The following is a 72089-nucleotide window of genomic DNA, read 5'->3' on the forward strand; positions in this document are numbered from 1 at the left end:
CGTTAAAAGACTAACAAACCAAGGTCTTTCCTATAAAACCTGAGAAGTTATACAATTCAAAGTATAATTTAATTATTGAAATATTGGTTATTAATAAAATGAGTTATACTTTAACCAAGTGTCTTATGAAAAAATTAATGTGTGAATATTTGTATAAATCTTTATTTTTTAGATATACAGTAAAGTAAGATTTAAATACCTATAATTTGATAATATAACCAATAGAAATGAAGTGGTATAATAGTAAAGGGCTTGTAATTTGTGAGTGAAGTGTAAAGTATTGGGTTTGAACCCTACAAAGACTAAAGTGATGTTTTTTTTCTATTTGGATGACTTGGCATTTTATTTCTAAGTTTGTTTTTTATGAGAAAGACTCACGAGAGATAAGGAGAGAAAAATAAACCCTATTTTGGTTTCTTTGGTTTTATCTTTTTTCTTGCTTCTAATTCAAAAAGAGAAAAGCTTGAGATGTTAGGGAGGATGTGCGACGTGAGCGAGAGAATGGAAGGAGGAGATGTTACTGGTTTGCGAGGGTGAGAGAGGACGAATCCTAGGGCATTTCAAAGCGAAACTTTAGGGGTTTAGGGTTTTGGGAAGAAGAGAGGCAACAACTTTAAGGGCGAGAGAGAGTTTTTTGGGTTTCTTGGATTTTTTGGAGAGGAAAGCCAAATCAGTGGCGTGGTGAGGAAGATGAAGGAGGAAGAGAGAACGCAGAAAATGGGAGTTTAGTGTTGAGTAGTAGGAAATTAGGGATTTTTAGGTTGAGGGGTAAATTTTGAAAAGGCTTTGATACCAATAAGGGGGAGCTAACTTGTTCTATTTTTTTAACGGCCAAAGGCGACGATGAACGATCAAAGACGGTGGCGACAACAAACAACGTAGTTCACGTGAGAGAAGTAGAGGCAGCAACTTGGAACAATAGGTTAAAAAATCTTATCATGGCGGCCAATGGTAGAGGTAGCGGCAACGACGAATGGTGGAGGCAATGGCGACACAGCGGCAAACTATTTGCACGAGATGAGAAACAACAATTCGCATGTGAGTTTGAGGTTGAGTTAACTGGTGTGAGTTGAGGATGATGGTGGTGAGAAGCTTGTGGAAGGGGAGAATGAAAGGGGAGAATGAAAGGTCTGAATTTTAAAATTCGAAGAAGTTATTACCTCGGTTAAGTAGATAATCGAGGCAATAAGACTCTACTGCCTTGTTTTTAAAGACAACCGAGGTGAAAACCTTTCAGAAAAAATTTAAAATAAAATTATAAATGGAAAAATGTAAAGATATTTCTAACTATAGACATTGGTTCACAGTTAAACCGATGCATAAAGGCTTTTTTCCTCGGTTGGTCAGAGAACTGAGGTAGTATAGTTTCGCAAAAATTACAAAATTGCCACCGCGTTTTGATACGCTTCAGTTTTTTTGAAACCAAAGCGTATTATGCGAGTTAAAAACCTCTTTTTTTACTAGTGCTTGTATCTTGTTGTCCTCTATAGCAACGTCTTTCCTAGAAATCGTGTGTGCTAAATATTCCACTTGTTGTTGACCAAATGAACACTTTGATAGTTTTGCATACAACTTATTTTCCTGCAGTAGTTGTAATACCATTTCAAGATGTTGTAAGTGGGTCACCCACGAAGGGCTATAAACCAATATATCACCAAAAAACAGTAAAGCACATTTTCTAAACAACTTGTTAAACATGTAATTCATCAAAGACTAAAATGTTGCAAGTGCATTGGTCATTCCAAATGGCATAACCAACCACTCATATAGACCTTGATGAGTTATAAATGTTGTTTTATGCATATATATCTTTTTTAACTTAATTTGATGATAGCCTAACCTAAGATCTAATTTGAAACAATATTTAGCACCATGAGGCTCATCCATCAGTTCATCAATTATGAGAATAGGAAAGCTATCTTTTACTGCTATAACATGCAAGGCCCTATAATCAATGCAAAACCTCCATGTTCCATATTTCTTTTTCACCAAAATGATTGAGGAAGAGAAAGGACTATTGCTTGGCACAATAATACCTTCTTCAACATATCTTATTGTTGTTTCTAACTAAAAGGATACTGATATGGCTTGACTTTAACCGGATCAGAACCACGTATAAGGGGTATGACATGATTATGAGATCTAAGAGGAGGTAAACTAGATGGCACAACAAACACTTGCTTATATGTGTGTCATAACAAGGCTATTTCTAGATCCATATCAACATGAAACTCTAGAAATTGATCTTAGGAAACTCTTGAAGTACCTGGAAAACACTAGAGGGGGGGGGGGGAAGAGAAGGGTGTTGAATAATGTTATAGGAAAACATTTTGCAAAGTAGATAGTTTAACAGACTTGTGAAGGATTAAAAGATTTATAAGTTGTTACACGCTTGACTTGAAAGTCCTAATGGAACTATAAATTCTCAGACAACTATTTTTCAATCGTTTGAACAAGTTTACTATAGTGTTTTAACAAAGCCAATTCTTAATAAAAATAACATTTGATGATTAGAGCTTTTATAATGTTTAATATAGTTCACAACTGTAAAGTTTGTAAAAGGGAGCATTTAACACTATTGTTTTTATACTAGTTCACTCCACCAAGTTACGTCCAGTTCTCCTCTAAGACCCCTTAGAGAGTTCCATTATAATCTTTAAGAAGATTACAACTAAGTATTCTCACTAGTTTTCGTATCACCTAGTCACTCCAGGTAACCCCCGATACTTTGACTAGAATCGAGTTTCACCGCTCTTATGGTTGTGCAATTTTATTCACCACTCCTGGCATCCCTAGGCACTCTCGGTATATTCCCAATACGCTGTCCAATTGAGTTTCACCCAGTCTTGGTTTCCACTAGACAAGCCCGTCTAGTTACCGTTTAACTTCATTGAGTTAAACATTAATGTTTGAATTCTCTTCAGAATTTACAATAAAACAGATTAATTACACGTCCTTAGACTGTTAGTCTCGTAGAGAGGATGTGTATATAATGCAATTTTCTCTCCTCTTATAATAGTAAGCTTATGATTCTATGAAGCTTGAGAGTATTTTCTTTTTCTTTTGAGCTTTTCTTTTCTTCACATATTTTTTCTTTCGTGTTCTTATGCTTATCCTCTTGCTCTTTTCTTTGACATTATTCAATATATATGCTTCAACAAAATGCCCGATAGATAATACTTTTCTTTGATCTTTGGATCTTTTTAGCCTTGTCGTAGGTAGCATTCGTTGGTTAAAGTCAACTTGTCACAACAAGCATGTTTTTTCGGTTCTTTATCAAAAGTGGGTTATACAAACTTTTTTGCACAATTTTTGATAGAGAGAATATTTTGTGAATGTATTATTTGTCTTTAACGTCTACTTCTCATTTGTATAAGATGGAGCAGGTGGATACCTGACATAGGTTATCTGCACAAAGTATAGTAGAATGCATGCAGGCATATATGTCCTTTTTCTTATCAGAACACATTTTCTACCGATCAGATAGAATTTGATTGTTTAAGCATTTAACTAAGGTACCAAGTAGTTGATGAAGACTTTATCTTTGGATGAAAGAGATCATTTAACATAGGGTATCGTTTAGCCTATCTAAGGCTTTTACTCGAAATGCTTCTTTATGTTGTCTTTGTTTCGTCTAAAAACGCGTTTAGCAAGGTGTCTTTCATCACAAGTTTTTGAATCATCATTTAAGACTTTTAGCATACCTTTTAAAAACATCTTTTTTGACACTTTTATCTATCAAGACATATTGAGAGTTCGTTTGATCATCGCTTAACAATGTATAACACTAGTGCATTCAGCAAGACTCTCATTGACATATATAATTGGGAAACTATTTAGTAGTGTGTTTGTTCAATTATTGGTGTGATTTACTTAAAGCTTTTCCCAAGGGATTTATATTTTCACAAGCTTTTTGATAAACTACTTTATCTTTTAGTTATATTGCTTTTCCAAATATAACACTTTGTCATATGCTCCTTTCATTTATTTCTATTGGTTAAACTTCAAAACATATGAGGTCGTTTAGACAAATCAATCTTATAGACGATCTTGTCTTAAAAACTATATTTAACTCAAAATGTAAATAATATTTTTTGTCTATGGAGTTAGTGGTATACATTCTTTTAAAATGATGAAATTGGGCTTGAGTAGGAAGCTTGAGATCATCTCCATGTAGAGTAACAATTTGACCATTTAACAAAAATTTCAAGGTTAGGGTGCTATAATCAGAAATATGGTATCCCAAGGTGGCTAGTAGTATTAATGAGTGTGATTGTATGGTTACCTCCAGATCTTTTATGAATCTTTCAACTGCTAAGGTACTACCATTTCCTACAAGGACATTGAAATTTTATATTGGTTTCGTAGGTAATTTCATAGAAATGGAAATTCTTTGTTAGAGAAAATTGTTTGAACTCCCACTATCCAAAAGAATTTAAATAGGCAGACCATCGATAATCCCCTGAAATCACATTGTTCAAAAACCAGTAGAACCCTTTAAGGTATTAAAAGACAAATGTCACACATGGATATAGGATTTTCAACTACAGATTCAACATAAGAGGTTGTCGGTTCATCAAAATCATCTTCCTCATCTAATTGCAACCATAAATATCGTTTATTGAGGTACCTATGAGAGGGGGTGGATTTCTCATCACAAGTGAAGCATAGGTCATTTTCCCTTCGTAATTGCATTTCAACAGGGGACATTTTTTTTAACCGTAACATTTTTTGAAATAGTTGTTGTGGTAGGTTTGGGAAGTAAGGGTGGTAAGGTACTAAGAGGAGGATTTGCTAATATTTGTAGGTTATGTTTGGGTTTTAGTATGTTATTTTTCACTTGTGTTTGGTTTGATGACATATTTTTCCTCGTGAAGTTTGGCTAAAGAAACACATCATATTAATATCCTATTGTAAGCCTTCCACAAAACATTTTAGTAAAGCATCACTAGTAGCCCCTTGCACCCAGTTAGCAAGAATAGTGAATTTCACATAATAATCATGAACGAAGCCATCCCGAGTCGATATAAATAAATCTAGTCGAGGGCATTCATATGGTGAAGGGCCAAATTCCATTTCCATAGCATGGGTAGAAGCAATCCATGTGGGAAAAACATTTGTTCTAGAATGCATTTGGAACTATAGAACAAGATTCTTATCCATGTGAACTAAAACAATGACTAATCGTTGTTCATCTAGTGTTTTATAGTACTCAAAGAACTGTTCAACTTTGAAAATCCATTATAAAACATCTGACCCATCAAAGCGAGAAAAATCCAATTTAAAATTTCGAACCTAGAATGACGAGGACTGAGTCGAGAAATGAGTTATGGATTCTGGAGTGGTAATGGATTTCAACATGTTTTTCATGGTAATTTCTAGAGTCTCGAATCGATTACAGTCATCCTTATGATGATCATTTAAAGTTGCAATTAAATCCTTTAAGTTATGATCTATTACTCAAAATGGACTCAACAAGTTGCTTGACGTCAACGAAACCGTCCTTCAAATGTGATAGCTCAAACGAAATCTCTTTCAAGCGAGTGTTCTCCGTCATTATGTAATGAAAGTACCAATTGTAAAGAACACAAAAACTGTAGAGATTAGAGCAAAATATGATTCTAAAAATTTAGCTGAATTTCCTCATGTATTGATGTTTATAAAAGAAATCTTACAAAAACCATATAGTAGAGATTTTTTTTTAAAAAAGTAGACCACTAGGAACATATGAATTTTGTGAAAGAGAAAAGAATATGCCAACCACGTTCCCCTTCTCTCACGAAACAGTTATGACATTTATACTAGCAAATACTGCACTCATAGTCCTTCAACCCTATGTTTACGTTTTTGGATTGTGTTCCTTCCATTGTTTTATTCCCTCTAGTCCCACACGCGGGTCGACTTTCTAGGCCTTTGCATTCATTTTCCTTACAATCTCCTTCAAGATGTCACTTATAATTTGGTATAACCACCATTTACTTGAAAAGAACACAATCATACCATCACAAAATAGTGAAATGGAATTTTGAAAGAGTAGGTCTATTTAGAGCAACCTCTCAAATATATACGAAGAGGTGGATGAATGAAGGTGTTGAAACTGAAGAAGGCATTGTATGCTTTGAAGCAAGCCCCTTGAGCCTAGAATGAAAGAATTGACACATATTTCAAAAAGAATGGTTTTGAGCAGTGTGCATATGAACATGCTCTATACCTAAAGAAGCTTAAAACAAATATGTTGTTTGTTGCTATATATGTAGATGATTTGATTTTGATGGGAAGTAAAGCCAAGCTAGATGAAAAATTTAAAGAAGTGATGAAAAAGGAGTTTGAAATGATTGATTTGGGAATCATAAGATAGTTTATGGGGTTGGAAGTTGACAAAAGCTCAACAAGGATCTTCGTGTCTCAAGAGATGTATGATGAGGATATACTAAAAAAAGGCAAAAATGATGAAGTGCAATCCGGTTTCCACTCCAATGGAACCTGACACAAAACTATCAAAAAATGATAAAGGGGACTAATTTAATGCAATTAGATATCAAAGCTTAATTGGGAGTCTTAGGTACTTGATAAACACAATACCAAATCTTATGCTAAGTGTGGGAGTCACAAGCCGTTTTATAGATAAGTCAAGGTATTCTCATTGAAAATTACTAAAGTGGATACTAAGGTATTTAAAGGGAACTCTATCTTTTGGATTGCACTAAGATGGACAACTACCGACTTAGAGGGTACTCGAACAGTGACTGGTGTGAAGATTTGGATGACCGAAAGAGCATGGCTAGTTATGTCTTTTTCATGGAAAATACAACATTTACTTGGTTCTCAAAGAAACAATGGCAACATCTTAGAGTATCCCACATGTAATTTGGCTTAGATGATACAAGAAGAGAATGTGTTCATCCGTGTAGATAATAGATCGATGGTCAGAGTTAACAAAAAATCCAGTCAATCATAAAAGGAGCAAACATATTGACGTTTATTTTCATTTTATCCAAAAAAAAAAAAAAAAGGTTATAAAAGAAGGGTGAAACTCGAACACGTAAGAAGAAAAAAAAAAACCTAATATAATTATAAAACCACTACCTACGACATCAGGAGTACATGAAACTTATCGAGATAAAAGAAAGAAGAATTTAACTTTATGAAATAGTTTTATTAAATAAACTTAAATTGTTTCGAGATTTTATTTTTAGTGTCGTGGATTAGCTGTACCGCATATAGTTTTTATTCTTTGCTTTGGTTTTTATTTTCAGTTTTAATTTAGCAGCCTGGCCAACTATTGCTGTTTGTTATTTTCTATTTTTATTCAGTGGTTACTGTTATAGCATAATCAATTTCCAGTATTATTTCGTTTTGTACCAGCACGGTCTGTATTATTTTGTTTTGTAACAGCACCGGTCAGTATTATTTCATTGGAGTTGTTATTCTTTTGTATAAGGCTATTTAATAGTCTTCTTATTCAATGAAGAGTGTTGACAGAAGATTAATTTTCTTTCGTGTGTTATATTTTAACAAGGTAATGGATGATTGACCCTTTTGTGTGTAAAGAAAGAAAGTAAACAATGGCTAAAAAAAGATTAAAAAATGATGGAGTTTATTTTTTTCTTACTCTTTTTGCCTTTTTTTCTTTCATTTATTATTTACTTCTCTATCCATTTATTTTTTGTCATATAATTTTTTAAATATGAATTTTTTATTTATTTTTAATCATGTTTTTTTTTTACTTTTTTATTCTTCACCTATTTTTTATTTTTTATTTTTTAGAATCTATTTTTATTTACTCAAACAAAGTTGACAAAATTGAGTCTTGACAACTGGTTAAGAAAAATAACTAGTGGGTCTTATAAAAGGAAGAACATGGAGATCTCCAAAACTAGTTGAAGATCATGCATAGCCTCACAACCTACTCAACTTACTCTAGAACTAGTTCAATAGCATGAAGAAGAGCCTTTCAGACCTTTTGAGTTGACTCTGTTGAAAAAGTTGGATGTTGTTTTATCAAAAAGTGAAAGAAGAACGAAGGAATAAAGGTTGAGGTTAAGAAAGAAAAAATATTTGAGAAAGAAAGTAAACATTCATTTTTAAAAGAAATATACGAGTTAGTTGATTAAATTGGACTTTTAAAAATAAAGGATAAAACTGAAAAATAAGAGATACATTAAATAAATTTTATTGATTTATGATTATAAATTACCTTAGAAAACTTTAAAAGGACAAATCACGTATGCGTGGATATTATCTATGTATGTTTTAGTCCAACATGGAGTCTAAGAGTTAGAAAAAAAAAAATAATGCACCATGAAAGAGAAAACTAATAAAAATAAAAATCCTTGGAACTAAAAAGGGAAAAGCTTTGAAAATGTATCGCATAAGCAGAGCATCTACACCACATTCGTGTTGTATTTGCTATAAGCATTGAAAAGTCGCTGAAACCCACTAAGCGTGGTCGTAGTGGTTTCTGTTTTGTTAATGAAATCATAATTATGGGAGAACTAATGATTAATCCGTGGTGCATGAATGTAATCATTCGTGAAAAGTGGTAGAAATGCAAAATTGATGGCTGGAGTGTCGTCTCTGATACTGATTGCATAATCTTTTGCTGACTAAGGACGTAGACAATTTAAATATCAATGTACTAGTCAAACTTTTGTTCAAGAATATATGTCACTTGGCCTAAAAATCATTATCTTAAGGAGCCATCCTACCATTTTTGACAATATAGTTTAATCTTTCTTTATCATATGGGAGAGATCCATAAATCTGGTAGTTGGCAATTTAATTAGAACAGTGCCCGTACAGGCGGCTAATTAAAACCATAAAATCTTCAAAGACTGTTATTAAGTTGTACCCTTCTACGCTTTATATATACATGCATATATATATATAAAATCTTTTATAGTTTGTTATTATCTTTAGTAACCGAAATATTTTCTGAAATTTATTTAGAATATATAATTTTTAACTATTTTACTTATAAACAAAATGATAATTCTCATGGTCAAAGGATAAAATTATTTTAGTTTCAGTGTTGTTAACTCAAAGTTCAAAATATTTTTTGTTTTCGGTTTAGACTCTTAGCTTTTTTATCAGAATAAATTGGTACTCACTATAGGACATCGTAAAATTTGATCCAACCCCACTCACAAAAATATAAACTCACTATCATGAGGAATGTAAGAAACAATTCCAACTATCATGAGGAAGAGGGTAACAACAACACTTTAACAACGCATCAAATCATGCCTCCACACTAGCTACAAGAAATATCCAACTCATGCAATACTACAAGAAAAATGTGACTTATTGATGGAAGACTCTCCAAGGAGAAGATGGATTGGATCAACACAAACTTAAGTTGGACCCCTCGAAGCTTTCTCCATGAGTAAACACAACGGAATGGAAAGTAGAAAACCTAATCACGAAGAGAAGGACAAAGCCGAGAGTGAATGCACGAAACTGAGAACAAACTCACGAAAACCTTATTAAGATTTAGGTTTTGTTCAGTGGAGGTTTTAGGTTTGGAGGTAGAAGACTAAATAAACTGTGGAAAATATGATTAATATGTGGAAATGGATGGAAATGAGGATTTAATTAGTCAAAAAGGGTAAAAATATGAAGAGATGAATAAACCTAGCAAAGGATGAAGATCGACGAACGAACCGATTGAAAACACCTAGATGATGAAGGAAACCCTAGGTTGGTGGAAATATAAGAAGTAGGTCGAAGCGAATATAGCTGGTGATGATATGAGAAGAGCTAGAGCGTTCGTGAAGGAAAATAAGAATGATATGTGGCTTGAGAATGATGAATTCTCGAGAAAGAATGCGAGAGGCAATGCAATGAGGACGTGACTGATGGCTTTATTGACGCTTACAAGCTGAAGCGAAATGGATGAAAGAAATGTGTCGTGGATGAGAGAGAATATTGTGCATCACATTGGAAAAATGGAAAATGAGAGATAGGATGTATGTTTGAAAGGTGACTAGAGGAGGATCCCTAAGATTCTCTAGCCTTGACTTTCCAGGAGGAATTGTTTCTAGAGTTTAGAAAATCAATTTCTCATTTATCTCAAAAGTGACAATACATGAGTGAAGCTAAGTATTTATAGTAACTCAGGCTTCATGCAAGCTAAATATACTATACAATAAACACAAAGAAATATAATTAAAGGACATTAGAGAAGGCTTGTCGGACAATATTTCATCACTTATCTACAAATTTACATACGGATTTGAATCTATAGGTAATGTAGGTACTACATATAGATTTTACTTAGGAATGTGTAAAATTGAGTTACACACTACTTGAAAAAATATTTCTTACCAATTTTTTGTATGTACATTTTGGCATGTTAGAGCGGAAAATTTGCAGAGGATAGTATCTATAGGAAATGGTACAAGATATATGTAAGTAAAAAAATTAGCTATTAATTTTATATACAGATTTAGAAATAATTAATTATTAAAAATAAAAACCAAGATTTATTCTCATGCTCATTGAATTAAAATTTGTTACTCGTGTTCCCCACTCCAAAAGAAGAAATCCTCACATATTTGCTCACTTACAAAGAAGAAACTCTCTTGAAACCAGTCACTCTTTGTTCTTCTCCTCATTCGTTCAACCACACAACGACAAAACTCTAGCCATCACCACTCACTCCTCCTTTGCTTTTGCCTCCTCTACATTAACTCGCTCATGGAACCATCTCCACTCAAGCTCGCTACAGGTTGCTTGACTTCTAAACCTCACACCCTTATCGTTGCATCACGAAGCTCTTCTCACCTCCAATGAGAGTTACCAAGATTAGGGTAAACAATCTATTTGAATCCTAAACTCGATTGGGGTTGTAAGTAGATAGAAAATCCATTTTTTCTTTACGTATATTTTGGATTTTGATTGAACTAAATAGATGTAAATTGGGTCTACTATGTGGTTTTGAGTAGGCGGGTTGTTCTTTTGTTTCTTATATTTACTTGGGCTATGATTACCAAAATGAAGTTGATTGTTTTTCGTATTTACTCATTAAATAGGATTACCTACCCTAGCAAGTATTGTTGAACGGGTGTGCTTTCACTCCAAATTTTGGTAATTCATTCATAGTAATTGGAGCAAGTGCATTTGTTGCCGTTGCTGGAATTGTACTTTATTGGTTCTATTATGTAATAAAAATATTTTAAGGTATATATTTCTTTAGAAGTGATTGGATTTTAATTACTCTCATTTTTGTGTCTTTATTTGTTCAATTGATGTGATTGGATTGTGGCATTATTTTGAGATAAGTTAAACCACGAGGTTTTGTATTATTGTTGGTGAAATTGTTTTACCAGAAAGTGTTTGGTTTAACAAAGATTGGTCTAAGGTAGGATTAATACATTGATCTAAGGAAGGACTAGTAGATTACTTTCTACATGTGTTATATGTAGTAGCTCCTTCTATTTTGGAGCAAAACCCAGATTTTTCTTATCTTAGATGTAGTACTCACATTGTAGTCCTATGTAAGAATCAAGGTACAGTACAATGAGGAGTTTTACGGTAAACAAGGTGTAGCACTGTCGGATGTTGTTTCAAATGGGCGAGTGGTGTAGTTTTAAGGTTTCAATATGACTACTGTGATGATAGCACTGGCCATCCGTGCCAACTTTAGAACTTTCCCACAATATGTTACTTAAACTAATAAACGTTATCTAAATTCAACACCTAGATGTAATTAAATTAATAACTATATCTAAATTCAAAAACATCTCAAGATTAATTAAATTCAACTTAAATTGAGGCTGCAAGGTGCAAAGGAGTATCCCCTCTCTCGTTGGTTGATCTCAGGGCACTATCCCTTCATGGCTCAAAATTGCTCCAACAGGAATGTTAACAAACTCTACTTTCCCATCATTCACTGCCACATTTATTCTCGTTTCTATGTGTAGGAATAACACACTTCCATCTTCCTTCCAACACACCTCCTCAGAATAGCCATATCTCATCCCCACTTCTAACTTATTTTATTCCTTCAATTATTGTTGATGATTCTTGACAAACCAATTTTGTTGATGATTCTTGACAAACTAATCTTGGTGGTGATTCTATACATACAAAGAGTATAGATCTTGGTGAGAATGGAATCAAAATCACATTATTGGTGTATTTACGTTACATATTGAAATCAGGAAAACAAAGTGTGGGAGTATGAATTTTTGAATGTAAATAATATACTAAAAATATTACCAAAAATAATGATATGAAGATTGCTCTGGTGTTTTTATTCCTTGAATTATCAACATTATAATAATTAGAATAACTTAATAAATCTTGTAGAAGACTCTTAATCAATTAGAAATTGAAAACCTTGCAAATAACTTCAGAGATTGTGAGCAAAATTTAGTATCAATCATAGAAACCTAATAATATCATACAGAATTTGGAAACATTAGATCTTTAGTTTGTGAATATTTTCATTTACATTCTATAAATTGGACTCACTGATTGTCAGACAAATACTGCTAGGTTGTAATGAAGAATGATGAAAAGGATGGATGATGGCAGACTTGAAATGGGAGCTTGCTAGTAAGATACTCTATATAGAAGGAACGCGAACCTTCTTTTATGACACCAAATACCCACTTCTATTCATATGTGCTTTATAGTGAATTTTTTGTTTGCTGTATAGAATGTTATACCTTTCAAACTATTTTTTAAAATTTTAATATACTATTATTAAATTATATATTGATTCAGTTATCTATTATATACCATTACCACTTACCACATTATATATAAATTTATAGTTTGCCTTTATGATAATCCTATTGAGTTAGTTATGGCATTACATAGTTTGCCTTCATAAAATTCCTATTATGTAACACCCTGAAAATTAGAAGAAAAAGTAAGTTTTGGGTCATCAGGAGACTAAGAAACTCAAAATGTAACAAGTTGTAACAAAAGTACAAAGTATAGTACAAAATACAATGTTGTCGACTTTGACAAAGTTTAGTATTTCAATTATAATTTTTTTTTATAAATTAGATCTTGAGTTAATTCTTTCTCCATTAGAGAGTAGACTCGAATAGCTTCGATTTGAGTACTCATACGTGTAATTCCGACATTGGGAAGGGGTTCAACCAGACTGACAAAGTTGTCAAAATCAGACTCACTCGTTGAACGCATTTTGAACGCGTTTTGAAAGTGTTTTGGATGCGTTTTGAACGCGTTTTGACTCAATAAACGCGTTTTACTATTGAAACACGTTTTCTGGTTATATAAGAGTGTTATGGGGCTAAGAGAAATTCCTAAGTTGAACCAGAGGCTAGAGTACGAAGGTTTTGGAGCAGAGGGACTTTAGAGCTGTGATTTGAGTCGGGGGAACGTTCGCAAAGTGTTTTCGAAAGGCTAGCTAAGGAGAAAACTGTAAGGGGACTAACCTTGAGTCTTTTTGTTTCTGTATGATCTTAAATTTGGTATATGTTTAGGATTTTGATTCTCTTTATGATTTTAGAATGAAATTCTGCTTCTGTTGTATCTTTTGAATTGATGTACGGTTTGGAATCGTGATATGCTTATGTTTTGATAATTTTGAAGAGATCTTGTTCGTATTAAGTATTTTGAATCGGTGGAAAATTTTTAAGGTATACGTATAGATCGAAGATTTTGAATCTGTTTATGGATTTAAAAGGAGACTAGGTTTTTGATAGGAAATTTTGGATTGTACTATTTATCCGCTGCCTTTTACTTATATGCTTAGTTTAGATGTTTATAAGATTTGGATAAATATGGGTTGTTGATAGGAGATGAGTTTTTGGACGTCTAGAAAGTCTGTATGATGAAAGGAATAGTCGGTATAGCCCGGGAAGTGAATTTTCGTGATTTTGGAATGGTAAATTCGCTTGAGCGAATGAGCCAACTCGTTGGAGCGAGTTATGCGTGACAAATTTAGTGTTTTTGATGTTTTTGACGTTTTAGGAGTTCTAGATGTCCGTTTTGGACGTTCTTTAGTTGAACCCGCATACAAAGGAGTCTCCGCATCAGTGGACATCGTTTCATACACATGCGCTTGGGCAAAAGCTTCTGCGCCAACATCGCGGATCATGTCCTCTAAGTTGTCTTCTTCTGCTTCATCTTCCATATCCATTGTGGAATCATAAACATTTCCAATTGGAGAGACAGTTGGAAAGTCTGTTAATTCGTCGTGCCATATCCATGTTGTATAACTTCGTATGAAACCATCACAGATAAGATGTTCCCTAATATCAGTTGCGTTCAACTTCCTCCCATTCAAACAGTTCACACAGGGACATCTGAACTTGACTTCATCATCACCACTTGTACTCGCATTACGTTGCGCAAACTCTATAAAGTCTTCTACCCCTCTCTCGTACTCAGTGCTGATGCGTGGTAAATTAATCCACCCTCTATCCGTACGCATGTTTACTGAAATTGTTTACGCAATTTCAATAATCTTGAATGATCACTTTGATCGTGTTTGTATTCAAGGTGTGACCCTATCCCATTCAAGAAGATTCACTTTTTTTAGTTTATTAAACATATCAATTTAAAACAACATATCTTAATTTTCACGAAATTTTGCCAGCATTTCGCATTGGTCTTCAGGTTACACGAAATGAAAGTGATTATGAATCACAATCAAATATGCACCCGAAGATCAATACAAAACACAACGACAAATTTTCGTGAAATTTAAGACGTGTATATTAAATTTGATATGTCATAATAAACTATGAAAAAGTTATTACTCTTCTTAAACTGTCCAATCGGACAATTCAAGATTCAATACTTGTAAATTATTATTACCATCTCCTCTATTTTCAAATCTAAAAAGTACGTTTGTTAAAAAAATATGGAGATAGTAAATAATTTTTGTATTGAATCTTAAACGGGAAACTAAGGCTAATTCACAATAACAAACAAAATATTCAATCATATCATGAGATTTTAAGAATATATATCCCTATTAAATCAAATTTAACAATAATAAATCATTCTACAATAACAATAATAATCTACACTAACATAACATATACAAATATTTCAGTAATAATTCACTGAGGCTTCATTTTTCTTTCGCAATTTTCTATTCTTTCTTTAGTTTTGATCACTTTAAAACAAGCAATGAATTAAAATCTTCATCTTGTAATCTTTTTGATTGTTAGGGGTTCCAAATTGATTCCACCGTTACTTTTGCATCTGCTACTCACTTTTCCACCCTTAACATATTCAAACATTTGCACTCAAATCTTGGAACCAAAGATCCTCTATGTTTCCCAACCAAATAGAAATATTCTCTACTCACATTTTACACTGTCAAAGTCTCCTCACCTTAAATAAAAAAAATACATCATTAAACTTCTTTAACATCTTTTAATATTATATAAAGTATATTGATTTACACAACATCAATTTTATTTTAATCAATAAAAATATTTGATTTCTCTTATTTAATGATGAGACTCTCTATTTCACTTATGGTAGTTCTCACAGTGTTGATCGTCAAAATGCCAATCCTTGTAAATTGTAGAGTCCTTCCATCACAGCAAAACCTCACTCATCATCATAAACCTATCAAGGATCAACCACAGTTTACACTTTCACTCACCAAAGACAAACCCAACACTCACGAAAATATAAGAACCCGTTTTTTGATTGAGACTCAAGTCAACACCATGTCTTCAGGGCCAAGCACAAGAGGTTCGGGTCATTAATCATGATCGTCACCGTCAATTAATTTTTCTACCCGGTTATGTAATAGATATCAGTGCACACAAACAATGAACATGGAGAAACTTTTAGAATCAATTACCTGGGAGCGTGGCAGCGAGTTGGCGAGAATGAAAGCCGCGACTGGAACGGAAGCACCGGCGATGGAAGCAAACGCAGAAGCCACACACAAAAAAGTGAGACGCGTGGCGGAAATGGAAGCACAGCACACGCGAGAAGCCACCGAAAACGGAGGAGGCCGGAGGAGCAAACGCGACGACGAGGCGACGGCGTTGAACGAGGAGACCGGAGGAGCAAACGCGAGGGTGAGAGGGTTACCTTACTTCTTCGTTTTGCTTCTGTAACGGCGCGCTGAGGGAAGAAGATGAAGGCAGTTCGTTTTCGCGAAAAATTTAAACACCTTACTGCCTCGGTTCCCCACTTAACCGAGGCATAAAGGCCTTACCACCTCGGGTTTCCTCATAACCGGTGCATAAACAACAGCTGCAGGTACTGAAGCGTCAGAGTTGCAGACGCGTTGGCAGGTCTGAGGCAAGATATATGCCTCGGTTATTCCAAAAACCGAGTTCGAAAGTGCGTTTCGGCTTCGGTTCTTTACAACCGGTGCATAAACAGTAGATTAAAAAACCGAAACGTCAAAAGTTGCAGGTTCTGGAGAACCATATATGCCTCGGGTATATGGAAAACCGAGTTGGAAGAGCTTTTAGGCCTCGGTTTGCTTGGGAACCGAGTTAATAACGCTTGGCAGGTGATAGCAGTGATTGCAGGGGTAGGTGGCAGGTCTTAGCGCAGAGGTATATGCTTCGGTTCTGCTCAGAACCGAGTTAGTATCGAGCTTTAGACATCGGGTATTGGGCAACCGAGGCATATAAGTTACCTTTATTTACATTTCTGCCACCGCGTTTTTATACGCTTCGGTTGTGCTTAAACCGATGCGTATGTGGCGTTTTCAAATCCCCGTTTTTTACTAGTGTGATTTCAAAGTCATGATCTTAATATTCTCTATATCACATTTTTAGAAAAAAGAGAGATAATAATATATCAGGAGCTTTATAGTGTGCATAGTTTACATATTTGGTGGGTTATAAGGCAGAGGATCTACCAATATCTTTTCAGCTCTACATAGGTATTTTTCCCCCTAATATTTTTTTTTTCTAGATTTTGTTACGTTACTTGTGTGTACATAAGTGTATCTCTTTGATTTCCTTCATCACATGCATACGGATGCATGTATGCAACAAATTACCACAATATCATTAAAGCATGGTACAAAGTTTCTTTTCTCCAGTACTATTGTGTTTTTCCTATTATTCTTTTTTATATAAGCTTATAACTAGTTTAAAGTCAAAGCTCAAAAGCTTTTAAAAAAAATAATTTCTTGGAAATTCTAACCTTTTAAAGATGTTGACTGTCGAGAGTGATAGTATCATAGAAGAACATAATAGGATAGAGAGAAAGAGAAGACCTAAATTATTTTAGGTCTCGTAGTGTATACTGTTATGGTTACAATTTACTTCTTGTACCTTGTTCTATATATAAAGCCTCGTTAATTTGTATACGTAGAGAATATGAATCAATTTCAATCAAATCATGGATGATGAATGTATGATATAGTTGTCATAGAAGAAAAGATGCTTTGAAAAAGTGTGTAAGATCCTAGAAAAACTTACCCTTTTAAAGTGATATAGAAAATGGGCTTTATGTTTATTTAATTAGAAAAGTGCATGTTTTAGAAAAGTCATGTCTAGCTGAGTTGGTGACAACTCTTTGTTTGGTTGGTTGTGTTCAAATCTTGTCAAATGAATAAAATGTTTTATTGAAGTTATTGTTCGAACTTATGCTATTGACCTAAGAGGGTTTTATTTTATTTTTTTAAACTTTGTTTGATCAGTTAATTTTTTTTATTAGATAACTTAACTTCGAACCTAGACTAAGTAATGTAATTTTTTTAACGTACCATAACTTGGTTAGGGGAGGAGAGAGATCGGAATTAGATGGATTACAAGGAGTTTTGTAGGGATTGTTATGAGAAGTGAATAGGCAGACATAAAGGCTTTAAAGACTCTATGAGTTGTTAAATATATTTGATAGATTCTTTTACTTATTTGCCTTTCAATTGAGACAATGTTTTTTCTTTTGATAGATTCTTTTACTTGTTTGTCTTTCATGCAAACACTATAAAAGATTGTATCGTTGAGTGATACTTTTGCCAATCCTCTTTCAAGGTCGTGACGTTGCATATTTGAGATTAATGTCACACTTGCATGTCCATAATTATTATGCCATGATATTGCAATTCATTTAGATTTATTTGGTACAAGTTGCCTTGCTTATTTATAGTAAATACTAATGAACTCTTATCATCTAAGACTTTGCATTGGCCTTTTTTAAAGAAGACATTATACCAACTGTCACATAATCGACTTATGCTCAATAAATTATGTTTTAGGTCATCAACTAAAAAAACATTATCAGATGGGGAAAGGTTTGTACCTATCTTTCCAATTACAATTATTCTACCTTCCTGGTTTCCTCCAAAAGTGATTATTCCTCCTTTCTTGATCGTTAGGATTATGAACATACACTTTTTTGTCGTCATGTGTCACGAGCATGCGCTTTCCAAGTACCATACATGTTTTTCTTTTACCTATTAAGTAGATCTACAATATAAATTATTTTGCTCTTAGGTACCCATGTTGTATTGTGTCCTTGCTTGTTAGTTGCACACATTTAGTTTAGAGATTTAACATCATCCTTGAAAAATGTTACTTCTTCTTTCAAAGCACTATTTTCTTTAGAAATCTCTTTGCTTTGTTTTTGCAAAAGGTTATGCATACTATATAAGTTTGAAGAGTATGAAAGCAGTTCATAGTATTCCTGAATGGTGGAGTGCAAGTTATAAAGTTCTACCTCATCATTAGAGTCATCCTAGTACCAACAACTTTTCTTTTTATCTTTTCAACCTCAAGACACTCAGACTTGATATGGCCAGGTTTATTTCGCTCATAGCAGATTACGGTTCCTTTCAATCGTCTGTCCTTACGATCGTTCCTCGAGCTAGACCCTGTGTGTCTGTCCTTGAATATTGTGCACCTTTTTCTACTATATGTTGAGTGAAGTTTTCTTGAGATGAATGAGAGTTCCTCTTCCTTGTTTTTTTCCATAGAGTCTTGTTCATCGTCACACTCTTCTAAATATTCATCTGTTTTGAGGGCTTTGGTAATGTCTTTTAGACGGCTTTAAAAGCGATGCTTTTCTCTTTCTTGATTGAGGTATCTTATTGAAGTTCAAGCTCATGCTCCTGCTTTTCTCTTCTAAATATTCATCTGTTTTTCTTCTTTCTTACCTCATTTGATCCCTTGTATGTTACGACCTGGGTGTCCCACATTTCCTTTCCTCCTTGAATTTTCGATATTCCTCTTTAGAGAGAGCACACACTAGTGAGGTATCTTTTTTGCAAGTGGATCTCGTTTCTTATTGATAGGTATATAGTTTCCTTTTTAGACGACATTCTATAAATCAATGTGGCACGATTCAAAGAATGCAATCATTGTTTCCTTCTAGTAGTCAAACTTCACTCCTCTTAATAAAAGAAGAAAGTTGATTGTGTAGCCTTCGTTTTCCATGTCTGAGGATCGTTTCCTCGAGTCCTGTTAAGAACTAACCTCGTAAGGTTAGCTATGATGCCGACTGAAGTACCTTGAAAACACTAGAAGGGGGATAGGAGGTTGGACATCGTTATAGGAAAAATTTTCACCAAACAATATTTTAACAACCTTGATAAAGATTAAAAAATTTGTGTAAGTTGTTAAACACTTGACTTTGAAAGTTTTGTTCAAGTTGCCAATTCTTAAATAAATGTTTTTCCAATCGTCTAGTCCTATCAGCTGCAGTGTTTTGAGAAATATAACTCTTGATAATTCATAAATATTTATGAGTATTAGCACCACTCCTGATACTAAGCTACCTCGTCGAGATTTCCTCTAAGGATTACCACCACTCTTGGTACCTAGCACCCTTGCCGAGATTTCCTTTAAGTATTTGAATCACTCCTGGTACCTAGATTCCTCAAATCAAACAAAGTTCAATTGTAAGTATTTTAATTCTCTTCAGAATTAAAATCAATGATTGCTTACAAGTAGTTTAGATTAAATCTCTCACAGAGAGGATTTGATTACAATAAAATTTCGTCTAAACACTCGCATGTTTTTCTCTCTTCTCTCTTAAAGTAGTACAAAATTTGATGCTTAAGCTCGAGAGTATCTCTTTTTCTTTTTCTCTTTTCTTTTCTTTTCTTCAACTCAGATGTATTCTTTTTCTTTGAGCTCTTTCCATCCTTTTCTCTTTAGGATGGATATATCTTTGTAAGTTTTTCTTATGCTCTTGAGTGATCGATACTTGTAATTGATAGTCTCGACACTTGTCCGTTAGACTAGATTTGTAATTGATAGTCTCGATACTTGTAATTTCTCTTTCTTTCTTTTAATAACAACTATTGTGTAAGTCAACCTCTGCCAAAGAAGATATGTTTTTTCAGTCCTTTGCTTGAAGTAGGTTCTACGATCTTTTTAGACTTTACTTCAAGTGAGGAACATTTTGTGGATATCTTCTTTGTCTCTAACGTTCACTCTTTGATATTTAATCTATAATATTGTGGATGTGTGTAGAATAGCTTATCTGCAAAATTAAAGTAAATTGTTCAAGCAATAAATATGACTTTTCTTATCACTTTTGGTGTTTTTGAACATTGAACATTTAATGCCATTTAATACTTTATTAGAACAACAAAGTGATTTTTGATTTACTACCCTTAAGTATCATTTTACAATTTAGTTCTTTAATCTGAAGATACCAAGCGTATATAATTACTTCATCAAAAGACGAGGTGCTTGTTTAGCTCATGGTATTGTTTTGATCACGTAAACACTTATTTGGCTTTTGTATCTTTTCAGATAGATATTTTTTTTAGCTTGCTTAGGCTTTCTTATATGTTTTAGTAATTAAGTCTGTTAATAAGATTTTGTAAGAGACATTGTCTCGACCCATTTTTGTTTTTGAGAGATGTTGAATACCTACTCAAGGTATTATAAGCATTGAGCGTTTAGCTCAATCTCTCTTAGAGGCTTTTAGACCTAAGTGTTTTCCTATATGTTTTTCTATGTTTGGGGTTCAGGTTCTAGGTTGTGTGTGTTTTGGGATTTTGGCTCTAGGTCTTGTGTTTTCATCCTCGGTTATTTTTTTATGTTAACCCAATTTAATGTTATTTTATTAAACTTCAAAACATGAGATTATTTGTTCGCATAGAGGATTTTGTATTTAACAATCTCCCCCTTTCTGATGTTTAACAAATACACATTTAAATTATATATTCATTTTTAGTTCAGTATTTTAGTTTTAAGTCTTGTGTGTTTTTCATATTTTTCTGTTTCTACTCTCGTCCTTTGACAAGGTGTAATTTGCTTTTGGTTTCAACAACCGCCCTATAAGTCCCTTCGGCCACAATACGAAAGTAAATCTTTTCATGCTTTTTCATTATCTTTTGTCTTGTCATTGACATTCATGACCGTGTTAAAGATATTTTTAAAAATTCTTTTCTGTGTGCATCACGTTGAGGTTATGTCTTAGCAAGTTATCTTTTCAATAGGGAAGATCCCAGAAAAGGCTTCTTTCAGTCTAGTTATGCCACTCCCTATACCTTTGTATCCTATTGAGACCACTTTCCGTTGCTTTTGGAAAGTGTTTGAGTCTTCTCCAAACTTGTGACCGAGCGAGCCTAGGCGGAGGCATATCCATTTCAACTTGACCTTTGCGAAATTCCTTTTTATTTCTCCTAAATGGGTGATCAATGGGCAAGAACCTTCGATGGCAGTCAAACCAAGTACTTTTTCGACCATAACTCAATAAGAATGAATTTGTGTGCTTCATGCAATGTGGACAAGCTAATCAACTATGCGTGCTTCAATCAGATAACATGTCATATGCGGGAAAGTTGTTAATAGACCACATCAATGCTACCCTCATAAGGAAATTTTGCTTCCTTAAAACATCATACGTCCAAACACCACTCTATAGCTTCCTCAAATCATCAATCAAAGGCTCTAAATAAACATCAATCGTTGATTTAGGATTAGATTAGATGGACCTAGTATTATAGTATTATACACATTAAAAACATGTAAGGCTTTGTAATACACATCTTAGGTTGAAGATTGTATGGGGTACCAATCACCGACCAACAAGAACATAGTGATACAAACACTTGAATGTACGGTGTAAACCCATCAAAACATAGACCACACCAAACGTTACGAGCATCACTAGCAAATGATGGATGTTTACAATTGAAGTGCTTCCAAGCTTCACTGTCAGAAAGATGACGCAAAACTCCTTCAGTTATGTTACCATCATGCCATGTCATGTGTTCTACTGTTTGCATTAAAGCGAACATTCTTTGTAATCTTGGAATGAGCGACAAGTAGAATATGGACATGAATGGAATTGGTTGTTTTTGCCTCCATCTTAGATGCATTGAAATCGAGATTGCTAACAAAACTTGCATTCGACCAATGATGCATCATTCTTGCCATTATCGCTGTCATATAAAAACATACATCCATTGACACAACAATGAATCTTTTTTGCTTCCAATCGCAGCTTTGAAACACGTCTTTTGGCTTTGTAATAATTCTTTGGCAAAGAATCTTTGTTGGTGTCAGATCTAAAACCAATTTTGACCTAAAGTTCAATGCTTGATTAAGAATATGTTCCAATTAGATTTCCAAGTCATTAGTCTAATGCATTCCGACAATTTTTACTCTGATGACCCTTGAAATACAGGTTGGTTTGCCTCTACCAATAGGCTGTAAAACCTGTGAGTGGTTTCATTTGGAGACTCTTCATCAGGACTATCGTCTTCTTTTTGTTCACCATCTCAACGAATAACATTGGGGACCATTTCTTGCATATACGTAAATTAATTTATCTGAAATGTATGTACAAAAGTATTCGAACCTGAAGTTTGTCGCTCTTTAAAAGCAATGGAGGTAGAAGGAATCTTTTCACCATGATATGTCTAAACCTTGTAATTTGGCATGAACCTTTTTTGATATACGTAAACTTTGACCACTTCATATGTCAAAATCCTTGTAGATTTGCACTTGATTCATGGGCATCGAATCGCTCCATCAAGAGCATAATATGTATATTGTTGAGCGGTCTGGATAAAGTGTTCATTCCAAACCAGATTCAACCTACCTCAAATTCTCTATTTCCATTCCAACCAACCCCATATATACCCAAGCATAGTTAAACTACTCAAAAAACTAAATCCAAACCTTTAATTACACTAAAGATACTTCAACAAAGCTTATGAAATTCCCAGATACATACAAGAATATCAGACCAAATTCATTTATGGAGAAACATGTAGACATAAAGTTATTACCAATTATGATTAATCCCACCCAAATATCTCATAACATCTACCTTAAAAAGACTCTCTTGCCTTCAGACCCTCAATTCCAAAACCTAATAACATAACATTAATTTTAGTGTTAAATCCTTGTCCAAATGTCAGGCCAACCATAACTCAAGTTGTAGTAATGACACTAATACAAAAACAGCGTATAACGTCACACGTTCAACGTGCAACCACTGAATAACCAACATTAAAAATGACCGTTGACATTTTTGTAAATAAATGCAATTATTAAACGTCGTTTAAAATTATAATTCGACGTAAAAGGATATAAAACGTCGAATGCCCCAACGTTAGACTTCAAAAGGTTAGTGAATTCAATAAAAATTTGAGCGAGAGATTGAAAATTCATTCACTTTATCTTAGCTCGTGAGACCCTCTTCTCTTCTCAAAATTTTCTCGAACGAAGTTTGACGACCATCACATGTAATCTTTCTTTCATTTGATACAAATGCATGTTAATTAACTACTTTATGTATGATTTTTGTTTATTTTGACTGATTATTTTCGTGCTCTCATCCTTCATAGGTGCATTCTGCTTTCTCTATCACTGGTGACGACACTTTATTCCGACGAACCCACCTTTTGAAGATTAGTTTTCCTTTTCGTTTTGAAGAACTTATTTCTTGAACTTGTTTGTTGTTTTTTGTTGAACTTGTTTGTTGTTGTTTGGTTGAACTTGTTTGTTGTTGTTGTTTGATTGAACTTGTTTGTTGTTGGTTAGTGTTGTTTGTTGTTGATACTACACTATACGTTTATAGTTCTTGCATTATAAAATACCAAAAACTAGAATTGGTTGTTTTTATGTTTTTCAGGTCTCGTAGAGTTGTAAAAAAGGATCACAATTAATTAAAAAAACAAAAACAAGTTGATTAACGTCGTATTGACAAAATTCGACGTTAATTTAACGTCGAATTTTTTAAATTTGACATCAATTTAACGTCTCCTAATATGACGTCGTTCGCGAATTGACCGTTAAAAGTCCAAAATATTCGACGTTGTACGCAATTTTTGTACTTGTGTGACAATAATTTAATTTGCTTTAGTCATAATAGCTGGTTTTACATTTCTATAATTCATATCATTTCCTTTAGTTATAATATTCAAACCAAATTCCAGGAGCTCCTGACCAGCCTGTTATTTACTATTGTTAATTCAAACAAACTGTTGTAACTTCTACCGAGAAAATTTTCCATATTTCGATCAGTAGTTTTGTCTTCTATTTTAAACACTTATGTTAGATAATGGGACAAAATAGGAAAACAAAGATAGCACAAATAAGATTGTTGGTGGACTAAGTCAATTAATTGAAAGAAATTGCAAAGAGATCCCTCACCAAACTCAACTAGCAAACACTAAAGGGTTGCTTCTATGAGGTAGGGGATCTACGAAGAAAATTTGTGTACATATATACATTTGTTCTATCTCTATGTATAAAGACTTTGTTCCTTCTTTGTAAAGACTTCTCACAAAGCTAAAAGAAAAATGGACAACAAAGCTAATTTGCTACATTCAATAATGAAAGGTTAATTACTAACTCAAACATTAATATGCTTTGCAGGAACAAATCATACACAATAAGAAACCAAAATCATTGCATAAACAGGCAGTGAGGGTTTTAAAATAATATATATATATATATATATATATATATATATATGCTTAACTGATAGGAAACATGCCATGAATGATAGGAAACATGCCATGCGAAATTGAAAATTGTTTGATGAGAAGTTTCAATGAAACACTAGGCAAAACTACAATTGTTTAATCAAATGCTTAAATGAGCTAACCTAAGAATTTATGCAATGAAAATTATCTACACAAGTTTTTATATGCTTATCTAAGTAAAATGAATGGTTAAACTAAATTAAAACCTCCAAATACTCAAAATCAAGTGTTAAACCAAACTGGACAACAAATGAATCGTTACACAACTTCACAAACAACTAAGATCAACTCATAATCAATCAACAAGCTCAACTTGTCCAAACACAGAAATTAATCGATCCAAACCTTAATAAGGTTGGGCCAAAACATAAACAAAAACAACAACTTCAATTTAATCATTCAAATAATAATTCTTGATAATGCACATACTTATAATTTAATCAATTCAAAAAATTAAGTTTGTACTATAACAAACTTACAATTCATGCGAAGGAACACTACAAAAACAAATTGTTTTCAGTTTCACAATTTTGATACCAACCACTAAGCCATTACTATCTGGGTTCGAAGAGTAAAAAAGGAACACAAGCATAACACCAAATTCAATTTGCAACCTATATCAACAGCACACGAAAATACGCAGTCTAGGGTTCATGTTTTTCCCTTTTGAGAATGGGCATCATGGGACTCACAATCAATCCAAAAATTATCACCAATACAAGCCCTACAATGTAACCAAACATAAAACCCATAATAACCTTCGACAAAAACTAAGAACCCTAAACCGAATTCCACCAAAGAGCAAACACAAAACACATCGATTAAGGCACGAAACAGATTTGAGTAAATGGCCATACCTAGTCTCTCAATGCACCTTCGATGAACCTTCAATGCACCACGACAATGCATGGAGGACGCACGAACAAAGGAATGTCGTGACTAGGATGCGTAATGACAACCTCTCACAATGACGCCCAAGACGACGCTCTTCGACGATGGTCAGCAGACCTCATCAAAGTTGTTGGGTGTTGAATGATATCGTGTTGGTGAAGGATATCGTGGAGAAGGAAGAGAGAAAAGCAGAGGGTTTACTTTGTTGAGTTTCACCAAAAGTGTAATTAGGGGAGAGAATCCTCAATTTTTGTGCAAATTTCATTGAGGAAATTACCGAGGGTCTTAGTTTTGCCAATAATTTAAATCACCAGTACCTTACTAACGGCCAAATATCGCTGGTAATAATTTGCCGGTAATTAGCCGTTTTCCTATAATGTGTGGAACATGGTGATGTACAAAGCTTACACCTAGCCATATGTCACACATATTACACACTTTTCTTGAAAAATTACATGTACAAAACAAACAAATTACTATTTCTTTACATTGTCCACATAAAACTTGCAAGAATTTGTACTTCCATTTATCACCCTTTAAAAACCTAAATTTTCTCTTATATTTATAGTCCCCCTCCCTACAAAGTTGTTGGAAAATTATAATGCTTTAACTTTCCAACACTACTCATTCAATTTTGCATCTTCTCCTTAAAATACTATTTTATAGTAACATATATGTATGTATTATTGTTATTTTTCACCATTCGAACTCCATTCATTTTCTATGTCTTTATTATATTGAATTTTTTCTCCAATTTGCAAGAACTCTGTTACATGTTTTAGTTCTCATCCAAACCATGCTTTTTTCCATTCCAAAGTATCCTTAAAATTTTAATTATTAAAGATTATTATTAGAAGCACTTCACCCACCCATTTTCTCCAAGGATTTCATTTTTTCATGTATGCCTATTTTTCACATGTCATTATTTTCAAATCACTTGCTTGACTCTCTTGTCCCCACACCTTTCTCAAATCATTCCAAAATCCAAATTCTTTTCATGTGTTTCCTATACTATTCAAACTCTTCCACGATCTATATTTTTCCTTTAAAAATCTTTCCACGCTTCATGTGTCTTTCTATGACTTTGTTCCTAAAAGTGTTTTATTAGACAGTGTTTGGTGCTTAACTCCTTTGGTTGACATATTTTTTCTTATTTTATCCATGCTATTTGTCTTCCTTCACTGTCTCAACATCATAAAAAATGTTTGTAAGCTCTTTAATTCTTTTCCCACTCGTTCAAACATCTTAAAAATAACAACTAAAGTAGTACTGACATGCAATAACTCTCAAACTTTGTCGGGATTGACTAACTTGGAACCTCTTAATTTGTATAATTGATTATTTTCATAATAATAATAATAATAATAATAATAATAATAATAATAATAATAATAATAATCATAATAAATAATAATAAAAATAATAATAATAGTAATAGTAATAGAAATAATAATAATAATAATAATTGTAATAATAATACTAATAATAATAAAAATAATAATAAATAATAATAATAATAATAATAATAATAATAATGATAATAATATATCGTTTAGAATCTTTGGTCTCGCTTGCTTTAGTGATCTATATTTTCTATAAAGATAAAATCGACATTATACCATTATAGCATACTCTATATTTTTCTATGATACTTGAGTTAATGTGACAAGAAAAAAAGTAATCTAGTAGAAATGAGAAACAAAAGCATTGGATTTTCGTTTCGTCACTTTTACTAAAAAATAAGTATTTTCCTTCTTCTGTCAATCCCCAAATCATCATTTGGTATATAGGTCGTCTAGAACTGGGGAATAGTTAGATATACGTGATTTTCTATCAATAGGTTACACACAATTTCTTTATTATATATATATATATATATATATATATATATATATATATATATATATAAGTCTTTTATTAGAAATTAACTTATTTGAATAATGGCATGCACGTTGTTGGTCTCATGTTAATTTTATTTAGAATAATGAGTCAAACATAAAGAAATAATAGAATGTCAGGACAAGTAAAAGGATTTCTTATTATGCATGTAGCTTCAAAATTTCCAGAAGCTAGGGTTCTGACATTTGTGGGTGATTTACATTGATAATTTGATACCTTCCTAATGTCCATTGGGTACACACATGCATGAGGGTAGAGATATGACAGCCATATGCTACCACTTTGCCAGTTAGATTCAATGGCATAGACTAAAATACAGCGTCCAGCTCATTATTATTCATGATTTTGGTGAAGGACAAGAAGACACAACCTCATGGTCACTTTAATAGCTTGTTGATAGGACATAGCACAACCCCACTTTCTTCAATATGCTATATATATTTTCTCAGTTTCGCAATTTTTTTTAAGTTTAATAGTTTTTTATTGCACTTTTTATTGAAATTATTCGGTGTGATCGCCCAAGCTTTTTGTCTCAATGTAATAATATTTTTGCTAAAAAGAGTAATGTGTTTCGTTATATTAGAATTAACACAGTTCAGAAATAACAATATTATAATATAGATAATATGACACCTGAGATTGCATTCAATATTTACAATGCTGTAAATTGCATTGTCACGTTGTTATTCTGAAAATGATTTAACATCGATTTATCAATTTAATGTAAGTGATTAAAGTATAAGTGAAAAAATTATTTTTCATTTTCAAAAAATAAGAATTACATTGAGGGAAAAAAAACTGAAGAACCTCCTTAAATAATTTAAGCAAAAAATTCAGATAGAAAACTATTAAACCTTCTTTTACAATTTGTATATATGTTTAATTTTGTTGAAGACTTTGAGCAGTAATTTTACTTATTCACGGGACTTATATCTAACTTTTTCTTAATTGAGTATCATCCCATTTATGTTCGTGTGGCTTCTGAATTTTAATTTTGATAAATGATTTTACCATTTTCATTTTACTTTTTTCGATTTTAAAAATATGCATTTTAGTATATTTCTTTTTTACCTTATATTAGTTTTTTTTAGCACAATTCACTAGTGCTGAAAAGGTCTTTCAAGTCACTGTTTAGACGTCCGACTCCCGAATATCCAACGTAAAAAATGATCGGTGACATTTTCGTAATTAGAACAAGTATTTAGACGTTGGCTATGGGGGCACCAATGTCTAAATACTCATACATGTCAGCTCCCCCCAAATGGACGCTTAAGAGATACGAAAAGTAAAAAAATTAATTATTTATTCCTTATAGACGTCGAGGTGAAAGGGGGTTGACGTCTGTAGTCTATTTAAATGTCGGCCACCCATATCAGATGCCTAAAGGGTCAGCCCAGAATCCCAAAAGTTACTTTTTGACGCCCTTTAGATGTCTAATCCCGCCACTCTGACGTTTATAGGCTATTTAAACGTCAGCCCCCTTCCCCGGACGCCAAATGGGCTACTAAAAGTGACTGTTCAATTGCCGTTAGGCATCTTTCGATAAGCCCCGATGTCTAAATAGGGCTTAGACGTCACCCACCCCCATCTCAAACGTCTAAAGTGTGCGCCAAAATTAATTTTTAAATGCTTTAAACGTCGGCTAGGAAGGGGCGTAGACTTTTAAAGCCATTTAGAAGTCGGCTAGGGGGGAGCCGACATCTAATGGTCTGTTATTACCAAACCCGCGCGCGAGGCAGCAGTTACGCGCACTCACTGTTCATCATCTGCCTCACGTTTTCTCTCTACGGGCTACAATTTTCAGGTTCGTTTTCTCACTTTTGCATCGTTTAAAATTAATTTTACTCTTTGATAAATTATCTTTCATTTGAACCAATTAAAATACGTTTTCGTTGGGTTTTTGTGCAGTTTTTCTCGTGTTCTTGGGCGGCGATTTCATGCGTTTTGCACTCTTCCATTTCCCTCCACTACTTTTTTAATCTGTTATGAAGGTTAACATTCTTGTTTAAAAGTTTTTGTCTATGTATGTTATTGGCTTTTGGGTATGCATGTTATTGGCTTTTGGAATGGCACATTATTGGCTTTTGGATATGCATGTTAATTGCTTTTGGATATTCATGTTATTGGCTTTTGTATATGCATGTTATTGGCTTTTGCGTATGCATGTTATTGGCTTTTAGGTATGCATGTTATTGGCTTTTGAATATGCATGAAATAAAGTTTTGTTGTGTTATTAGATTGACATGTTAGATTATAAGTATCAAATCATTGAGTAAAACTTAGTTCCCATTTGAAATTTAACACAAACGATTAATCTGTTACTCGTTTGTATTAAATTTTGAATTGTCTCATTGGACAGTTTGAGAAAATTTATTTTCATAATTTGCTATAACTTGTACGTTGAAGTTTATGGATAAGATTGATAAAATTTCGGTCAGATTATTTGTGTTGTTCTCTGGATGCATATTTGGTTGTGGTCATCCCTGACTACTCAAATTTCGTGTATTTTGGAGATCAATACGAAATGCTGCCAAAATCTTATCAAATTTATCATGTTAGACTTCTTTGCACGTGACTTAGCAAATTATGAAAAATAATTTTTCTGAATGGGTAGGGTCTAACCTTGTGAGAGTTAAAAAATTGAAACTGATGAAGTATGTTACGAACATAGTATGGATCAAAGCTGGATGAATGAACGTCGCATCAGTGAAGAATATGAGAAGGGTGTTTCGGAGTTCTTGTAATATGTTGAACAAAATGCAAAGTCTGTGAATGGGACATATTTTTGTCCTTGTGTTCATTGTCTTAATCAAATACTCCAAGACTTAGGTAATATGCCAGACCATCTATTCATGTTTGGCATAATGAGAACTTATACCGTTTGGACTTAGCATGGAGAAGTGTTGATGGATTGGCAAGTGTACCAAATCGCACAAGTAATATAAAATGGTAAGACCAAGTATCGTATCACGGAAGACTTTCGGCACTAAACAGTTGTGTGATGACTCAATTAATTAAGACTTAAATAAAATGAAATCATTGGTTTAAATTGCAAGAACAAAAAATTAAATATGAATGCAAATTGATCAATAGTAGAGTAACACAAAGATGAATGAATGTTGTTTAATATGAGATGAGTATGTTGTTGGGGATAGATTTCACCAAGTTTCCTCTCATGTATGTAAGAATTCTTCTTTATGCATTAATATTAACGTCACTCACTAAATTAGCTAAACCTGATCCCTCGGCGAATAAGCGTGTCCTTAATCACCATTTCATGCAATTCCTAGCATCCCCAGTAATTAAATGTGAAGATCAAGAGCTTAAGACGACCAAGACTCACACCCTCATCCCTGAGAAATATTACTCTTGGCAGAATTCAACAAGAACCTGAATTGTAAGGAACCTCCCGATACTCATGCAATTCATGAATCATGCGATGAATGAGTTAAACAAAGCATGTAATAAGCATAGATGAATTACTCTAACAATTAATGAAAAAGCATATGGAATTAAGAATCAATTCAAATACATGAGAGTTCACAAGGTTACATCATTCCCCAACAACAAATAGAGTTTAGTGCCCCATAGACATGGAAAAACTAGTTGAATAATGGAAAAGCATGAGATAGTGAAACCCTAAAAGTAGAAGAGGAAGCTCTTGCCTCTAGATCCACCTTCAGAGAGTAGAAGAGTGTGTTGTTGTGTTGCTCCAACCAGAGATGCAAAACCTAGAGCGCCTGGGTCCTTTAAATAAAGTCGGAAAAGAGTCGAAACAGAGTAAAAACTGGGTCAGATCTACGACACACGATGCTCGGGCACCCCATTTAGGGCGCCCAGCGGTGGACGATCCTCATGTAGGGCTTGAGCCTTCAATTGGTCGCCCGGGTGGCCTAGGAGGGCGCTCGGGCGGTGGACGTCGATTTTCCGAGGCTCAAGCCTTTAGATAGGGCGCCCAAGGTTCGTGCGGTTCCTCCTTTTGGTGCTTTTCCAGGCCTTTCTGAGCTCTAACTCCTTAGCACTTCATCTCTGCTTTCCGCATTCTCTCATTACCTATCAAAGCAAGGAAAATTAGTCATAAAATCATTAAATTCAACCTCAACTCTCTTATTCACACAACTTAATGAAAAAGAATGAGTTCAAGCAAGTTTCTAAGTGAAAAAGGGTGTATTTAGTATCAAAATTACATCACAAATAACGGTATTTTCAATCGTTAACAAGAAGTACTGGACAAATCTACCACATCACGAGGAACAGATTATGTGGAAGAATGGTTAAGTGATCATTTAGAGGACATGATACGTGATGTTGGTGAAGATAATTTTGGAAGAGTTAATTTGTATGATTCTCTTATAAATGATTCAGAGCAATCGTTGTTCCCAGGATGCTTGAACATTACATGTATGTCTACAACTTTGAAGTTGTTTAGTTTAAAAGCAAGGAATGGATAGACCGATAAAAGTTTGACAGAGTTGTTGGAGTTGTAGAAGGAGATGCTTCGAGAAAATAATACTCTACTTATTCGTAATTATGAGGAAAAGAAAATTTTATATCCAATGGGTCTCGAATATCAAAAGATACATGTTTGTCCTAATGATTATGTTTTGTACATAAAGGAGTTTGCTTCGCTAAAATATTGTCCAACATGTGGTTTATCCCGTTTTAAAAAAGAAAATGACAGAAACACGGGTGATGAAGGTAATGATGGTGCACCTGCTTAGGTGATGTGGTATTTGCCTAAGATACCTAGGTTGAAACGTATGTTCTTTGTTAAAGAAGATGCAAATAACCTTAAATGGAACGTTGCCGGAAGAAAGTGTGATAATCTTCTTCGACACCCAGTTGATTCACCACAATGGAAGAAGATCGATGAAAAATTTCCAGAATTTGGCGTAGATCCAAGAAACGTAAGACTTGCACTTGAAACTGATGGTATGAATCCTTATGGAAACTTAAGTAGCAAACACAGTTCACGGCCAATTATGTTGATGTTATACAATCTTTCTCTTTTGTTGTGCATGAAGAGAAAATATGTGATGTTGTCCATGATGATATCGGGTCCTAGACAACCTGGAAATGACATTGATGTTTACAACTAAACTGATGTTAAATGCGCGAGTTAATTTTTTTTTTTTTTTACTAGTGAGAAACCTATGGGAAAGTGGTGGACCACGTAGGGTCACTTTGGAAGGTACATGGGGTTACCATTTAGAAGGTGTGTGATGAAAAGAGGGTTATGGAAAGTAGGTGTAGGATTAAAGTAATATTTGTTTTGAATTTTCGTTTAGTAACGGTTGAAAGATTTGAATTTCATTTAAAATTAGGTTAATTTATTTTATTTTCCGCAATCAAAACGGTTTGGTCTGGACTTCTTTATTTGGGATGTTACCTTAATCAAGATCAATTCAATCATTAGTCACATAAAATGTTTCTATTTATTTATCTATTTATCTATCTACTTTATATATATATATATATATATATATATATATATATATATAACTATTTGATTTGAAAACATTCTTTCTTCAATATATAATTGTGAATAGATGATTTTTAAATCTTGTAGTTCTGATTAATAATTTCTTTTTCGATTAAATTAAAATATTTATTTCAGTTCATATTATAAATATTAAATTAGTAATTATATGAAAGATATAACTTAGTCATTATAATAAGGATCAGGCTCGTCCAAGAAGAATAATAGTCTGCTGACTTGTCTAATGACTTCACTGGTTTGGTAAATGTAGTTAACTTGTCAACGTGACTCGTTTGGTCATATCATCAATTTTAACTCTTTTGATCATTGCACTCTTATATTTAATTATGTTGACTTAAATCATCTACTATTGTCATTCAGACTTGTTTCATTGAATCTTTATTTCATCTACTTTTATTAATTATGTTTTTTACAATGCTTACATAATACTTACACTAGTGCAGAAAAGGCTTAAGATGTTTTATTTTGGTCTTTTAACGTCGAATTCATATCCGACGTCTTTGTGGGTGACGTTAATCATACGTCAGACAGGGTATACCAGACGTCTATATAAACGTTGGAAAAGGGTATAACAGATGTCTATATAGATGTCGGATGGCGTATACCAGACGTCTATATAGACGTCAGATCTTGGATATAACAGACGTCTATAGGTCCTCAAACGTTTTGTTCACTGTAACTCATTGGACATCAGTTTGTGCATTGACAGACATCAATAGACATCGGACATGGCATTAACCGACATCTACTAGGTGTTTTTTTTTTTAAAATTAATTTATTGTTGCATAGATCATTCAATAATATAGAAAATGAATTAGAAGTATAAATGACTTACAACCTTCGGGTACAAAATTTGAACTAGTTGACCTCGAGATTTACCAATAACTCTATTTAGATTGAAAACACAAAGTAAAATTAATATAACTATATTTATCATAAAATTTTAAGGTGAACATCAAATTCAAAGTCATTTTTGGAGAAACACTTATCCTTGAAGCACAATTCTCAAGTCAATATTCATCTTCCTATGCAGCAAACAAAAGCATATAATTTTACATTGTTTGAGAATGATGACCATCAGCTGTCAGTGCGACCTATCATGAATCACAAATAGTTAGTTAACTAATTAAGTAAACTTTAATGAACTTTTACGTATAACAACACCTACCCATCAATGTATGGCACAAGGTATACGTTTCTTTTTGACTCATCCATCCATATTTGCAAATAATGTTGTTTGCTTTCAAGTGTGTTACCAGAAGGTTGAATGGTCTGAGGTTCAACAAATTCGTACATGGAAGACCGACCTTGGTCTACAACGATTGTGTCCATATGCCTAAAACAACAAAGTTAAGTTGTTAGAAACTAGGAATCTAAATAAAACTAATATAGAAGACAAAATTAACTATCTTACATGCACCATAGTTGAATGATGGAAATATTCAACATCCTGTCTCTCCCAATTACCTCCAATGCATCAGTCAATGTGATATATACTGGCACATGGAGGGAGACCAAATACTCTCAAATCCCAGTATAGTTCTAATGGTGCTCTCTTCAACCTGGATAATCTTTTCATTAGCTTTGATAGAGGATCATTCTCCGCTTCAGCTATCTCATCATCTTCATGTATGACTGTATCATGAATTGACTACTTCTGAGGACGTGTGAACTGAAGATAAGAATTTCAAAGTTATCAATAAATATTTTTAAATTTAACATAGAACTACTTATAACAAAGACATTATACCTATGGAGTAGCAATGTGTGACACGATCAATGCTCTAGGTCAGGCTATAAATGATCCTATGGCCTCCCCCACAAAATGAATTTCTGGAGTGGGTACAGGCACCTGAACCTAGGGATCCCGAACCTTGTCAATCGTCACACGCACGTGGTGGGGTAATATGGGAACACCATGAATAGTCCGCCCTCCCTCAAGCACTCGTCCGACAGCCACAATGCGTGAGAGATTCATACCATCAGTTGCAAGTGCAAGTCTTAAGTTTCTTGGATCTACACCAAATTCTGAAAAATTTTCACCAATCTTCTTCCATTGTGGTGAATCAGCTGGGTGTCGAAGAGGATTATCGCACTTTCTTCCGACAACGTGCCATTTAAGGTTTCTTTGCATCTTCTTTAACAGAGAACATACGTTTGAATCTAGGTATTATAGGCAAATACCACATCACCTTAGCAGGTGCACCATCATTACCTTCATCAGCAGTGTTTCTATCAAATTTCTTTTTAAAACGGGATAAACCACATGTTGGACAATACTTTAGCGAAGCAAACTCCTTTATGTACAAAACACAATAATTAGGACAAGCATGTATCTTTTGATATTCAAGACCCATTGGACATAAAAAAATGTTTGCCTCGTAATTACGAATAGGTAGAGTATTATTTTCTAGAAGCATCTCCTTCAACAACTCCAACAACTCTGTGAAACTTTTATCGGTCCATTCATTCCTTGCTTTTAAACTAAACAACTTCATAATTGTAGACGGACGTGTAAAGTTCGAGCATCCTGGGAACAACGGTTGCTCTGAATCATTTATAAGAGATTCATAATAATTAGCTCTTCCAAAATTATCTTCACCGATATCACGTATCATGTCCTCTAAATGATCACTCATCCATTTTTTAACATAATTCGTTCCTCGTGACGTGGTAGGCTGGTCCAGTACTTCTCCATGCCAAGTCCAAACGGTATAAGTTCTCATTATGCCGAACATGAATAGATGGTCACGCACATTGCCTAAGTCTTGCCGTATTTGATTAAGACAACGAACACAAGGACAAAAATATGTCTCGTTCAAAGACTTAGCATTTTGTTCAACATATTGCAAGAACTCTGAAACACCTTTTTCATATTCTTCATTGATGCGACGTTCATTCATCCAACTTCGATCCATATTATGTTTGTAACATACTTCATCAGTTTCAGTTTTTTAACTCTCACAAGGTTAGGCCCTACCCATTCAGAAAAATTATTTTTCATAAATTGCTAAGACACATGCAAAAAAGTCTACATCATAAATTTGATAAGATTTCGGCAGCATTTCGCATTGGTCTCCGAAATACACGAAATGAGAGTAGTCAAGAATGACCACAATCAAATATGCATCCGGAGAACAACACAAATATTGAACCTAAATTTTATCAATCTTATCCATAAACTCCAACATACATGTTATAGCAAATTATGAAAAATAATTTTCTCAAACTGTCCAATCGGAAAATTCAAAATTTAATACAAATAATTAAAAGATTAATCATTTGTGTTAAATTTCAAACGGGAACTAAGTTTCACTTAATTATTTCATACTTATAATCTAACATGCCAATTAGAATAACACAATTATCACATGCATATTCAAAAGCCAATAACACATGCACACCTAAAAGCTAAAAACATGCATACTCAAAAGCCAATAAAATGCATACACAAAAGCCAATAACATGCATACAACAAAATTTTTCCACAAAGCAGCTAACCTTTTTAGCAAATTAAAAAAGCAATGGAGGGAAATGGAGAAATGCACGCCCAAAATCGTAAGCCAAAAAGAGTCAAAAACGCCGCCCAAGCACATGCCAGAAACTACACCAAAACGCAACGAAAACGAATTTTAATCGGTTCAAATGGAAGATATTTCATCAAAGAGTAATTTAATCGGAGTAAAAGTAAATTTAAATGATCCAAAAGAGAGAAAACCTACATGGAAATGCAACGCCTTAGAGAGAAAACGTGAGGAAGACGATGAACAGCAAGCTTAACTCCCCGCGGGTTCGCGTTTTCCTGTATAATAGGTTATAGATGTCGGGCGCTAGGGGTTCCGACATCTATAATAGTATGATACCACGTATGATACCAATTATCTAAATCTTACCCCTAAAATTCTAAAACAATGAGTCTATAATTTTTTTTCCTTATATATTATATTTATGTTAATAATTTTTTACTTTAAATGAAACTTCTATCTCATTGAAAAGAATCTAACATGATTTAAGCACTAAAAGTACAAGGTTTCTATGGAAAAATACTCTTTCCTTCAATCGAGTCCAAGATATAATTATTGTTGTATTAGAAAATGTTGGTAGGAGATGGTAGGTGTTATGAATGGGGTGAGAAGTAAGAAAATGGATTACACGGGTGAGTCAACCTTACAAGGCAGCTGGTGTGGCTAGTCAAGGTTGGTGTGTGTGACTAAGTAAGTAAGTGGGTGCAATTATGAAAAACTAGACCAGCATCCCATGATGCAATGCATAAGGAATAACCAAATAGTTAATAGTTAACATTTAATAGTTGAGTGAAATATTGTTGACATGTCTATTGCTTCCACTACTTTAATTGCTCATACATCACAACTTGAGGGAGTCCTTCTGTCACTTCATTGCCAAATGTGTTCATTCATCGTGCCACTGATTAGGGAATAAACAAAAAACGTACATATACCTTTGTACCCGTTAAAAAGAAAATAGAAAAATTGATATGTTTGACAAGTATATATGTGCGTGTGTGATAAAAAGCCAAAAGCTAAAGCTCATTGTCTAAAGGAAGATGTAAGTGGACACCCCCAAATCTTATTCAACTCTCATATGGATTTAGAAAATAAAATAACGATTTAATTATTAGAACACCCAGTAAAATTTGAGATAATTCTGATTTTGGTATTCTAAATTCAAAAAAAAAATTAAAAATTAAAACATATGGTTTTACTCTAAACATTAAATTTGAGAGAATAATTACAAATAGTTTTAAACCTTAAAAGCTTAAATCTAAAATTCTAAAAATATCATTTTAGACTCTGTTTATAAACTAAAATTGTAACGTTACATTTTTACCGCAATGAAATAACTCTTTTCTTTTAATTCAGATATAAAAACTAGAACATTTTAGGTTATCTAATTGTAATATATATATATATATATATATATTAGGATTTAGTTTTGATAGATATTCTATTATTGTTTATAACTAAATTGATTCGACGTGAGTTTTTTTCAACGAGGCTACCAAACACTCGTTTTTTAATCTAACTTAGATGTGTTTATGTCTCATTGTTTGATAAAAACAAACTAATTTAATGAATACATTGTTGATTATGTATACCAATTTTACCCTCACATTTAAAACTTAAATTTCAATGAAAATCTCATGCATCATTAGTTTATATTTTTTGTTTGCTTTTTTTTTTCTTCAATGAAGATGAAAAGTGGAAGTTCAGCGCTCTGGAAAAATAAGTAAATTTCTAGAATGGTGATATGAGCATGGACGATATTAATTAAAACAATAAATGATAAGTTACATCGAAGTAAAGCGTAATACATTTGAATCATTTGTTCGATTCTTTCTATGTTCATTAGATGTGATTTTTATTTTTAATCATTATAAACATTAAATATTTTGGCATAGTGTTTTTCTCTTACTCTCTCTTCTCTCCACGTCATTTGAGAGTATTAGAGTTGTGTGCCTAAGGGAAAATCTTTGTGTGTGAAAATAAAACTAAGTCATTTTGAGAATACAGATTTGTTCTGAGGAAGTCTTAGAGTGCTCAAATCAAGTCCTGTGAAAAGGAGAAAGTCGTGTTTAGTGTGTCTAAAGACAAAGCGGTTCTCTTGAAGTTGATTGAGTTGTGTTCTTCCATCGTGTGTCGAAGAAAGGTGTTTTTTATTTCTTATTATTTATATAAGCTGTTTGTAATATGAAACTATATTTTAGTGAAAAAGGTTAATCATTATTTATAATGATTAACGACTAGACGTAAAATCTTTTTATTCGAACCAGAATAAAATTCCTTATGTTGATTTTCTTTGACTCTATAACTTTTTTGTTTAAACTGTTTGATAAAAATCCTAAAAGAAAATCATAATTTTTTAAAAGAACCAATTCACTCATTCCCTCTTAGTTTTTGACCGTTACACACTTTCTTTAACCTTTTCACTGCGTGATACCAATCTCAACAAATATGACTTCGATTTATTTTCTAAGTGAGACATATATTTACAAAATTGCATAAATGCCATTATATCTTTTTATGTTTTGTTTTCGTCAAAACCAAAACCTAATATACGAATTAGAAGCTATATTTTGTAGTAGTCTTGCTTCTTAGTTTAGATCAATAGTTGCTCTCGATTTATGTTTACCTTCTATTATGTTATAATAAAGGATAAACAATTAACGTTAACCAAGTTACACATGCATTTGTTATGGAAGTTATCAACACTTGCTAAAACTGCCTGTCAATTATCTCATCTTTATAAAATATACTTCTCCCATACATACATACATACATACATACATACATACATACATACATACATACATATATACCAACTAGAATAAAAAAAAATACAACAAAGAAAAACATTTTTTTCATTAAGCATTCGCAATTCACTCTTCATTTCAAAATGCCAAGGGAAAAAGAAAACTAGGTTGTCCCATTTAAATTTTTCTTTCTTCTTTCTTTTCAATATCAAACAAAGCCAGTAAAATAATAAGCATTTTTAAAGACTTCTCACCCTTTTCCATCTTAACATAATAAGAATGTCCCTATAGATAAGAAGATCAAATATAGTAATTTATATGATGCCATAGAAGTTGAAAGAAATAAAGAAATAATAAATGTTTAGGGAATGTTTTAAACAAATTAAATGTGTTAAAAGATTAGAACAAGTCTAAAATCTAAATGCAGGTCTCTTTAGCTTTATTTTTTTTTGGCTGTGTGCATTATCAACTGCAAGTAGAGGAAAATCTGGTCTCGAGAATTGAAGGAAAGATATTTAGAGAGACGGGAGAAAATCAGAATATCTACAGTATGTTTAAGCAAATTTTTATATTTTTTTAAGCGGAAACAATAGAAATAAAATAATTATTTATAAGATAAAATTAGTCAGTGCATGAATTAATTAACATAAGGTCTTTAATATACGTTTTCAACATTTTATTTTTTAAATTATTCAAATTAATTTGACCTTAACAAAAGAAATATTTCACATTTTTTATTTTTATGTTCGAAAATTATTGTAAAAAAATATTGTTCAATAATTTTGAGTCAAATTGATTTTATCTAAATTTAAGTTATCCTTTTGGGAATGAAAAATTGTCATGTTGAGTACTTTTCTTCCTCTCTCTCACATGTAGTTATGTCTAAAAACGACATAATCTTGAAGATATATAACGTGATGATATTACAAAATATTCTATAATAAATTAAATCTTTTTGATCTCTTGCATCCACTGAAATTAGTTTTTTTTTGTAACATAAAAAGCGAGATGATCCAATTTCATCTCATCGATTGATAAATTAGGAAATATATTCCTTAGTAACAAAATTTGGAGATAATGAAATGAGTAAGGAGAGTCATCCATTGGCATCTTTCAATCACAAAAATAATTTAAAGGAAACCATGTGCCCAAGGAACATGGTAGAAAAGGGATTATCTTATTATAAAAGTTGATTTAGAATATATGAAAGAATATCACAAAGATATCTTTCTTTGGTGAGGAAAAAATATGTATCTTTTAGTTTTTGTGATTTATTTATTTATTTTCTTTAACGGGGAACAGCGTGCTCTTCCTGCACAGTATACCTCTGGGCCCACCACCAAATTTTGCTTCCATTTCATATATTCCATTCCTTTCTTGGAGGAAAATAATGGCTAAAATATTTCTATATTTCAAAAAGCTGAAACAAATTCTATATTGTAATGAAAACTGAAATAGTTTGTCTGAGTAGTATTCTTAAATTCGGATAGTTGAGACTGTTAGAATTCCACCTCAGTCAAGAGTAAAAGCAAGTCATTTCTTCCACTACTTCCACATGTTCATAAAATTTTGTATTTGGATTACACGATCTAAAATATATATTTTATATTTTAAATTATACATTTTAAAATACGAAATTGAAAATATATTTCAAAGCATTCAAAATATATTATGGTTTAAATTATGCAGTCCAAAATATAATTTTTATATTGAAGAATAAAAAAATGCATTTCAAATTATAAATTTAAAAAAAAAAGTGTATTTTGTATGGTACATTCGAAATACAAAATTTAGATATACAACATGAAATACAAAATTTTATAGAGGTGCGTAAAGCAATATATGGGAGTGCAGGAAGAAATTATGCCAAAACTCTCAATAATATTGCACTACTTTTCGCTCTTTAAAAAAAGGTGTTTTCTTCCTGCACTTCCTTTATTATTAATTGTGTCCCATATTGATGAAAAAATATAAAATATCCTCCTCATTGCACTCCATTACCCTTGTTGCCACTATTTCCGCCACCACTGGTTTGCCATTGCCATCATCATCATCGTTGTGTCATTATCATTGCCACATCCACCATTATCCATTGTAGAGAAAGAAGAAGACAGAGAGACAACACATTACGGAAGAAAGCTCATTTTGATAAATTCATTCCGAAACACATTTTATATGTTTCAGAAATTGTTCCTAAAAGTTTGTTCTGAAAAATCAATTCTGAAAAGTACACGTACATTTTGAAGAGCTGACTAAGAAAAATTCATTTAGAAAATTATCACATACAATTTTTAAAAAATATTATAATTGTATTAAGTAATATAGTCCTACAAAATTTATTGTCATGGATATTTTATAAGTTATTTGTTGGTATAATTATATATGAATAAAATATGTTATTAAATTTTGTTAATTTAATTACGTTATTGTATATTTTAATATTATATAATAATTAGTCAAATATGATAGACAAGATAGAGAACAAGAAGGAGGCTCATATATCCATTGAAAAGTGGTACGAATGATAGAAATGTAGTCCAATTTAGTAGAGAAGTGACATAAATTTTACTCCTTAGCTCTTCACACTACATGGGAAATGGATATACTTAGATAATTTCGCTCAAAATCAGACATGACTTATCCCACTTTGTTGTCATTCTTAATAGTTGACAATATTAATTAATAAAGCCTTCAAACAATTTATGGAGTTTGAAGAACATCCACAAACCAACAATCAAATTAATGCATGGAACAACGTTATATTAAATGGGTTGAAGAAAAAAGTCGACCAAGTGAAAGTCCTTTGGGCTAAGGAGATTCCATGCATATTATGGGAATACTATTGCACTCAAAGAAGCTTCTTAAAAGGATCGATGAAGTTCATAATGATAACAATTTAGGAGTCGATGTCGACCTCATATATAAGGTACGAGAAGAAGCTTAAGTAATGGAAAAAGTTACAAAAAAGTAATGTGACATACCTTTCACAAATGAGACCTAGTTTTTTGCAAACTTGGTGATGCAAGAAAAAATAATCATGGAGGCATATATTGTCCCCAAACTAGGTTGGTCCCTGTTGCATAATCGATTCACTCCAAATATGAACTTAAGAACTCGGTGGAAAATTGTTGTCGAGAACATAAAATGCCAAACATCCAAAAACTACTTTGAATAGGCTTAAAGGGCAACACATCCATAAGCTAATTCAACTAAGCTTCGATGGCAACAACACATCCGCAAGCTAATACAATACAACTTTAGATTAAAACACATATGTAAAGCATCCCGGTTGGAACACAGCCAAACACAAAGGCGTCTAAAAGTGCTCCGGAATTGAAACAATTTGATTAAAAAGGCGTTTAAAAGTGTTCTTGGACCGAAAAACATCCAAATACGAATGTATTTAAGAGCGCCTTGGGTTAAAACACATCCTAGTACAGAGATGTCTAAAAGCAGCCTAGTTTGGAACACATTCTAACACAAGACATCTAAAATCATCCCAGATTGAACTAGATCCTAGTATGAAGGAGTCTAAAAGTGCTGAGGATCGAAAAACATTCACAGATTGAGAAAACATCTAAACGCATCGTCTAAAAATTCTAAGGATTGAAAAATATCCGAAAACAGGGCCTAAAGCATTAAGGACTGAAAGACATTCGAACACACTTATGAATATCAGCCAAAATAATCATCAATTTAACGATGTAAATAACCCTTTTGTATTTCACGAAACAAACAAGAGCGTACACTTGTTGATTCCAGTACATACATAGCGTGTCTTGAAAATTTGAATTTGCAAGAGGAAAACCAAAATGCGCGCTCCATTTTATTGAACGTGCTTGAACAAATTCTCCTATTTACTCAAAGAAAAAAACATTCTGGCATTCGCTTATTAAATAATCTTTTCTTATTCCTCTTCTTCGTTTGCCTGGCTTCTCTGTATCCCTCCAAAGCTCTTTTTTTTTGTTGTTGCAGCAATGGAAGGGTTTGTAGATTGCATAATTAACTGATGACTGAACACATTTAGCATTTGGGAAGATCTTTTGGTGGGGGTATCACTGATTGCTCAGAACCATTCCCATTCTCCACCAAAAAGGCCATCTTTAGTCCCCATGTTGTGTGCACCTCCAAGTGGCAGTGCATGAACCAAACTCCTATCAAACACAAGGAATTAAAAGGATTACTATGATGAGATTCATGAGTTAATAATCCAATAGAACTTTCAAAGGCTTTACACTGCATCTTTTCATATATATCTTGTTATTTTGTTGGCTTCAAAATATTTTACCCTATGTTTTCCAGCTCATTTTTAGAGTGTACTATTTAGGCTAATTCATTCGTTGTATGAGATTGTGAAATTTTACCTGGATTATCTGCCCTGAATCTAATTGCAGTCCATCCTCCAGCTGGTAATCCAACAGTGTTTCTTTCAACAGGATCAACAAGGTTAAAGTTCTTTGGGTCAGTACTGGGATTGTAGTTGCCTACTCCTCTTCCAACAACAAAGAAATTGAACCCATGAAGATGGATTGGGTGGTTTTCAGGTGCAATGATTCCAGTATCTTGTAGAACAACTTGAACTGTGGCATTGAATGGTAGCTTGTAAACCTTTGTGGCAGTTACGGTGTTCAAATTGGCTGGTCCAGACCCTGAGTAGTTGAACACATGGGGTGGATTGGCAGGGAAATCAGTGGTGAACACCCCTTTGATGTTGAAATAATGTGCCTGTAGTAAGGCAATGGTTGGCATGAGGAACGTGACATTGTTGATAGAAGCGACCACCCTGCTCCCATTTGCAGCTTTACAAGATGGGCATGGGTTAATGCCCAACCCAACAGTGAAGAAAAGTGAATGATCAACTGTTTGTGGGACATTGACAGGGTACTTTTTGGAGTTAAGGCCTCTAAGAGAGCTGACAAAGGTGTTAGCAACATTGGTGGCATTTTTGGGAGGTGGGTTGGTGAGAAATGTGGGGGTGGTGGAAAGCGTGCCTGTGTAGTGCAATGTTGCTGTGGCAGTCGAGTTGTCAACAGCAATAGGAGCATCCATGAAAGGAGATGCTGCCACCAAGTACTTGCCAGATTTTTTGTCAGCATTTAGAAGGACATTGGTGGTTTGACCAGGGGCTATCACAATTGTTTCAATCTTGAAAGGCTTTACGTATGTGGCATCAACTTCTACCACTGTAAGCTGGTGGCCTGCAATTTTGAAGAAAAGCTCCTCATTGAGTGCAGCATTGACAATTCTCAGCAGGTAGGTCTTTCCACCCTCCACGGGCAGGTTGTAAACATCTGCACATATTCCCCAAAAATGAAAACAAATAAAGCTTAGTTTGAGCATAATGAAAATATTGATTACTCTAATCATTAATTACTCTTTATGGTAAGTTAATTAACTTTTACAACAATTACCTTAAGAGTTACATACTAATAATATCTTGATTGATTGACAGGGAAAATACATGTTATCAGCGAAAAAGAATTGAACAGAAGAAAATACCCTGTGAAGAACAATTGGTAACTGTCCCTGGAAGGCCATTAATGGTATGAGCATCTGAGACATTTGGTGCCAATCCTGATTTGAGTGCTTCATTGATAATGGCTTCAGTATCAGATTTCCACCATTCTCCTACAATTTATCACGACAGTGAATTTTGATAGGAATCCCAGGTAATGGCAATTAAGTATGTGTAGAGTTTAAGATCATTAACTTAATCAATTGGACAATTTGAAGGGTACGTTTTTTCTCACCTAACACCACAACCAGTTCATCATCTGGCTTTGGGAAAGGATAAGGCACACCTCTCTTTGGCAAGATAACCAAGGCACCATGGAGAGTTGACCTTAGCCAGTTAACATGTGCATGATAAAGAAGTGTTCCTCTTTGTCCTGAAAGGGTGAAATTGTACACATAGGTTTTCCCTGGTAGAATTGGGCACTGTGTGACATATGCTGGTCCATCTGCCCAACCAGTTCTCAGTTGCCTCACACCATGCCTACCAAGATGGCACAATCACTTCAATCAGAATTGAATATGAACATTGTGTTGATTAGAGATAGATATTTTTACAATAAGGCCCCATTACTTATTTTTTGTGCTATACTTACTGTAACTCGAAGCAAATAAAATGAAATATATGATGTCTCACCAATGGATGGTGACATTGTGGTTGACTTGGTTGATGACTTTGACCAGCACTGTGTCATCTTCTCGGGCGTAAAGAGTGGGTCCTGGGAATTTGCCATTAATGGTGACAATAGATTTGCTTGAACACAATCTAGAGGTTTGTTTGGCCACCACCTGCACCCATTATTACCAACATTAGCTAATTCTCTGAAAGAAACTATAATACTGCATCGAAGTGGTTGGAAAAAATTGACCGATTAACTATCTCTAGGTGCTGATTTGGAGCTCTACCTTCCATGTCACCACAATTCTAAAATCTACTCATTTGTGTTCCATGGTGTGACGTAGTTGTTGGCATCTACTAAGCAGTTTAGGTGAGGTTAAAGCTTCAAAACTAATAACTATGATTACAAAAATGCCTTCACTGCACACCATGTCTCATACTAGGAAAACACGAGAGCTCATGTTCCTATAAATAATGTTATCAAGCTTGCCATTCATATCAGGTTATTAATTATATCTTTAATAATCTTTTACCAAATGTGAATTTAATTAATTCAACCATTGAATTTTATATTCTTATTAATTCGACTATGTATATAAAATTTATAAATATGATACTTATAAAACATGTCAATTTAAGTGATGTCAATATAAATTGAAGTTATGAGAAATTTGATATACTTAATCAATAAATTATGATTATAAAATTTATCGGATTAAATTTGTTTGTTTTACGAAATGTAATTCAATTAGCTTTCATTTATTAAACCAATTTCATCACAACATACTCTCTCTCTCTCTCTCTCTCTCTCTCTCTCTCTCTCTATATATATATATATATATATATATATATATATATATATCAATCAATCTTTTAAAAATAAATTGGGTTTTTTTAAGCGGTACTTCTCGAAATAAAAAAATTCATTTTGTCACTTGACTTTGGAGCCATGATTCATTTATCAGCGATTGTCAAGCTCATAGCTTAATTTTTCAACAAGGACACATACTATTGTCAGGTAACATATGATAAAACCCCTTAACTCGTCTTGAATAATTTGCGTGAATGTTGGTTCAAAATGAATTAAAACATAATTGCACAGATCTATTTAACATGAAAGGGAATATAATCCTAAGCTGGTTTCGCAGTTGTCAGAACATTATTCTAAGTTTAATAAAAGAAAACTGATCTTAACCTCTGCGACAATGGTATACCCCCATCTTTATCAAGAACTTGATAGAAAATTTCTTGATGTGAGAGGAAGATAATTGAATATAGCATAAATTGCATGCATTTATGCATATATTATTTTTTTAAGCTTCTACTATAGAAAAAGAGATTCTTAGGTGCTTCTGAACTAAGAGTACTTCAACTTCGTTGTATATGTATTGGATATAAATTTACAAATATGATATTAGTCATATTAAGCTATATAAAAAAAACATTATCAAAATGCTTGACACAACACAATGCACATCACAGGCAGAAAATTAAAACGGTTTACTTACATGAAATTTGTAGTGCCTGACTCTGCACTCGACCAAAGCAGGAAGAATGCAAGCCATGAGAAGCATGATTCGAGCCAAACGAGAATCCATTTTTCTCACTCTGAATCCTCTCTACAGTTTCGGTGTCTTAGTTTGTCGTACTTGTTATGTGTCCTTGTGTGTTGCATTCACAAACGACTCGCCAACCCACGCTTATATAGACCGAAATTGGCATTGCTACCACGTCGTTTTAACTTGGTTAGGTGAGTGATGGAGCCATTCTTGGAAATTAAGACTGAAAACACCAAGTTAAACTAGCTTATCTCACGATATCTTGCTCGTCACATAAAGTAGTGTATGATGGGAATAGCTGTATTTTGGGATGCAAGTTATTAATCAACCTCCTTTAGGCTTATACTTGTTATGATAAATTGGTTATCACAGCTTTGTATTGGTTGTGTTTTGACTTCCAAACTTATAGCTGTTCCCCACTAAGTAAGTTTCATCTAGAAACTTAGCTGATTAAAGTACAGTAATGTTGTTTAGTTACAAAACCTGATTCACCATTTTGGGCCTTAAACACACTTTTTACCAGCATCCCTTAATTGATAATGATCTTGTATGATATTAAGAGTATGTAGTCATTAAAGACAGAATATTTCACTTCATATACAACTTTAAAAAAAAAAAGTATTCTGAATTAATATTTCTTTTATGAAATCGATTATGCATTATTTTTCTCAGATCTATCTATGGTGGACGTATTGTGTAATAAGAATAAATAAGTTGTTAATTAGATAGATGAAAAATATATTAAAAATTATATAATTTATTTATAAAATTATAATATTAATTGAATTCTTTGATCCCTTAACTGAGTAAAATATCTATTGCAGGCAAGAGCAAAGTATATAGCATTTCGCATATGTAAAGCATAGTACTCTTTTCATTGTTTGTGTTTTCTAATTTTTCTTTCTTGTTGAAAATATTATGTTTTCTTTCTATTTTGACAAGAAATAATGAATTATCTTGTTTAAGATAGAGAGTCGTGTGGCTCTTGATTAATGTGTCATAGGCTCTTCTTAAATATGTTTTTAAATATGTTTGGACATTGCGAACTCTTATATCTGAAAAATGAATGAAAAGAAACCTTCGATAATGTGACAAATTAACTAAAATGACACAGTCTCAATCTTTAGATTATTAATGGTAATAGCAATGATTGAGTTTCATAATTATACCAATATTTGTCTAAATATAAGTAGATATGCCATGACGCACACGGGTTAAGCTAACAAACAAAAAACTCATGAGTTAAAAGGTGTACATAAGAAGGTTAAAATAGTTTTAGAACTCTCATAATATAAATTTATGGATTAATGTATCTTGCTTTAAGATTAAGATAGTTTGAGTTGACTCATATTTTCTTTCAGTATGAGCCGGTTCAATTGGACTGTTTAGTTTTTCTTGACTTGAGCTAACTCAAATAGTTTTTTCATCCTGATAGTTTTACTCGACCTTCAGTTAGTGTCAATTTGGTTCAAACTTTGGTCTAAGTTGACTCATTTTAACCTTTAACCTAAGTTTACTTGCCTCGACATAGGTCTTAGCCGACTCATCTTGACCTTTGATCAGGGATGACTTGTCTTGACCTTCGACCAAGATCGAGTTGTCTTGACCTTTGTCTAGGACCGACTCGTCTTGACCTTCGACTTAGATGAACCTGTCATAACCTCCAGACATAGTCGACCCATCTTGACCTTTAAATTCAAAAGCTCATCTTGAACTTCGTCATTGCAAACCATTTATGACCTTTGACCTCAAACAGTCCATCTTGACCTATGATCCTATATAACATGTCTTGAATTTCGAACTGACTTGGGCTTCCCCTATCAAACTTCAGCTTCAGTTGTCTCATCTCAATTGTCAACATAGTTGGTTTGTCTCATCCTTTTTACTAGGTTAGCCTATCTTTAACCTTATCCTTGACTGGCCCATCTCCATTTTTAACTTGGGTCGCTCTAACTTGAATGTTAGGTTGCTAGTCCTTTAAACATTATATCTCGAATGACCCATCTTAACCTTCAACTTGGGTCGACTCGTCTATACCTTTGACCCCTATCGACCTATTTAAACATTCAATTTTGGACAACACGTCTTGACATTTAGTTCAGGCTTACCCATTTGAATACTTAGGTAGAGTCTACACTAGTACAAAAACAACCTTTTAAGTCTCCCAATTTAAGTCTGTTTTCACAATAACAAACTTAATAAATATGCGGTGGTATTTTTGTAAATAAAAATCCATATTTTAAATCTGTCAATTTGGTAACATACTTAAATTTTGATTTTAAATTTGTTAAAATACAAACAGACTTAATTTTTGTATCGGTTAAGTTTTTTACCAGACTTAAATTAATTTTTTAAATCTTTTCAAATAAAAAAATACTTTAATTTTATATGAGTTAAACCTAAATCCATGTTTAACCTAATTTTTCTTCACAGAGCACATAACACTTCTCTCTATTTCTCCACTTTCTCCCTCGCGCCTCCTCCACACCTGCTCACGCCCAACACTTTCATCTTCGTGCTAGATCTCTCTGCCTGTGCATCTTAGGGAACACATGTCATAGCCGTTGCCTCGCAGATCTTGTCTCCCCTCCTGTGCCGTTTTTGCTACTGTCACTCTCGTTGCCTCTCGCGTCGCCTTTGGCCCATATTACAGCTGTCGCCGCTGCACACTTCACACGTCGTAGTTGTTCGCATCGTGTTGTCGCTCGCATCGTCGCTGGCTTTGCGTCGCCGCTGGCATCACATCGGCCTTGATCGCGTCACATCTTTGTTGCTCGTGTTGCCTCTGCTTGCATCGTCGCTGTCATCGCTGTCGCCTGCCTCTCGCGTTGTCGCTGCTTCTCTTACATTGTCGCGAATGCCTCGTGTTGTGTTGTCGTCACTTTACAAATGAAAAAAATTGGTTTTAGTTTGTAAGGATTAAGAATTAGGATCTTTGTTTTATTTTTAGTGTTTCAGATTTTAATTTTGATGTTATAGTGATTTTTAGGATTAAGAATTTTTTCAATTTTTTTTTGGGAGTGATTACTAATCACTCTATTTTATTTTCTTTGTATTATGTTATGTAAAGAATGTAATTGGATTTATGGATTCTTGGTGTTGTGAAGAAGAATTAAATTGAGGGAATGATTGCTTGTATTATGTTCTAATTTCATCTTTATTGTGTATGGGAACTTATATAAGAAAGATGAAATTTCTAGTGGTTAATTGAGGTGCCAATGGAATATATGATTGGATTTACAATTTTGGGTAGAAATTTTAAGTTTGTTGGATAACAAGAGACTTAAATTTTAAGTTTGTCGGTCAATAACAAACTTAAAATTTAAGTCTGCTAAATCTAAGTTTGTCATAAAATAGACTTAAAAAGCCCAAAATAATAGACTTAAAAATCATATTTTGTACTAGTGCTAGCTCGTCTCTATCATCAGCCTTAGCGAGTTTTTCTCAAATTTTGACTTAGGTCACCCCATCTCGACCATTGACTAAGTCAACTAACTTCGACTTTTGACCCCAAGCGGTTCGTTCTGACCTTTAACTTAGGTCGGCTCATGCTTACCCTTGGCCTAGGCTTGCCATCTAGATCTTTGGCTCGCTTAAATATTCATCCCAAATGTCCGTCTTGAGTTTCGTCTCAGGATAAATTGTCTAAGCCTTCGACTTGGACTACTAGTCGATCTTGACTGTTGGCTTAAGTCAAGTTAGTTTGTCTCGAATTTTAGTCCAAGTCAACCCGTTTAGATCTTTGGTCCCAAATGACTAATATTGCCCTTTAGCCCCAATTGACTCATCTTTACCTTCAGTCTAGATGAGTACCTTCAACTAGACTAACTCGTCTCAACTTTCATCATGAGTCCACAAGTTTCTATTTTCTATCCAAGCTAACATATCTCAAACTTTGGCTCGAACCACCCCATCTGGACTACTAGCCTAATTGTCCATGTTGACCATCAATCCTAACTACCCTTCTTAAGCTTCGATGCATTTCTACCTTCAACTTAAGTTGCCTTATTTTTATCTTCGACATCTTTTAATAAGATTTGAATTAATTTATAGGACTATTACATACCCTTTTGCAATTTCAATTAATAAACTATCTGATCATTCTAATTTAATATAATCAATTTATAAAGATTGACGATAACGAGGATTTGAATTTGTTAGATTATAAAGAAAACAAGTGCTGATATAAAAAGAAAAAACAAACAAACACAAGCAGCTGAATTTTACGATAACAAGTAAATAAATTTACTCCATTTGAAAAACAAAATGCTTGAAAGATAATTAAAAAGATAAGAAAAAAAAAACACATATTCCAAATTGAAAGGGACTAAAACTTCATCCAAAATGGCATAGGCTAAGGAAACCGAAGGTTCTTTGAACATTGCAATTGCTTAGTTCACAAAATAAAGTATTGTTGAGCTATGGCTTTCAAAGTTTAAGATATAAAGAGAGAGAGAAGGGTAGGAAGACATTGATGGGTGCACATCATGTTTGGTTTGAAAGCCAAGATTAAACTAACATTGGGTAAGTAACAACTCTGTCACCTTCTCGCCTCCGTGTCTCTTTTTTAGTATTTTATATATTTTTCTTATGTTAATTGCACTTTGGCAGTAGGTAACGGACTAACACATATAGATGAATAGCTAGTTAAACCACAAGCTGCTTAACTTGATGGAACGTATATCGTAATGATTTATGTTTAGGTATAGTGGTTTAACTTAGAATAGAAATTGTGCCAAAGTGCTACTTATTTTCTTTATTTCTTTAATATCTTAGATAAAATAAAAGTTCATAAACCAATAAATACATAAAAGAGGACATTTTTTCTGATAATAAATTATTGCTTTTCTTCTAATCAATATTATATTTGTAGCCACCTATTCTTTTACCCTAAAAAATCTTTATGAAATTTATATAATTTGCAACAATTGGACATATTTTAGTTTTGTTAAAACACAGTTGTTTATATTGTATAACCAAAAGTTTTTTATGCGAAGTGCACACTTTTTGTTTAATTTATCTTTATATGTCTGATAAAAAATGTATCTTTATCTATATGACACCGTTAAATACTGTAACATGGGTGTCATTTAAATAGACCACTAATAATAATAATAATAATAATAATAATAATAATAATAATAATAGTATTAATGATACTAAGATAATAATAATAATAATAATAATTAGGGTTAATTATTTATATAGTCATTGAACTTAAGTTCGAGAAATTACAATTTGTCCTTTTCGAAAAGTTTATACAAAACTAATCATGATTTGCATTTTTTTATGTGTGTTTAAAGTTCACTTTAAAATGGGAGTGATTTTTTCTAGGCTTATCATTAAGATTTCTTCTTAGTATCTCTATGCCTCCATGTTTTCACATATGAACTTGTATTTTCTTTTTGTGAGTGTTTTCACATAATTGATTATAATATTTTTAGGATATTCTAATTTAATAATTAATTATCTTTTTATTATATTTTTAGGATATTCAGAGAAACTTATTATTAAATTTTACTATATTTTTAGGCTATTCTAATATAATAATTAATTATCTAATAAGATATTATAATATAATAATTGATTATATAATATTTTTTAAAAATATAAATTATCTTTAAGCAACTAAATCTATTTAATATATCTATGGCTTATTTAATATATTTATTTATTTATTCATAGCTTGGAAAGCTTATAAATATAATATTTTAATATAAAGAGTAAATAATGAACCTTCACATAAATTTTTTTTACTATTTTTTAATTCAATATTACTCATGTTATTCAAATCTTTTAAATTATTAATGACTTGAGTGTTAAAGAGTCTTTTGTAGAATTTTTTTTTTGTTTTTCTTCAAAACTTGAAGCTTTCTCGCTAAGAAGTAATAGTTCGACTATTGATTGCCTCACATTCCACCTTAAAAAGTATCATTCCAAATTTATTAAGAACATTTGGTGCCCATTGTGAAACCTAGGTAAAACTTTTCCCAACCATAATGCATAAAATTCCTACTCGAATGTGAATCCACTTATCATCATCACCTTAAAAATTAAGGTGTACGTCATATTTTAATCCACTGAATACAAAGAAACATGCCAAAAGAGTTTCACCAAGGCTTACTATGAAAACACTAACCCAAAGTAACACCTCTATTACTTTTCCTTGAAACTCAAACTCTCATCACCTGTTAAAGGCTGCAAGTAACACTTGAATGCTATAAAATATGAGAGTGAATGACCTTATTGGAGTTTGTGCATTTACCGTATGGTTTCTATACTTTTTAATCTTGTAAGAGAGATTATTTTTTTCTATTTAATTCTTCCTAATTTCTCTTGAGCTTTATAGGGAGACAATGGATGTGTGTTGTAGGTTTGAGGAGAATTGGATGAAAGTCATATGAAAAAATTTAAGTTTTATTATTTGTTACATTCCTTGTTTTAGGTGGGTTTATTATTTCACTGGACAATCTTGTGGAGTGGGAGTTCTTGTGCATCTAACAGGCTCTATAAGAGTTTGAACTCATCGACGATTATTATTTAACTGACAAATGTTACTAATCATCATTGGTGAGTTGACCTTTGCTATGATCTTTCAATTCAGTGGAATACGAGTCCTAGAAAGGCTAGTTCTCACTTTGATCCAAATTATTTGTTTGTCCAACTAGGGGAAAATGTGTTATCATTTCATCAATTGGTTGGAAAATTATGAATGCCTTGTATGGTATTGTGATGGGTCTAGTTCAATTGCTAAAGCTTTATGGTATTCCTTATATGGTAAACTCCTTATCTTTTTCTTTTAACTATGAATTGGAATCTTTTAACAACCAAATCCTAATATGACTTATGTAATCGTAGCTTTTTGTTATTTGGTTGGATTTTGTGAGTTATTTGCATCACCATGGCCACAAAGACAAATTACCTATGTATCATGCAGCAATATCATTTCTTTCCTTTTTTCTTTCATTTTCTAGAAAATTTTTGTTCAACTTGGTAATTCATTTCACCTTTAGAATCAAGGACAAGACTTAGATTGAGGTAATAGACCAATACATTTCACCGTATACTAATTGCATACTCTTTGGAATTTCTCTTTGCTCCATTATAGATTGAGGTAATTAGACCAATTCTTGGTCAATATTACATGGAGTCCTAGAAGTCTAGTCATTTTTTCTTAAACTTAAACACCAATGATGAATGATAATTGAATAGAAGCCCTTTTGCTTATGAGAGGATTGAACTTGTGTGCGAAAGTTTGGATGAATGATGCCACATGCAACACTCCATTATATTTGCTTGTCTTGATGTAAACTTTGTTTGTTTCATTCAAATTCCATATCATACTAATTATTATCATAGTTATAAATTGTAACATCCCAATTATGGGAGTCACTTAAGGGCATCAAAGACTAAAAAAATTTCACGACATAATTGAAAATTTTGAAAAATGCATAACTTACTACAATTTGAAATACCAATATCCATAATCCAAATAAAAGATAAAGGGTAAAATACAAACTTATTAATCCATCTCAAGAAAACAAGAAAAAATTAATTAAACTTTATAAAAATCCCATTGCTAGTTTTCCTCTCTCGACATCTACACAACTTTAGAATCATTCGCATTTACATTTGCTCTTGTATAAACAAAACGATATACGATCATCGTCACAAACACAAAAAAAATATGAGTGAGCTTAGAAATCAAGCATGAGCAATATAAATTCACAAAATAAGACAATTAAACTAGGGTAACCAATAACCCCCTCAAATAAGCTTCCTCTCAGTAGTCTAATGTCACATAGACTAAGCTCACATAGACCAAGGTTACATAGACTAATATCAGACAAACGAATACCCTAATAAGGTGGTAAAGTAGTCTTACCAAGACAATAAGGACCTATTTTCCCTATTCCTTAAGGTTTTACGAGTAAAAACTTTTGTGAATCACACATCGAGTATTATACTTAACATCAAGCCGAATTATAGGGCCAAACAAATTTCCCTTCGTCTATGCGTCACACATATTGGAGAGTACAATACTCAAACACACTCTTACTACCTCACATAGTTTGAAGAATGCTCATTTTCATACATAGGAGAAAGAGGACCTTAACCTTAAGGGTATAATACCCAGCTGAGTATCTCACAACTCATAATTGGCTCACGCACAGAACTATCTATTTCCTATCAAATAACAAAAACACTTAAATCGAGTACATTACTATTATTTATAGCAAGAACTAAGCCAAAATAACTATACCAGCATTTAAACTAACTATACAACATCATAGAATCATATCCAATAGGCTCATGATTGTCTACACAACAATATTAAAATTTATAACAGATAAATAGTATTAAACAAAGTCCCGAAGACTGTAATTTATCCAAACAACAATGAATCATAAAAAACATACAATAAAATTGTATCTAAACGATATTAGCACATTATATAACCTTGATAATAGTATCATGACACATACTACAAATATTAACACATTATTTCCCAACAACGAATACCCAAAATCAACAATAAGCATTGTACAATGGCCAACATTGACTTAGTACACCTAATAGTATACACAACCACCAAACAAAATCCAAATAACTCTTTTTCAATTTAAAACAACATTTAATTCAAGGTTAAACACAATCCCCATAACAGATATATTTAAGCCTCAGTAACCAATTATTCAGGGAAACCACAAATAACTTAAACCAAGACCAAAACATTATTAAACATGTTAGCAAGTGATTTTACAGTAAAACCAGTTTAATCAACAAATTTTTGAATGTAGAATTTAGAGTCAAAACAACAAGGTTTTATTGTAGAATATACAGTCAAATAGCAAGGTTTTATTGCAGATTATAGTCAATACAACCAAGATTTTTGCAAAATTTTATTACCAATACAACACATATTTGTGCAAAATTTTACAACCAACATTCCTAAAGTTTTAACTAGCATCACAAGACATATCAGACTCAATAATGAAACAATTTAATCAGAATCTCATTCAACTACTACTAACAATATATATACAGTTGCATTCATATGTAATTAATCGAATCAATAATTAACCAAAACACATCCGGCACATCACCACTTAATCCACTTTAGTATAAACTCACAATTAGTGTTGTCAAAACGGGTAATCCGGTCTGACTCGGTTCGATCTGACTCGGTCCGATCTACCACGGGTTTTTGGGTTAAACAGGTTGGCTCACTAGTTCACTTAATTACAATTTTTTTTTGAAATCTAAAAAAAATTAATATTTTTGTAATTCAAATCTAAATAAATTTCACTCTAAAATAATGTTAAACTTCAAAGACAATTCAAAATAAAATAAAAAACTACCATACAATCCAAATGTAATCCAAAACGAACAAATAAGTCTCTAAAATTGATCATTTTTGTATTACATAATTAATTTATAATATTAGAGTCTTGAATTGATAAATCCATAATATTTTTCTCTTTGGAAACATCATTTTTTTATCCACATCTATAATACAATATAAAAATGTTAATTAATAATATTGAAACATAAAGTAATAAATAATTAAATTAAATTAGGTCGGTTAAAAGTTGTCATATAAAAAAATGATATTTTTTCTAAATCCAACCCGACTCGAATCCATTTTGATAGCACTACTCACAACTTACCCCTCTATAATACTAGGATTCATAGGCATTCATTTCTAATATTTTCAGTGTATGAAACATTGTGTAAATATTGTGACTTTTTATTACTTGTTTGTTAGCTTTATTGCATGCTTGCATTAGCATAAACTCCAAAACAAATTAGTGGAGTTCAAACAGTGTTGGAAGTACTTACCAAATAATAAGAAAATTAGAAACCTCAACAAACTCAATGGGTCCAATATATATTAGTTTGAAAGTTGAAACTGAAACAAGATGATGTTTTGTATTGACTTTGTAGGTCTCCATATGTTTTCAGTTACCGTTCTTTTCAACCATGCTAGATTCTTTAGTCAATCTTCCAATATTCTTTCAACATTATGCATTTTTTATATTTATATTTTAATTGTCAATAAATATACTTTATCTTAAATTATCAATAAAATGAATTTGGATTAATTTTTGTGTATTTTACAATTTTATATATTTTCTTGATTTCTTATTATAAAAAATTAGATTTAACTAAATTAATAAATTATGAAGGTAGGTGGATAATATATAAATAAAGAAGGTTTGAAACCTGTATAAATAATAAAATAATAGTGACTAACAGGTTAAAACTCTCACATAAAAACCTTCTCAATACAAATCTGATACTAAGTGTTGTGTTAAAGCTGCATAGATAGTTTTTAGTGACTCTAGCTGTGGAGAGTTAAAAAACCTTCACAAATTGATTAGAGAGTAAACCCTTCCGCAAATTGAAAACAGAAAATCTCTATAAAATATTAATTTTCTTTTTTGTAGTACTACCTCTGTACGCTCTTTGTGTTTGATGCAGAGAAAACTTATAAATTGAAGCCACCATTTCCTCCATGTTAGTAATGGAGTTTGTATATTGGGATTATATGTTTATCATGGTATGAAATTTGTAGTTTGGGATTGTATGTTTATTATACCAAATGGGAATAAATAGATAACAATAAAGAAAAAGTGTCCATAGAAAGATAATTTTTTCAATATAAATATTATACAATTTTTATTAAAAAATAATAAATATAATTTGATTGATTATACTTTTTTTATGCATTTGAGTCTTCATAAGGCGCTTTTGTCTTGAAATCAATTATTTGAATATATATATATATATATATATATATATATATATATATATATATATATATATATATATAAAAGATTGTGTGTGACCTTTATTAAGAGACATTATTAATATGTTTTTGTTTTTGAATTTTTGAAATAACTTCTTTTACTTTGTAGGTTTTATAGAGGTTGTAATTGGTATTTGGATATTTTATTTAGAAATGATTTTGTCAATTATTTATAAATTAACAAAAGTTTAAAATGAGGTATTTTTACATGTACTTTTACTTTTTACTTATGAAAGTATCCTTCATATGGAAACGATAGAAGAGAGATTTATTTTCTTGAATCCTATTGAAGATTATTTGGCTTCACAAGAAATTGCAAATGGAGTTGGTGAATTAGGTTTTTTTAGGTGTACTGCTTTTGTATGGATGAAAATTAAACTTAATTAAAAATAAAATTGCACAAAAAATTTCAAAATGTCTTATTTGTTTAGTGTATATTGAAATATTTTGAATTTTTTTTAAATATTTTAATTTTGATAAATAGGACAATATTTAATTTTGAAATATGATTATTACCGTCATAGTGACTTGGAGTGTTTCTTGGTGTATTTTCTAAAAGGAATATTTTTTGTTTCGAATCTTAGCAATTAATATCCTTTTAAACAATTGGAATTGAGTTAATTCTTTTAATTTCTTATTCAAGTTATGTATTTTTTTCTAAATTAAAGGAAGCAAATAAAAAATATTATAAAATACAATACATTTGTTTAGAATCCATAACTTGTAATTGATAAAAAATTATTATTATATAAAGTTGATTAATGAAATGAAGTTAAGTTTACTAAAGAAGAAAAATGAGAAAAAAAAAACATTTTCCTTCTATATGTTACATCTATAGTGTTTGTCATGGTGTATGTCTCTTTCACATTTCACATTTTAAGAAAGTTTGGAATCTTGGTTCATTATTGATAAAAAAAAAAGTGAGTGTCATCGTGGTTAATTGGATATGAGTGTTATAATCTTTAATAGATTTGATGACACTTACATTTATTTCAACTTGCATATAGTTACTTCGAAATCGCATTCAATAACTTAATGATTAATTTTAATCAACTAGTTATTTATTTTTATTCTTCGAGCAAAGGGTATATTTTAATTTTTTTAGTTAGTGTGTAATTCCTAGGATTCCTATTAAAGTATATTTATTTAATAGACACAGAACTTGCTCAAGAAGTGTGTCAGCACATCCCTGATTTTAGTTATTACGAAATCTAAGCATATATACACGTGGTTATTAGTCTATATGTTGTACCAAAATTTGCATGACTATGTTATATTTTGTGACATGTCATTTTGATACCCTTGCTTGTTCGGAGGGAGACCTTCACTTGGTGGCTAGAGAAAGACCAACCCCAACAAGATTAAGAACAATATTAATCAGAACAAAGTTACCAAAACCAATACGTACATTACTATTCTAAATATTAAGTTTTGGGATTTTAGAACTTGTTTGAATTATATCTTTCTAGAACTTCAATTTCAGATTATGAGTTGTTTGCACTCGTTTTTTCATATTAGATATTGTTCCTTTAAATTTCAATTTTATGTTGTTTATGATTTGAATTTAGATTAAATGAAGTGTTGGTATATAGTATGATTGATATATTTTAAAAATTTTATTTTTTTAATTAAATTTTTATTGCAAATTAACAAGAAATATAAAAAAAATTCGGAAATAATAAAAAAAAAATACTTTTCAATCTGAAAAATACATTACAAGTATGATTACATACTGAATAATCTATATGTAATTTACCTAAAGTAAGATTTTCATTGAAAAAACATAATACCAATAAATCTAAGTCTAATCATATAAGAATTGACATTATTCTTTAATCAAAATCTTTAAATAATGTATTAATCTATCTTCAACCATATGGTACCATACTTTTCACATTTTTAATTAATGTGAAACTTAGAGTCACAGTTTGAAATCTTAATATGTAACTTATTCATATATTATTTTCTATATAATTTACTTAGTATTGATAATCCGTATATAAAACTTACACGTGGATTTCATTATTTACAAATAAAATTCGTATCTAATATTAACTACATATATTTTTTTCATATGTAAATAAATTACAGACCTCTATCCTTTTAGTAGTCCGAGTTGCATTGAATTATTAGCTTCTAATTAACCATTTGGAGTTAAGTTAACCTACATACCGGGAGCATAACAAGTGAAGTCTACAACATTGCAAGGAACCTTGAATAGTACAAACTCTTTTATTTCAATACATTACAAAGAGCCTTTACACAAATAGAATTATACAAATACAATTTAGCGTCTAGAAGGAAGATGCTAACGTCAATGTACAAGTGGATAGAAGAGCAATATCTACAGAATTATACAACAGTGTGCCAAATTAACGAGCATTTCATGTACCCTTTTTGTATGTGTACCTCTTAGCAAGCCAGAGATATACAAGAAAGTTGATCAGGCTGAGAACAGACAGAAGCCAAAAGTAGTAATCAAGATGACCCCTATTGAGATTGTCTGGGACCCAACCAATGCTTCCATTGCTTGTGGTGATTTTTGTCACAATTAAAAGAATCAAAGTGCTCACATAGTTTCCCAATGCATTAGTGGTGAGTTGAAGAGCTGAACACAAGCTTCTCATAGCATCAGGTGCCTGTCCATAAAAGAATTCCATTTGACCAATGTTGGTGAAAACTTCCGCAGCTCCTACGAGAAAGTACTGAGGCACTTGGTAGAAGATTGAGATAGGAACGGTTTCAGCGTCGTAGAGGTTGTTTTTTCTGACCATGTGGAGGCGAACAACCTCTAGAATGCCAGCAACGATCATGGAGATGATGGAGATGACAAGGCCTATGCCTACGCGTTGGAGCTGTGTGAAGCCTTGTCGGTGGCCAGTGAACTTTCTTACAATGGGCACAAGGATGCTGTCGTAGACTGGTGCCCAGAAGATTATACTGAGAGTGTCAAAGATGGAGAGGGATGCAGAGGGCATTTTGAAGTGAGGACCTACCTGTTGATCCATTGTGTTTCCTTGTAACACGAACATTGTGCTCATTTGACTGTACACCGTTGCAAAGGCTATCAGGGAAGCCCAGATTGGGAGCAAATGGATTAAGGATTTCAGCTCTTCCACTTGGGTCACTGTGCACAGCTTCCATGGATTTGCCCAACCCTTTCTGTGGTCAGATTCTCTCTCTATTGCTGCCTTGTCCAAAAACCTTAAATAAACACATTTCTCTTGTTACAACAAAATAATAAAATATAAAGGGTAACCTTTTAATTTGGTTACTATCAAATTTCCTTTATAAAATTTATTTTTAAATTGAAAAGTATATATTTTAATTCTTTTAAAATATTACGGTTATATAAATGAATTGAATATTTATCTAAAAGTATCATAGCATGTATTAGTTAACTGTGTTTTTAATTTTTTTAATGAAAAATTGGAATTTGTCTTAGATAATGATTCACCATGAAACAGTGGACCTTTCTACAAGAGTGACTAGAAACATGACTAGAAGGCAAACCTATAATCCTTTTTATTTGTCTTTATTTTCTATTTTTTATATTGACTTTGCTTAAGTTGATTTTTGTTGACTTAACTTTGGTTGACTTGTTTATCATAGTTGACTTAACTTAAGTTGATATTTTAATTCTTTTGTTTGTTTGTTTTGTAGGATAAGCTTGTGCCAGGAGATAACAAGAATAACACTACTTGGAGAGGAGGATAACCTATAAGATATGAGGTAATGTAGAACTTAAAAATAGTATTGTAATGAGAGAATGTTTTTATGGAAACTGCATATTTTTCACAATGTGTTATGTAACTTAGTTGTTGAGAGATTTGGCTAAGTGGTCACATGTTCAGGCCTTGGCTAGAGCATAAATTCTATATTATTTATTTGATTTTTATTTAAATAAATGCAACACATGTTATTATATACTTGTTGAATTTGTGATGTGTGTTAATACCAATATGATATGTTGATTTGTTGGTACAAATGTTTGTCTAAGATTGAATGAATGTGGGTTCAAATCCTATGGGAAAAAGTTTAAAGGGATTTATATTTTTTATTAAGGGTTTTTCCATTTAATGATTCAGGTGTATAGGGAATTATAAGTGGAGGTGTAGAAAGTAAAATAGGTGGAAGAGGTATAAACTAAAATAATTCAAAGTCACATGAGAAGAGGTAGAAAGAGTCAAAGGGTAGTTTATGCTTTTAAAATCCAGATACATAATATTAGGGATCATGATCTAGGTGGTTTTCATGGTTTGAAAACAAATTTTGGGAAAAAGATTTTCTATGAGCTGGAAAATAAAAGAGAGGGAGTAGGAGAGAGAGACATTCTACAGAAGTAGGAAACCTTACATGAAATATTGAGAGGAAAAGAGAGAGGAAGCGCGACAAAGAGGTTGCAGGGACGTGTGAAGAAGAGTGTAGGCTTGTTGTGATCTTGTGTGCGCGACAAAGAGGTTGTAGGGACGTGTGAAGAAGAGTGTAGGCTTGTTGTGATCTTGTGTGTACACTACAATAAAAGTGTTAATTACTAGCAGATAATTACCGACGACCAAGGATCCACCAGTAAGCGTGATTTACAGATGGAATTATCAGGAGAATGCACTGATTCTTTTACCGGTAGATATATTTGTTAGTAATGTAACAATGATATAATTTACCAACGGATTTGAGACCATTGTTTTAGTCCTCGATGAAATAAGATTGAAATTTGAGGTATTCCTTTCCCAATTTGACTTTCAAATATTGCCTCCTCTCCCCTCTTCTAGGCTATTTTAGAGCCAAGGTCCTTCCCTTCCCTTTCTTCAGGCAACCTCGTTTTCCTCTCTTAATGTCATTATAAAGAGCGTCCCCATTCACGATGGTAGAGAGTGGTTACTTCATTTGTAGAGAGTGGCTCCTTCTTTCTTCGTTTAAATGCTTCCATGAGACAAGTCGGTGTGTCCTACTTTGGGGGTTCTTCTACCTTGGGTTCGTGGTTGATGGAGGGTTGGTGGTTCGTGGTTCCTTTAGGGTTTTTGTATAAGGGGTGATGGTTCATGGATGCTGGTGTAATAGGAGATGATTGTCGCGATGTAGGGCTCCCTAATGTGTTGAGTGAGGGTAAGGGTTCGTGGAGTGCTGGTTAGTGTTATTTATTTGTACCATTTTATAATGTAATTTGACTCCAATGTGGTATGTTTGTTAATTTCGTGATTGCTTTCAGTAATTGAAGAATTGAGGTTAAAGCAAGATGAATCGAAGAAACCTGGTTTAACTATTGCTTATTGTCTTGTATTGTTTGATTGGAATGAAATTTATTGTTTGGTGTTTGGGTGTTTCTAAGTAATGGAAATTGTTATTGGGCTCGGGGTGTAGTTTTCTTGAGTTTAAATGTGAGTCTTGTGTCTTTGTCATCCAAGGAACATCTCATAGCTGGTTAGTTTTGGAATGAGTTGAAATATTTCATTAAAATCAGTGAACTCTCAGGTTGTGTATGGTCCACTCTTGCACAACTTCATTGGTAATAAACAATTCACAGTGATGGTAATGTGGTATCATTGTCCAATAGTGAACATGAGGGTGGACTGACAACTAGGCCTTCTTGATTAGATGTGGCAACCTTGGGATCAGGATACTGCCATTGTCTACCCAATAGGCCATGAGACCATGCCTTGTTTCTTACATTGTCGCTTCTAATATTTAAGGATGTTTGGTTTGATCTTCCACATGAGGATGTTCTACAGGTGTAGTAGAATAACTCAACTCATACCTAATGAGTACTCAACTCATTAGGGAAGAGATATGTTGAGTGGTTAAGATGAAGTTAGAAAAATTCATGAATTAGTACTAAAAAGATCATTCTCAATTTACATATTCCCTTTATATCATATATTTAAAACCTTTTTGATTAACAACATCCGTATTTGCAATTTAGTTGTTCTAGTACGTAATAGAGTAATAAGTAGGTGTGCATAATCATCCAAATATTTGGCAATATACACTTCAACATATTATTACAATAGTCACAAGAATGATGAATTTTGAAGTGGCGATTGTGAATGAAATAGTTTCTTTATGTAAGCCATTAAAAGAGTGATTCAACGACAACTTTGACATGGCATGTTGGGGTTACCAATTAAGATTGTTATTTCATTAAGGGTCTTAAAATGGGTTTATTTCAATACTAGATATTTTACAACTTAACGTATTTCTCTGTTTTGGTTTTTGGATGTTTTCGACAAGGTATGTACCGACAGACAGATTTCTGCCTGTCGATAATTCGTCGATAAATTGATATTATCGACGAAATTTGGTACTCATTGACAAATATCTTTCGTTGGTAAATCAAGTTTTTTTTAATAGTAGAGAAAGTCTAGAATTAGCCAAGGAATGAGGAAGCTTACCTAGTCTTTAACGTATGATGAATGAGAGTATGTTTTTGTTTTCTCTTTATAGGGATGAATAGTGTAAATGTATGCATGATTTCTGTGTGAGACATTAGGTGTTTCATGGATGACTATGCATTTTAGTTCTTGTTATTTGTTGAATTTGGTGTTAATGAGATTCTTGTGAGGATTATGATAAGTTGCGTATGTATGATGATGATTCTATAAGATGACAGAATATGTTCTGTGGGTGTTGAATATGGGGAAAGAGTTTAGGTTGTGGCTTTCTTTGCGTTTTGAGAAGCGTGAGTATAAACTTTGGATCTAAATCTATGAATGTATGGTTGAGGGCTTTTATATGTAGGATGTGGTTGTGTTGGTTTTCTTTTAGAGGTTAGATGTAATATTTCACATTATGTTAAGGTTTTTGGCCTCCAATTTATATTGTGAGGGATTTTAGGGTGATTCTTGAGGCATGATGTAAGTATCTAGGTTTTTGTCCATGTATCTAGGGTGATTGAATGTGTTTATATGTTGCCAATCTTATTTCACGAAGTTTAGAGATGATGTATGGATTGTATAAGCCTTTTAATTTTTCTGGTGTGGTTTGGTTCCGAGAATAATCGATTTTTGTGAGTGATAATCGATTATCCGTAATTTTAGAGTCCTACCTCCGAAATAATCGATTAGCTTGAGTAATAATCGATTATCTCCATGTAACTTGTAAACTCGGAAGTTTATTTTGTAAACTTTATTGGAATAATCGATATCAGTGGTGATAATCGATTATCCTAGTGTATTTCCTGTAAATTTGAGTTTTTGATGGAGAATGGATGATGATCAAGTTTGATAAGTTGCAATGACGTGATGTTTCGTGAGGAAAGTGAGCTAGTTGCTACATTTGGGCTGATGTTTGACTCTTGGTTTATGATAGAACATGTATAAGTGAATGGATTGTACCAAGTTTTGTGGTTGATCGATGGGCATGTGAGATGATGGATGAGTCTACTTATTGTACTTAGTAAATCTTGAGATTGGTGCTATTAACCGTGAGATGCGGGATAAAGAATCTCTTTGACCATGGATGTAGGAAGAGAGTAGTGTTCGAGTGTTACACCTCGATCGTGCGATGTAGGAAGAGGGGAATAATGTTTTTCTTGCAATCTAGCTCGTTTGATGAGTATAGTACACTTGTGTGCAATGCACCAACAGTTTTACTTCTAAGTCCTTGCGGAGCAGGAAAGTAGGTCCTTTAGTCGCTAGGGCAGGACGACTTAGGCAGGCCCATTCGGTATAACAAGTGTGTGAGGTGGGGTATAGGAGTGTGACTGATGTCTTTCATGATGATGATCATGGTGTTGGTGATTCTCATGATGATGTTATGATGAGGTTGATATTGTTATGATGTTCGTGATGATAATAATGAAATTCATGATAACTGTTAGTGTTGATGAGAAGATGGGACGATGATGTTCGTGATGACATCAAGGATCGAGGAATTGGTGATAATGACATTGCAACATTTAGAGGATTAGTGATCAGTATGTTAATAATGATAAGGATGGGCTTTGCATGTTGTTATTATGTAGTTTTTATTTGACATTCATATATTGTATTGTTATGGTTTATTTTAACAGTAGCTTACCCCATACTTGTTTGTGTTTGTGTTTGTTGTTTGTCATTTTTGACAATGATCGTATAATGGTTTATACGTGAGCCAGAGGATGTTGTAGATGTTGCAAATGCATGATAGATACACTAGAGTACGGGAAAGACTTGGGGTTATTTAAAGTTGGTTATGTTATAAAATTTTTAGGAATAATGTATTTGGATTATTATTTCCTTGGTTATTTTCATTAATTTCATAATTATGTAATTGAACAATGCTTTTGGAACTATTATGATTTGATTTAATTCTTTACGTTTTAAATGATGAGATTTTATAAATATATTTTCGCTGCTATACGAATTTTGAAATATTTTGGTTTAGTTATGACTCTTGATACCCTAAATTAGGGTGTTACGTAACCCACCCTTAGAACCACTCATGTTATGTGCATATTAGAGAGAGAATAAGCTTGAAGCTGACCTTTATTCTAGAAGGTCAAAGGCGCCACTTAGGAGAGGCTTGGAGACTAAGCTTGGGTTGTTTCCTTTTCAAGACACCTCCTTTAGAACTAGTTTCTAAAAGCTTATTGTCTTTTTTATTAACATATTTATACTTTGTTTTATTGTTAAGATACCCCTTATGCTTAGCTATATAGGGGTTCTTCAAGACTTATAAAATGATTGAATACTTGGAGTTTATACATACACTCAGTTCAATCTTTGTGAGAGTGTTATTTTAAGAGTGTCATATTTTCTAGCTTTATATTTAACTAGCACTCAAGACTGTGATGTGTCGACTTATCTTAGGTTGGTGAGTCTTTATGTTCCAAGTTGACGTACTCAACTCAATGAGGATTTAGAAAAACCCGATTTTATCTAGGTCCGAGAAACTCGACTTGATTGTGACCCAACCTACTGCACTCATTTTGGACTTAGATCGATCTGACTAAATTTAGACTTAAATTAATTTGATTAGGGTTTCACCTTATCTTTCATTTTATAACCTTTATTTAAAATAAGTTGAGAAAATGTTTTCCAAATATAAAATAATATTTAAAAAAAAACTTTAACAAAAATTAATTTTAACGAAGATAAACTACAAAAAGATAATTGATATTAATATTTTTCAATTTTAACAATTATATGTTTCTTAAATAATTTTTTTTAGATGGATGATAATTGAAATACTTTCCAAACAATAAAATTAACATATTCACTAATTAAATTAATTAAATTAATCTTATCTACGTTTGAAAAATGAAACAATTTTAAATAAAATCAATTCAAATTGAATATATTTAAATGTGTTGAAAATTATGAAATTCTGTGTCCAATACATGGCCTTTTTTTTAAGTGTAAGGCCAGGTACTGAATTATAGCGTGCATGAATGGTTGAGAGAACTCACTTTAATTGATGTGTGTGTGGCATTTTGCGGCTACCTCTGATGTTAGCTTCTGCGTCTTCAATCTCATAAAGAAGCGACTTGTCATCAGGCACTTGTAGCATAGATTTCCTGCACGCTGCCACTATAACTTGAGAAATTCTTGTAATGGTACTTCCTCCAGGTCGTTGAAGTCTGTACCATCTACTACCAATGAAGAAAAATATAATTGCAATGATCATTGCCACAGCAGGTATTCCAAATCCCCATCCCCAACCCACATTCGTTTGAATCCAAACCAACGCTGACGAAGCAATAAGTGAGCCAATATTAACTGTGAAATAAAACCAATTGAAGAAAGAACTCTTCTTTATCCTCTCAGTCTCATCGTTGTCATCAAATTGGTCGGCACCAAAGGATGAGACACAGGGTTTGATACCTCCGGTTCCCAGAGCAATCAAGTAGAGTCCTACAAAGCAAGCTGCAGTTTGTGCTGATGTTGGATGGCAACCATTAGAATCACATGCTGGTTTTATTCCGGGGATAGTAGCAGAAAATGTTAAAACTGCCATTCCCTGCAAAGAAAACCAGCAAGTTCCATTTCGAGCATGTGTTAGATACCTTGTGTTTGCAAATATTACCCCAAATTTACGAAAAGAAAATTTCCATTTTATTTATATGTACATTTTCTAGCTTTTATTATTCTGTAACAGTTCACCCCCCCTGGTATTTCTAATTTAACTTTTGTTTCTCTTCATATTCATTTTTGTCATATATTTTCAAACAAAATTAACTATCTTAAATTTTGAGAAAATTTATTCAAATAAACTCGGATTATAATTACAATTAATTATAAGATTAATAAATTATACATAAAATTCACTATTAAAATTATACTTCTTTTAATCTTTAATAGACGACGTTTCCAACATATATATATATATATATATATATATATATATATATATATATATATATATATATATACATATATATATATATATACATATATATATACATATATATATATATATATACATATATATATATATATATATAAATTAATAAAAATAGTTCATTTTCTTTACATTTTAGAAAATGATATCGGTAATGCACCAAATCTACTCTCATAATTAGCAGATTTTGACATTATTATTCCTAATAAAAAATATAAATACATACATTATGTAAGAAGGACAAACAAGAAAAAATACATAAAAACTGCAAAACGTGTTATAAAAATATAATTAGTTTTTATTAACTTATGTTATTGTTAAGACAGGGAGAATGCAATTTCTTTTATACTTATGTTTTAAAAGAAAAACCTAAAATACGTTGAAACATTATTATGAAACTATTAAAAATTTCAAAAACGTGTCGCCAAGTATAACGTTATAGCTCGATATTTCTTGAAAAATTGATTTATTACTAAAACAATACATATGAATAAATCCATAATACTCTCAAAATAGAATGAATTGACCACAGTGTTTTCTAGATAAGAAACAATTACAATTGGTCTGTTTCTCAATAGCGTATCATAAAAAGAAAAATATTGATAGATATAAAAAAGGTGTATTAACACCTAAAGAGAAAACAAAAATGTAGGTTTATAGGTGTCATAAAATGAAGGCATACTCTTATAAATAAAAAAGAGTTGAAAGATTAATTAATTGAAGATAGACAACACTAAAATATGAACCCACATTATGAAAGTTCAAATTAAATTAAATTTTATCATAATATAGATTTAACAAAGAATAAAGAATATTGTTCTTTAAATAAACTTACAAGGACGTAGATAATTGAGAAAGTAGCAATTGTCCAGTATCTTCCCAGGTATGAATCAGCCAAAAAGGCTCCAAGTAATGGGGTGATATAGCATGTCCCTGACCAGGTTGTGACATTAGTTGCAGCAGTTGTATTTCCTTGGTTGAAACGGGTCTGGAGATAGTTCACTAGGTTTGTACTCATGCCATAGTACGCCAATCTTTCACAGCATTCATTTCCTGTCAGTTTTTTTCAGCACATAAGATCAGTGTGGTTTTAATCCAGAGGTAACATAAGGTTATGAAATGAAATAAGAAAAGGATTCAATACCAAGTATAAACCTGCATGCTTTCCATCTTCCAGTCTTTAACTTGTTCGCAGGTTGGTTCTTAATGTCAACTGTCCCATCTTCTGTATATAAGCCATCTTCTTCCACGTCATTCGATTCCATGACATTCATGGTATCAGAGCTGATTATTTCCTGATTCTTCTTCTCTTGTTTTGTCTTCAAAGGTCTGTTTGTAAGGGGCAGAAAATGATGGAAAAAATAATCACGAAAACATTCAGAAAAATTAAACAGGTTTCTATAGTAGAGATTTCATATTATAAAGCTCAGTTTGAGTTTGCGTGTGAAGTATAGGAATTGCAAAGAGACGTTCATCAAAATAGTCTATATGCAAAACCGGTAATAATGGAATTAAACAATTCTAAAATGACATTGTATATCACGAGATGATAAAAAGTTTTTATGATAGCGGACCCTTAATGTCTAACTTCAATCATGTGGAATAGAAAATTTGTAGTTTCTGCATGCGTGTAATGATATCACAAGCTTCCAAAATACAAACCAACCGCATGATAGCTACACTTAACAGAAACATACCATATATGAAGAATGTAAAATTCACTTTCCCGTTGTACCAAAAGCCATATACAAAAGAGAGTAAATGCTCAAAAAACATACCAAAATCTTCACCAAAACCAGTGACAATTTTTCTCCGGACTAGTCAAAAGGTAAACTTATGTCAGTCTATCATGTTAAAGACCGTGATATCTTAAGAACTTTTTTTTAATAACTTTTTAACAATAGTCTATTTATCATTATTTTATTGGTTCGTATAAATAGTTGTAAACAGTTATCAAAACAAGTTGTTAAAAAAATATTTTCTTTGACCTTATTCCTTGCTAATTGCACAATTTGACAATAACTTCGAGCTGATGCAAACCATTTTAATACGGCAAATGTTTTTTTAACAACTTTTTCTAACAACTTTTTTACAACAACCTATGTAGTAATTTGTAATTGGTCTGTATCAAATATACAGACCAATAAAACAGTGACACATAATCTATTGTCAAAAAATTGTTAAAAAATGTTGTTAAAATATCATGATCCTAAGGTTACATCATATATTAACGTTAAGGTGATCATATTTCTCTTCAAAAATAAACACAGGACAACTACGACAATGAGAATGAAACCCACATTACATTTAAAGAAAGTGGAACACGACATTTATGCTAGCACAAAATGATAATTATAAAAACTTCATATCAAACCAAACTCTAGCTTGATCGGGGACGGCAAAAAACATGCAAAATAAGAACCAACGAACAATATGCATGCAGATGACATAAAACCATGAAAGGAGATTGAGACTATTTTACCTTAAGATCAGACAACGGACCGTACGCTAGCTAGCTGTTATATAATGATAGGGAAATAGAAACCTTAGTTAAATGTAGAATCCTGAACGTGAACAAAACTATTGTAATCACCTATCCTTAATCTTCACACCACCATTTCGCTCTAAAAGAGAAGCACAAAAACAATGGAATATGTAGTAGAATGGGATCTTTTTGGTCTGGTTCTGTTGACCCATGCATGAGTCTCTCTTGATCAAACGTTAGTCCTACATTAATTGACTTATTTTCGTTACTGTTACCACGTGGCTATAGTTCGATCGATAGAAAGAGTTTTTCACTCTACCACCATTCACCGGAACTATAATGCTCGGGATAATTTAAAAATTCATGGATATATAACAAAAGTTGGAATTATGTGTTTTGCAACTACATTATAACAAATTACCTTATTTTTCTTGGGCCACTTTTATTTACTTGGCTTTGACTATTTAAAGTATACTTTGTTAAGAAGAAATAATGTTTTCTGATAATTTGAAATAAATTAAGAACTTCTCAATAAAATTCAGAATAAAACTTTAATTTGAGTAATAAAATTTTTGGTTTCTATAACATAAATTTTTTTACTTTAAGTAATTTTTAGTGAAAAAAACACTTTTTAAAGCGATTTTTTACTCCGGTTCAAATCTAACGCGTAAAAAAGTTGCACGATGACAGTATCATAAATATGATAAGTTTGTCTATATCAGTTGGATCCAAAATAGGTATAAAAAGTGACATGATGACCAAACTATAATAAACTACAAAAGTTTATATATATGTTGAACCCATAACCAATATAGAAAGTCGCTTTTGAATAATGGTTAGACCTAGAGCCATAAAGAAATTGATGCGGTCACAAAACTATAATATTGGACAAACTTTTTTATACCAGTTTCACTCAAAACTGGTATAGAAAATTATTTTTCTATATTAGTTAGTCGTTATAACTAGTATAAAATGTTTAATATTCTTCTTCATCTTTCTTTTGCGCTTCATTTTCTCTATTTTATGCGTGTCTCTTTTTATTCTTATTCTTCATGCTTATCTTTCTCCATCATTCTTTGGTTGCCCAATTCATTAAAGTTCTGGTGTGTCCCTTCGTAATTACTTTGTCCTCTTTGTCGTTGTTGGCTATTGTTTTTCACTGTTGTCATCATTGTGGTGGATGAAGCTCTTACTACAAGAAAAAATGATATTAGAGACAACCAAAATTCGTCAGTAATGCTAAAAGTCCATCAGTTTATCGACGACAAAATATTTATCAGTAAAATTCTCATGGATAAATTTTATCGACGAAATTTCTGTTTTGTAGATAATTATCAATAAAAAAAATTG

The 72089-nt window shown here is 32.4% G+C and overlaps 2 protein-coding genes across 2 annotated transcripts; both read right to left on the reverse strand.

Moving 5' to 3' along the window:
• Positions 1–43130: 43130 nt before the first annotated feature.
• Positions 43131–47230, reverse strand: LOC124819481 (laccase-4-like). Its single transcript, XM_047291006.2, has 6 exons — positions 47074–47230; positions 45584–45735; positions 45186–45430; positions 44935–45063; positions 43800–44726; positions 43131–43589 (listed from the first exon to the last, which is right to left on the reverse strand). Exons 1-6 carry the CDS (start codon positions 47161–47163, stop codon positions 43459–43461), a joined length of 1674 nt encoding a protein of 557 aa, XP_047146962.1. The 5' UTR covers positions 47164–47230; the 3' UTR covers positions 43131–43458.
• Positions 47231–60241: 13011 nt separating this feature from the next.
• Positions 60242–69609, reverse strand: LOC124827084 (protein NRT1/ PTR FAMILY 8.1-like). The gene is made up of 4 exons (XM_088102328.1): positions 69399–69609; positions 69090–69307; positions 67323–67873; positions 60242–61141 (listed from the first exon to the last, which is right to left on the reverse strand). The coding sequence occupies exons 1-4, from the start codon at positions 69526–69528 to the stop codon at positions 60322–60324; spliced, it is 1719 nt and encodes a 572-aa protein (XP_087958454.1). The 5' UTR covers positions 69529–69609; the 3' UTR covers positions 60242–60321.
• Between the last annotated feature and the right edge of the window lie 2480 nt (positions 69610–72089).

The sequence above is a fragment of the Vigna umbellata genome, chromosome 11 (genome assembly GCF_029865625.1).
Source record: "Vigna umbellata cultivar VRB3 chromosome 11, Vumbellata_1.0, whole genome shotgun sequence".
Lineage (NCBI taxonomy): Eukaryota > Viridiplantae > Streptophyta > Magnoliopsida > Fabales > Fabaceae > Vigna > Vigna umbellata.

Coding starts and splice junctions, on each gene's coding strand:
- LOC124827084 (XM_088102328.1), bottom strand. CDS start 69,528: ATGAATGTCATGGAATCGAATGACGTGGAAGAAGATGGCTTATATACA. Junction 67,874..69,089: donor TCTCAATTATCTACGTCCTT/GTAAGTTTATTT, acceptor TTTTCTTTGCAG/GGAATGGCAGTTTTAACATT. Junction 61,142..67,322: donor CCACACACACATCAATTAAA/GTGAGTTCTCTC, acceptor TGTTTATTTAAG/GTTTTTGGACAAGGCAGCAA.
- LOC124819481 (XM_047291006.2), bottom strand. CDS start 47,163: ATGGATTCTCGTTTGGCTCGAATCATGCTTCTCATGGCTTGCATTCTT. Junction 45,736..47,073: donor TCAGGCACTACAAATTTCAT/GTAAGTAAACCG, acceptor TAATGGGTGCAG/GTGGTGGCCAAACAAACCTC. Junction 45,064..45,185: donor TGAACTGGTTGTGGTGTTAG/GTGAGAAAAAAC, acceptor GATAAATTGTAG/GAGAATGGTGGAAATCTGAT.